Source organism: Ornithorhynchus anatinus, chromosome X2, assembly GCF_004115215.2.
Source record: "Ornithorhynchus anatinus isolate Pmale09 chromosome X2, mOrnAna1.pri.v4, whole genome shotgun sequence".
NCBI classification, from domain to species: Eukaryota; Metazoa; Chordata; class Mammalia; order Monotremata; family Ornithorhynchidae; genus Ornithorhynchus; species Ornithorhynchus anatinus.
In genome coordinates, this window is record NC_041750.1 from 1,377,129 (window position 1) to 1,446,691 (window position 69,563).

General features: G+C 58.6%; 2 protein-coding genes across 4 annotated transcripts; one reads left to right on the top strand and one right to left on the bottom strand.

Moving 5' to 3' along the window:
* Nucleotides 1-4,113: 4,113 nt before the first annotated feature.
* Nucleotides 4,114-13,070, top strand: PCDH12 (protocadherin 12). The gene is given in 4 exon segments (XM_039910539.1): nt 4,114-7,360; nt 8,976-9,214; nt 10,554-10,705; nt 12,188-13,070. Coding segments are annotated over 4 exon segments (3,504 nt in total). The 5' UTR covers nt 4,114-4,612; the 3' UTR covers nt 12,553-13,070.
* A 1,534-nt stretch (nt 13,071-14,604) lies between these two features.
* On the bottom strand, nt 14,605-22,354 carry DELE1 (DAP3 binding cell death enhancer 1). 3 transcript variants are annotated; one of them, XM_029052990.2, is made up of 11 exons: nt 22,281-22,354; nt 19,382-19,484; nt 19,200-19,293; nt 18,614-18,620; nt 18,267-18,410; nt 18,053-18,141; nt 17,820-17,916; nt 17,055-17,197; nt 16,817-16,969; nt 16,248-16,340; nt 14,605-16,121 (listed from the first exon to the last, which is right to left on the bottom strand). In XM_029052990.2, exons 1-11 carry the CDS (start codon nt 22,309-22,311, stop codon nt 15,957-15,959), a joined length of 1,119 nt encoding a protein of 372 aa, XP_028908823.1. In that variant the 5' UTR covers nt 22,312-22,354; the 3' UTR covers nt 14,605-15,956. The 3 variants fall into 3 exon arrangements, with proteins under 3 accessions (XP_028908823.1, XP_028908822.1, XP_028908821.1); XM_029052989.2 differs by having other exon boundaries at nt 17,820-17,913; nt 18,614-18,761; XM_029052988.2 differs by having other exon boundaries at nt 18,614-18,761.
* Between the last annotated feature and the right edge of the window lie 47,209 nt (nt 22,355-69,563).

A 69,563-nucleotide genomic window follows, 5' to 3' on the forward strand; every position in this document is an offset into this window, starting at 1 on the left:
GGCGAGGAGGCGGGCGGCGGAGGAGCGGAGCGTGCGGGGTGGGCGGTAGAAAGAGAGAAGGGAGGAGAGGTAGGAAGGGGCAAGGTGATGGAGAGCCTCGAAGCCTAGAGTGAGGAGTTTTTGTTTGGAGCGGAGGTCGATAGGCGACCACCGGAGTTGTTTAAGAAAGGGAGTGACATGCCCAGATCGTTTCTGCGGGAAGATGAGCCGGGCGGCGGAGTGAAGAATAGACCGGAGCGGGGCGAGAGAGGAGGAAGGGAGGTCAGAGAGAAGGCCGACACGGTAGTCTAGCCGGGATATAACGAGAGCCCGTAATAGTAAGGTAGCCGTCTGGGTGGAGAGGAAAGGGCGGATCTTGGCGATATCGTAGAGGTGAAACCGGCAGGTCTCGGTAACGGATAGGATGCGTGGGGTGAACGAGAGGGACGAGTCAAGGATGACACCGAGATCGCGGGCCTGCGGGACGGGAAGGACGGTCGTGCCATCCACGGTGACGGAGAAGTCCGGGAGCGGACCGGGCTTGGGAGGGAAGATGAGGAGCTCAGTCTCGCTCATGTTGAGTTTTAGGTGGCGGGCCGACATCCGGGTGGAGACGTCCCGGAGGCGGGAGGAGATGCGAGCCCGAAGGGAGGGGGAGAGGACAGGGGCGGAGATGTAGATCTGCGTGTCATCTGCGTAGAGATGGTAGTCAAAGCCGTGAGAGCGGATGAGTTCACCGAGGGAGTGAGTGTAAATGGAGAACAGAAGAGGGCCGAGAACTGACCCTTGAGGAACTCCGACAGTTAAAGGACGGGAGGGGGAGGAGGCTCCGGCGTAGGAGACCGAGAATGATCGGCCAGAGAGGTGAGAGGAGAACCGGGAGAGGACAGAGTCCGTGAAGCCGAGGTGAGATAAGGTATGGAGGAGGAGGGGATGGTCGACGGTGTCAAAGGCAGCAGAGAGGTCGAGGAGGATCAGAATGGAGTAGGAGCCATTGGATTTGGCAAGAAGGAGGTCACGGGTGACCTTAGAGAGAGCGGTCTCGGTAGAGCGGAGGGGACGGAAGCCAGATCGGAGGGGGTCTAGGAGAGAATGGGAGTTAAGGAATTCTAGGCATCGATTGTAGACGACTCGTTCTAAGATTTTGGAAAGGAAGGGTAGTAGGGAGATAGGACGATAACTGGAGGGGGAAGTGGGGTCGAGAGCGGGTTTTTTTAGGATGGGGGAGACGTGGGCATGTTTGAAGGCAGAGGGGAAGGAGCCCTTGGAGATCGAGTGGTTAAAAATAGAAGTTAAGGAAGGGAGGAGGGCAGGGGCGACGGTTTTAAGAAGGTGAGAGGGAATGGGGTCCGAGGCGCAGCTGGAGGGGGTGGCACTTGCGAGGAGGGAGGAGATCTCCTCTGAGGATACTGCAGGGAAGGATGGGAAAGTAGGGGAGGGGGTCGTTGGGGGGGAGGGGAGAGGCGGAGGGGTGACTTTGGGGAGCTCAGACCCGATCGTGTTGATTTTCGTGAGGAAATAGGTGGCCAGATCATTAGGGGTGAGAGATGGGGGAGGGGGAGGAACAGGGGGCCTAAGGAGAGAGTTAAAGGTCCGGAACAATCGGCGGGGGTGACGGGCGTGGGTGTCGATGAGGGAGGAGAAGAAGCTTTGCCCGGCGGAGGAGAGGGCAGAGTTAAGGCAGGAAAGGATAAATTTGAAGTGTGTGAGGTCGGCTCGGTGCTTGGACTTTCGCCAGCGGCGCTCGGCAGCTCGAGCATAGGAGCGTAGGAGGCGGACGGAGGAGGTGATCCGGGGCCGTGGGTCAGTGGAGCGAGAGCGGCGGAGGGAAAGGGGGGCGAGAGAGTCGAGATGAGTAGAGAGGGTGGAGTCGAGAGCGGAGACCCGCTCGTCGAGAGTGGGAAGAGAGGACAGGGCGGCGAGGTGAGGCGAGATGCTATTGGAAAGACGGATGGGATCGAGAGAGCGGAGGTCTCTGCGGGGCAGTAGCGAAGATCTGCAGGGGGAGGGAGTGTGAGAGATGAGGCAGGTGAGAAGGTTACGGTCAGAGAGAGGGATTTCAGAGTCGGTGAGTGAGGAGATAGCGCAGCGGTAGGAGATGACGAGATCGAGGGTGTGACCGAGTCGGTGAGTGGGCGCGGTACGGTGGAGGAGGAGGTCGGCGGAGTCGAGGAGGGATAGCGGGCGGGCGGCGGAGGAGTCGTCGGGTACATCCGTATGGATGTTGAAGTCTCCGAGGATCAGAGCGGGCAGAGAGAAGGAGAGGAGGAAGGTGAGAAAGGGGTCAAGGTGGTTGGCCCCCTCGGGTTGGGGTGGGCCTGCGGGGTGGGCATCGCGGGCCGCCAAGTCGGACCGTGTCCCAGCGGGTGGAGAAGCCGCGTTGCCTGACGCCTATCCGACAGGGACTCTCCCCGCCTTCGAATCCTTATTGGAGGCCCATCTCTTCCTCGAGGCCTTCCCTGATGAACGGTGGTATTTGTTAAGCGCTATGCGCGAAGCACTGTTCTAAGCGCTGGGGGCGGGGGGCAACAAGGTGATCAGGTTGGCCCACGTGGGGCTCACAGTTTTCATCCCCATTTGACAGGCGAGGGAACTGAGGCACAGAGAAGTGACTTGTCCGAAGTCGTACAGCTGGCAAGCGGTGGAACCCACGACCTCTGACTCCCCAGCCCGGGCTCTTTCCACTGAGCCATCCTGCTTTTTCCTCATTTCCTCTTCTCCCACTCCCTTCGCCCTGATATGCTCCCTTTATTCGATGGCCCCCGTCGCCCCCGCCCCCCCCCCCCCCGACACTTACGTACATACCCGAAATCGATTTACGGAACATTCGCCTCTCCCCCTCGAGACCGTAAGCTCACGGTGGGCAGGGAACGTGTTCACCAACTCCCTTAGGTCGCTATACCGCACTCTCCCGAGCCCTTAGTACAGTGCTCGGAACACAGTAAGTGTTCGGTAAATACAACCCATTGATTGACTGACTGATCGACTGGCTAGAGCAGGGGCCTGGGAGTCGGACGGACCTGCGTCCTGATCTTGGCCCCACCACTTGCCGGCCGTGGGGCCCTGGGCAAGTCACTTTGCTGCTCTGTGCCTCGGTTGCCTCATCCGTAAAATGGGGGTTGAGACTACGTGGGACAAGGACTGTCCGACCTGATTAGCTTGTATCCACCTCAGTCCTTGGCCCCGGACAGGTGGGAGGAACTCACAGTCTCAATCCCTGTTTTAGGGAGGAGGTGACCGAGGCACAGAGAAGTGAAGCCATTTGCCCAGTAATAATGATAAGAAGAACGTTGGTATTTGTTAAGCGCCTGCCAGGTGCCGAGCACCGGGGTGGGCCCAGGGGAATCGGGTTGTCCCACGTGGGGCTCGCGGTCTTCATCCCCATTTTACAGATGAGGTAACCGAGGCCCCCGAGACGTCAAGTGACTCGGCCACAGTCACACGGCTGACAGGTGGCCGAGCCGGCATTCGCACCCACGCCCCCCGACTCCCAAGCCCGGGCTCTTTGCACCGAGCCGCGCCGCGTCTCCCGGTGTCACAGAGCAGACAAGCGGCGGAGCCGGGGTGAGAACCAGGTCTTCTGGACTGCGAGCCTGCCGCCGGGCCGGGGACCGTCCCCAACGGTCGCTGAATCGTACTTTCCAGGCGCTTGGTACGGTGTTCTCAAGAGATACGACTGAATGAATGAATGAACCGAGATCCTTCTGACCCCCGGGCCCGGAGAGAGCCAGGGGCTCCCGCTGCCCCTCTAACCTAAGCCTCCCGTCTGTGGGAAGGGGGAGGCGTGGGACACGGCAGGCCCGGCCTCCGGAGCCCACTCTCTGACGGGGGGGGGGGGTCCCAGGGAGGTGGCGGGGGCGACGGGGAGCGGGGAAGGTTGGAGGCGGCCCGGTGTTATCCTCTCGGCGGGAGACGGCCGCCCGGAAAGCTGGGAGGAGGAAAGGATGGGGAGGAAAGAGGGGGAGGTGGAGAGAGAAAAGGAGGAAGGGGTAGGGGGTGGGGCCCAGGGAATCCCCCGTCCTCGAAGCCGGGGCGGACGGAGGACGACGAAGCGGGGTGGGGGGAGGATGGAGGGGGCCGGCGAAGGGGAGGCCGCGGACGGGCGGGGGCGGTGGGGAGGAGCACCGGCGTTGCCCCCCGAAGCCCACCCGGAGGCCCGGAGAGCAGGTTCGGGAGGTCGGGGGCGGGAAGGCGGCCGGCAGAGAGACAGAGCGACTGGGAGACAGATGAAGAGACCCAGGCAGAGAGAGGGGTCAAGGCCCGGGGACCAAGAGATGCGGAGGTAGGGGAGGGCCCGGACGGGCCGGGGGAGCCGGGCCGGGGAGGATACGGAGCGTCTTCCACGGGAAACGCGTCTTTCTGGCCCCGGCTCCGAGGCCCACCCCCGTCCCTCCCTTTTCCTGGAGGTGGGGTTCTTCCCCTCGCAAAAAGCCCCCGCAGCCGGCCCCCCGCAGCCGGAGCCGGCGGAGCCTCGGAGCGGGAGCCGCGGCCGGGGGGCCCCTCCGGAGCCCGAGCCATGGGTCCGCCGGGGGACCCGCTCCCGGGTCGCTGACCTCGGGCGCCGGGCCCAGAGAGCGGGCTTGGATCCGGACGCCGGGCCTCGCCGCTCGGGCCCGGCCCTCCGCGGGGCGCCATGGCCTGGGCCCTCCGCTTCCTGTCCCGGCTGGCCGGCCTGTGCCTGGCCCTGGCCCCGGCCACGGGGGACCGGGAACTGACGGCGCTGCCCGTGCGGTTCGTCGTGGCGGAGGAAGTGGCCTCGGGCACGGAGATCGGGCGGCTGCCCGGGGGGCCGGGGGCCGCGGGCGAGGCCGGCGCGGGGGGCTTCCGCGTCCTGCAGGCCTCGCAGGCCGCCCCGGTGCGGGTGGAGCCCGCCACCGGCCGCCTCCGCACGGAGGGCCGCCTGGACCGCGAAGCGCTGTGCCCGGGCCGTGACCCCTGTCTGCTGACCTTGGACGTCCTGGCCCCGGCCGGGCGCGCCATCTTCCACGTGGAGGTGCTGGTCCGCGACGTCAACGACCACGCGCCCCGCTTCCCCAAGGCCGAGCAGGCCCTGGAGATCTCGGAGAGCGCCGCCCCGGGCACCCGCGTCCCGCTGGACCGGGCCCTGGACCCCGACGCCGGCCCCAACGGCCTGCAGGCCTACGGCCTGTCGCCCAGCCGGCACTTCGCCCTGGAGGTGGCGCGCGGGCCCGCCGGGGCCCGCCGTGCCGAGCTGGTGGTGGTCCGGCCTCTGGACCGGGAGGCGCAGGCGGCCTTCGAGCTGGTGCTGAGCGCCTCGGACGCCGGGGCCCCGCCCCGCTCCGGGAGCGCCCTGGTCCGCATCCGCGTCCTCGACTCCGACGACAACAGCCCCGCCTTCGCCGAGACCGCGCTGGCCGTGGCCGTCCGGGAGGACGCCCCGCCCGGCTCCCTCCTGCTGAACCTGACGGCCACGGACCCGGACCGGGGCCCCAACGGGGGGGTGGAGTTCGCCCTGGGCCCGCACGTGTCCGCCGAGGTCCGGGCCACCTTCCACGTGGACGCGGCCACGGGCCAGGTGCGGCTGCGCGGGCCGCTGGACTTCGAGCGACGGACGGCTTACGAGCTGGACGTCCAGGCCCGGGACAGGGGGCCCGGCCCCATCCCCGCCCACTGCAAGGTCCTGGTCGACGTCCTGGACGTCAACGACAACGCCCCGGCCATCCGGGTGGCCTGGGCCTCGCGGCCCCCCGGGGTGGCCGAGGGGCTGCCCCCGGGCCGCCTCGTGGCCCTGGTGACGGCCGGCGACGCCGACTCCGGGGCCAACGGGGAGGTCCGCTGCTCCCTGAGCCGGGGGCCGGGCCCGTTCCGGCTCCGGCCGACGCCCGGCCGCGGCTACCTGCTCGTGACGGCCGCCACGCTGGACCGGGAGGCCCAGGCCGAGTACCGCCTGACCGTGCTGGCCCGGGACGGCGGCGAGGCCCCGCGCTCGGCGCTGGAGCAGCTGACGGTCCCCGTGCTGGACGTGAACGACAACCCGCCGGCCTTCGAGAGGGCGGCCTACGGCGTGGCCTTGCGGGAGAACAACGAGCCCCCGACCCTCCTGCTCACCGTCCGGGCCCGCGACGCCGACCTGGGCCCCAACGGCCGGATCGGCTTCCGCCTCCGGGACCCTCCGGCCGCCGGGCTGGTGGCCGTGGACCCGGTGACGGGCGCCGTCTCGGCCCTGCGGCCGCTGGACCGCGAGCGCGCCGCCGGCTTCGAGTTCCTCGTGGTGGCCGAGGACGGGGGCCGCCCGCCGCTCTCGGCCAGCGCCACCGTCCGCGTGAGCGTGCTGGACGCCAACGACAACGCCCCCGTGGTGCTCCGGCCAGAGCCCCGGGATGGGCTGGCCCACCTCTCCGTCCTCGTCAACTCCTCCACGGGCCGGGTGCTGAGCCCGGCCGGGGAGGAGGGGCCCCCGGGCCCCGGGCCCGTGCCGCTGCTGACCGTCGTGGCCCGCGACGCCGACGCCGGCCCCAACGGGGACGTCCGGTTCTCCCTGCTGGGGTCCGGCGCGGGGGACCCGTTCGTCCTGGACCCCCGCTCGGGCCGGCTCTACCTGAACGTCAGCGACGCGGGGGCCCTGCTGGGCAGCGAGCGGGAGCTGACCGTGGCCGTGGCCGACCGGGGGTCCCCCCCGCTGGAGACCCGGCTGCGGCTCCGGGTCTCGTTTGCCGGCACCGCCGACGCCCAGAGGCGGCCGGCCCGGGGGGCGGCCGGCCCCCTGAGCCCCCCGGCCCTGACGGCCATCTGCTTGGCCGCCCTGCTGGGCTCCTCGGGGCTGGGCCTGGCGCTGGCCGCGTCCGTCTGCAGGCGCGACCGCAGGCGGGTGGCCGGCGCCTACGACTGCCGCGTGGCCGAGACCGGCTGCCGCCCCGGGCCCCGGTGCCAGCGGAGGCCGATCCGGAAAGCCGACATCCGCCTGGTGCCCGGGGCCCGGGCCGGTCCCGCCGCGGGGCCGGAGGGCGGGCCGCGGGCCCGGCCCGCTCCCCCGGAGGCCCCGTTCCCTCTCACCCCGACCCTGTACCGGACCCTGAGGAACCAGAGGGACCCGGCGGGCTCCCCCGACGGCGGAGGGGTGACCCCAGACCCCCTAGGCCTGCTCCTCTTCCCTCCGCGGCGGAAGAGCGGATCGAGGGAGAACCTGAGCCCGCCGGCCCCGCCGGCCCCGCCGGCCCCGCCGGCCAGGCCCGGCGACCCCCGGCCCTCGGGGCCCGCCGGCCCGGCCTCCTGCCCCACCCTGAGGCGGCAGAGGAACGCGGACCCCCAGACGGCCCCGGGGCCACGGCACATCCTCCGGAGCTTGGTCCGCCTGTCGGTCGCCGCGCTGGCCGAGCGGAGCCCCGCGGAGGAACTCACGGCGGACTCCCTCCAGGTGCAGGTGAGGGGTCGGGGGACGGCGGGGGGCGGCGGGCGGCGGGGACGGGACGGGAGGGGGGCGGCTCGTGGCGGGCGCTAGGGTCACTCGCCTCGTCGTTTGACCCCCGCCGCCCGTCTGCCGTGTGACCTCGGGGGAGTCGCTCGGCTTCTCTGGGCTCCGGTCACCTCGTCTGTAAAATGGGGATCGAGACCGTGAGCCCCGTGTGGGACGGGGACCGTGTCCGACCCGACCGCCTGCAACCCCGGCGCTCAGTACGGCGCCCGGCACAGAGTAAGCGCTCGACGGTTACCGTTACTGTCACTGGCATACCAACGGGGACCCCTGGGCCCGGGGTCGCGAGGCGGCTAGGGACAGCGTTTTGGGGAGGGGGTCGGCTGCGGGGGCGGGGGGGGGGGGGTCGAGGGTCAGCCTAGGATGGGGGCGCGAGGGTCAGGCCGGGGTGGGGTCCCGCGGCGGGCAGGAGGACAGCTACGGGCGGGGGGTCGGTACCAGCGGGTGGCGGAAGCCGGGGGCGTCGAGGGTGGGCCGGGGCGGTCAGGGAGCCGCCGGCCGGGGGGTGGGAGGGCAGGGGGCCGGAGGGGGCCGAGGGGCGGCCGGGGTGGCGGCTGGGGATCAGCGGGTGGTGGAAACCGACGGCCCACTGGGAGTGGGGGCGAGGGATCGATGTCTTCGGGCAAGTCACTTGACTTCTCTGGGCCTCAGTTACCCCGTCCGTCAAATGGGGATCGAGACCGAAAGGACCCGCCTGGCGGTCGGGAGGTTCGGGGTAGCCGGAGAGAGTCCTGGGGTCCGGCGGCTCGCCGGGCCTCCGGGCCCCCGGACAGAGGGGGCAGGGCAGGATGCCCGGTCCCGGCGAGGGGCTGCGCTCTAGGGGCCGGGCCGGGGGGACTGTGCACAACAGGAAACGGGAAATGGACAACCCGGTTCCCTGCCCCCTCCTTCCCGCCCCCGACCCTCCGTCGCAGCGGCCTCCCAGCCGGGTGTCCGTTTCCTCTCCTCAATGACCGTCTTCCGCCGGATCCGGGGCCCCCTCCTCCCCCCCCAACGCGCCCAGCGTCCGGCCCCCTCCCCGGGCCGGGGCCCGCAGCCCCGGGGGCGGCCGGAATGCCCCGAGACCCCCCAAGTCGCTCTGGCTCAGGCCTCCTACCCCCGGGAGGGCCTTCTCCGACGCGAAACGGCCGGAGCCGGGGAGGTGGGTCCCTGGATGGGGACGACCAACCGTTCCCCGCCCCTCCGCCTCCCACCCCCCCGGGTTTGGACCACCCCGGGGAGACCCTGTCCCGCAGAGAGGGCCCCCGGCTTTGGACCACCCCGGGGCGACCCTGTCCCGCAGAGAGGGCACCCCCGGCGCCATCCCCTGACCTCCCACTCCGGGCCGGAGCCCCTGGGGCGGGAAGGGGGACGATGGGGCGAGGGCGGTGAATCTCGCCCCCCACTCCCTTCCCCGCCCCCTCTTCCTCTCCCCCCCCCCCCCCCCGCAGCCGTGCACGTCCGAGGTCGGAGGGAGCGCTATAAAAAGCGGCCTGCGGGCCGGAGCGACATCCGGCCGGGAAGGGCCGCGGGGGGGGGGATTTATGCGTTGTCGACAGATCTCCGTGCCTCTCTCTCCGCCCAGCAAATCTCGCAGCTGCTGGCCCTGCTCCACCGAGGGCAGTTCCAGCCTCGCCCCAACCACCGCGGGAACAAGTACCAGGCCCGAGCGGCGGGGGACAGGTAACCCCCGACCCCCAACCCCGAGGACCCCTCCTCTTCCCGTCGGACGTCAACTCATCCCTTCGCAGCGAAGCCCGCGCCAACGCGGAGACACGATGAGATTGGCATTCGTCAAGCGCTCGCTGTGCGCCAGGCGCCGGGGTAGATACAAGGTCGTCGGGTTGTCCCGGTGGGGCTCGGCCCCGTCATGACAGCTGAGGCAGCCGAGGCGCGGGGAGGTTAAGTGACTTGCCCGAGGTCACCCGGCTGGCCGGCGGCAGACGGGGGGGATTAGAACCCACGTCCCCCGACTCCCAAGCCCGCGCTCTTTCCACTGAGCCACGAGAAGCAGCGTAGTCTGGTGGATAGAAGCCCGGCCTGGGAGTCAGGTGGACCTGGCTTCTAATCCCCACCCTGCCCCTTAACCGCCGTGTGACCTTGGACGGATCGTTTCGCTTCTCCGGGCCTCGGTTCCCTCATCTAACGGGCTTTAACGCCGCGAGCCCCGTGTGAGACGTGGACCGTGTCCGGCCCGATTACACCTACCTGGCGCATAGTAAGCGCCTACCGGATGCCGTCAGAATCACACGCACACGTATAGACACCCGACGCCGCAGAGAAGTTCGGGATCTCCCCTGGCCCAGATCACCACCCGCTGTCCAGCCCAGGCGGACGAGGACAAGGAGCTGTGTCCGCCCCCCCACCCGGGCCGGAGGGACCTGGGCTCTTCCCCTCGCGGGGGGTGGACAGCGGGGGAGGGTCGAGGGGAAAGTTCAGTTCCCCCTTTCCCTTCCCCCCCCGCCCCGCCCCGCCATGGAGGCCCGGAGCTTCTGGGTCTCAGCCAATCCGCAGCCTCTCCCGGAGCCAGCTTCCAGATGGCCTCAGCTCCCCTCGATCCTGCTTCCCGTCCCTCTGTGTCCCCCCCCCCACCCACCCACCCGTTTCCCGGACCCGCCCCTTCCCCTCCACCCCCACGCCTCCTCCCTGGCCCGAGCCTTCATCACTCCCGGCTGGATGACCGTGTCGGCCTCCCCGCCTCTAGCCTCTCCCCGGCCACGGCCCGGGCGTCCCTCAACCGCCTGGGTCATCTTCCGAAGACGTCGCTCAGCACGTGCCTTCCCCTTGCCCCCCAAATCCTCCAGTGGCTCCCTCTGCGTCACGGTCCTCCCGTTGGCCCTCCATACAGCTCCCTTCCACACGTCCACTCCCTTCTCCCGCTTCACCCCGGCTCCCGCTCTTCACTCCTTCCAAGTTCTCCCCCCTCCCCCCTCCAGCCCCGAACCTCCTCCTCTCTCACACCCACCGGGCTGTGACTCTCCCCATCCTCAAAGCCTCCTGAAATCCCACCTCCTCCAGGAAGCCTTCCCCAGCCAATGCCCGCGGCCTCGGTGGTCGCCCTGTCCCGTTTCGGGATCCACTGGTGACGGGAAAGGGGTCGGGGGGGGGGGGGGCCTCCGACGCAGGGGCGGCGTGAACTCTGGGGGCTCCGTGTCTCTCCCAGGACCCCGGGAGCGGAGACCGATGGGCCGGGCCCCAAGGACGGGGAAGCCCCGGCCCAGACCGGCGAGGGCGAGGGGCCGGAGAGCGCCCCGGGCCTCTCTGTGAAGCGGATGTTGGAGGAAGAACTGGAGAACCTGCTGGACCCCCAGACCGGTGAGTCACTGGACCCGCCCATCCCGGGGTGAGGGCCAGAGTCGGCCGGGGACCACCCCCGACTGGGGGACGGTCGGGTCCGCGAGACTCACAATCCCGGGGGCGCCGCGGGTCCTCGGCCCCGGCGGGGGCCCATAACCAGACCTCGGGGGGCGGAACCCGTCCGAGACCCGCTCTCCGTTCCCGTACGCTAACGATGCCCTCCTCATCCGCCCCGTGGTCCGTCCTGCCCGGGACTCCGTTTTTTTCCCCTTCTCCCCCTCAGTGTCCCGGGGCGGGGGGAGACTGGATACCGGGCATCCTCCTGGACACCCGACCTCCTGGTTAGGGATGGGCCGTCCAACACCCCCGACTCTCCCCTCTCCGTCCCCGATTCTCCCCCGGTGACCCGGCACGTACCATCCAACACCCTGACTGTCCCCGGTGACCCAGCGTGGATCATCCAACGCCCCCTGACTCACCCCCACCGAACCAGCACAGCCCATCCACCGCCCCTGCCTCTCCCCCAGTGACCGAGCACATACTAACACCCTCGACGCTCCCCTCTCCGTCCCCGACTCTCCCCAAGTCACCCGGCCCGGACCGTCCCACCACCCCGACTCTCTCTCCGTCCCCGACCCGTCCCTGATGCTCGCCCACGCATCTGTCCGAACGCCCCCGGACCTGCTGGTGTTTTCGGCTGCTCGGTTCCCCGTGGGGACGGACCTCACGTGCCTCTCCGTAGCGTCGCGGTGGAGGAAGGCACTGTACCGAGTCGCCTACCGGGTGCGGAGTGCTGGCCCGAGCCCCGAGGAGGCTAAAGCCGCGATCTCCTTCGTGTCCCCCCCGTCCCCCTCGGACCGTGGGCCCCTAGTGGGACGGAGACCGCGTCCGACTAGATGACCTCACCCCCCGGTACAGCGCTTGGCACGTAGTAAGCGGTCCACAGACCGCAGCGTGGCCCAGCGGAAAGAGCACGGGCTCGGGAGTCGGAGGACTGGGGTTCCGAACACGTCTCCGCCGTCCGCCTCCTGGGTGACCTCGGACAGATCGCTTATCTTCCCCGGGCCTCGATTCCCTCACCCGCAAAATGGGGATTCGGTACCCGCTCTCCCTCCTAGCCCGTAAGCTCCACGAGGAGCCTATCTCGAATCTACTCCAGTGCTTGGTACACAGTAAGCGTTAAACACATAGCACAGTCCCGACCCTCGGTGAGTTTATAATCCACCAAGAGCTACGGCGTGAAATCCCAACGTGAGGGACTTGTGTCGGCGAAACTTCCAGAACCTTCTCTCCTCCTAGTCCTCTCCGGGGCCCCAACCCCTCCCCGTTCTTCCTCTCCCTCCCCCGTGACCCGTGACCTTCCCTTCCTCCTCCCTCGCCCGTTTCCCTCCTCTCCTCCGCCTGTCCCCTGCCCTTTCCCGGCCCCTCCCGGCCCGCCCCCCCCCGCCCCCCCGCCTCACAGCTGCGTGTGCCCGCCCCCACCCCCTGCCCTCCCGACAGGCCTGGCGCTGGACGGGCGGACCTCCGTGGACCCGGCCTGGGTGGCCCGGCTGTCGCTGCCCCTAGCCGCCGACTACCACGACAACCTGTTCTCCGAGCCGGACGCCGGCCCCGAGGACCGGCCCCGCACCTTCCGGACGTTCGGCAAGGCGGCCGGGCCGGGCGCGGGTCCCGAGGCCTCGCGGACGACCGGCGCCAGCGCCTTCCTCTCGGAGATGAGCGTCCTGTTCGAGGCGCTGCTGGCCCGGGACCAAGGCGGGGTCACCGAGGCCGATGCCAACGAAGCCGCCTCCCGGGTGCTGCAGCGGCTCTCCGACTGCGGAAAGACCCTGGGGCTGGACTTCCCCGGGGGGGCCGGGGTTTGAGGCCCGTCCCGGGGCCGCCGGCCTCGGCCGCCGCCCGCCGCAGGGCGACCGGATCCCCAGAGGGCACCTTCCCCCGCGACGTCTGGCTCCCCGGACTGCCGACGGCGGCACCCCTGAGGCTCGGGGAAAGAACCGGGGCCCCGGGAGGGCTCCCGGCCTCGCAGAGGGACCGGTGCCTTCCGGGGGTCCCGTGCTCGCAGGGAAGCAGCCCGCGGCTGGCGTCGGGCGAAGCGGTATCCCCCGCCAACGCTCAGCGGGGCAGAGAGGCCGGCCGGAACCCACTCGGGAGACTCGGGTTGGAGTCCCAGCTCTGCCGCTGGCCTGCCGTGCGACCACGGGAATGTCGCTTACCCTCTCCGGGCCCCTGCCTCACCTCTAAACCGGGGATGAGAGGCCTGCTCTCCGTCCCTCTTAGACCGTGAGCCCCGAGCAGGACGGGGACTGGGTCTGAGTGGATCATCTCGGGCCCACTCAATATTGGCACCTAGTAAGCGCTTAATAAATGGTTAGTTAATGAAGAAGGCGCCTTAGGGCCACCCCAAGCCACCTGGGTGGGGGAGTGAAACCGGTGGGGGGGGGGGGGGACGACGGCTTTCCTCAGTGAAAAAAACAGAGATCTGTAAGGGAAGCTATGCAATCGGGGACAGAGAGTGGGGTGGGATGGAGGGAGATGTGAAGGTGGGGGGTGGAGGGGGACGTGGGGGGTGGCGACGGGTTGTTGCAGAGCACTTGGGGGCTGGAGGGGCGTCTTCCCGGCGGAGTTCGGAAACTCCCGGCTCGGGGCGGAGCGGTAGAAGGAGCGCGGCTGGAGTCCAGGAGCCGGACAGCTGTTGGGAAGGAAATGGCTTCTTCCCCCTCAGCCGAAATCCAGGGCCCTGACCCCAGAGCTGGAACCGGGGGGGCAACAGGCCAATCGCCCCCGGTCGGACACGGTGCCACGGGCCCCATCGTCCCTCAGCTGGAACTAGGGGCCGCCGACCCCCATCTCCAGGCTCCCCGTGTGAAATCTGGACAGCAGAGCCCTGGGGGTGACCCACAGAAACCAAGCCAGTTCTGAGTCACGGGACAGGGTTCCGGGGGCAGCCGGGGAGTGCTGGGACCCAGGTGAGGGATGGCATCATCTCTACTGACCCTTCTTCGTCCGTCTTCCCCGCGCCTCAGGCGTTCAAACTCACCGCTGCGGGGTCGGGATCGGAGAGGGGTAAGGCCGGGTTGGGCTCCGGGAGGACCGTGGAGGCGGACGACGGCAGCGGCCCGAGGAACGAGCAGCGGGCCCGGGCTTCCCAGCCCCGGATTCCGGGTGGGGCCGGCTGGGACGGCCGCGTAGCGCCGTTGTAGACGGCCGCTCGGCGGCAGATCCGGGCCTCTCCCCCTCGCTCGGCCACCTCTGGGGCCTCAGGGCCCCGGTCAGCTCTCGTGCCTTTCACTTGCGGGGAACCCCCGAACCGGTCTGGCTGCCCACAGAGAATGACCAGGGGACCCCCTCCGCTGACAAGCGCCCTCCACACCGTGAGCGCTCAATAGATACGATCAACGAATCAAAGAGAACACCCCATCCTCCGGTGCGACGGCTGGACCGCAAGACCCCGAACCCGCCCTTCGCCGGGAAAACGTGAGGTGCGGAAGCTGCCCTCCGGCACCCACGCGGAACGACTGAGTCTCCTCGCCTGAAAAGAGCGAGTCGGGACCCGTTCTTCCTCGTACTTAGAACGGCGAGCTCCGTGTGAACAGGGACGTGTCTGACCCTGCTTGTCTCGTCCTTACCGTAGCGCTTGGCGTATGGTAAGAGCTTAAAAGATATTCTGATCGTTAGATGAGGTAACCGAGGCCCCCGAGACGTTAAGGGACCCGCCCAAGGTCACGTAACCGGCAAGCGGCGAAGCCGGCATCAGAACCCACGTCGCTCCGACTCCCGGGCCCGTGCTCCCTCCACTGGGTCCCGCTGCTTCTCACGTTAACCATCGTTATTGCTATTAAAAATAATAATAAACCCTCAGGGAGCTGTCAGTCTATCAGGGGAGACGAGCAGACAACCGCCAAACACACAAAGAGTTAAAAAAATGAAAGTCTGTGTAACAGAAACTGACAAAACAACGGTAGGGAAGTACATTCACGATGAGAAAACCGATCAACAAAGCATACATACACGCCAGGCTACGGTTCCCGAGAGGAAGGCATGACTGAGGTGGGGCTGGGAGGGGCGTCAATCAGGGAAGGCCCCCCAGGAGGAGGCGGCCTTCCCCGGGGCACACACCGAGGGCCAGCCGGGGCCCTTTCAGGGCTAAGGGGCCGCGCTTGGGGTCCCTGGGAGTCCCACGGTGGGACGCCTCGGGGCCGAGGAAGCCGGGTCCCACTCCGGGTGACACTGAGCCCGAGGTGCCGCCGATGACGGCAGGGCCCGGGGCTGGGAAACAGGCCAGTGCCTGTACACACAGGACCACTGGAGGGCCGTCGCTGGGGGGCTATTGCCAAGGCACCGTCCCCGGGGACCATCACCGGAGACCGCCGCTGGGGCGGGACCATCACAGGGGATCACCGCCGAGGACCCCCGCAGGAGACCGTCGCCGCGGGGTGGACCATCGCCGGAGACGACCGCCCAGGGGACCGCAGCCGGAGACCGTCGGCGGGGGGACCGTCATCGGAGAGGGTCGCCAGGGACCGTCAGCGCAGGCGTGCTGCTGGGGCGCCGTCGCCGGAATCCGTTGCCAGGGACCGGCTCCGGCGACCACCGCCGGCCACCTTCGGGGACCGTCGCCGGGTATTTCCCGGAGCCCTGCTGGCCGGACCCTCCCGCCCCCGGCGCGACCCACCCCACGGCCAGGGGAGGTCCACGGGGCCCCGGGGGCGGGAGGAGCCGTAAGCCCCCACAGGGGAGGGATTGCCTCGTCCGGATCCCCGAGTCCGGGCCGCCCCGGCCTACCCAAACCCCAGGCGCGCCAAGAGCCCCTCGTGGATCTGATGGCCAGATGCCGGGGTGTTCCGGCCGCGGCCCCGGTGGAGTCTCCGCCCTGCGGGGAGCCCCAGGCTGCCGGTGCTCCCAGGAGTGGGGGAGCTGGGCAGGAAGGAAGGGGCCGGGGGCTGGCCTGGGTCCGGCAGGCGGAGGGAGGGCTGGAAAAAGCATCTCGTCCACGGAGGCCCGTGCCTGGAAGGGAGAGACACGCTGCAGCCCCCAGGAACCCACCGCCTCCCCGGAGGACCCCCGGGGCCCGGAGCGGAGAGTTCGGCAGGCCGGAGACAGGGGAGGGGGCTCAGGGGCGGCAGGCGGGCTCTCTTCTTGCCAGGGAGGGACGGAGGAGGAGGAGGCAGGGAGGAGAGACCCCGGCCGGACCCCCCCCCCCCCAGGACCGGGAGGAGGGACTCTGACGACGGGAGGGAGGAAGCAGGCGGCTGTTGCTATTGCTGCCTTACCGGGCCGGGGGGGAAGGAAGGAGGAGGCTCAGTCTCTCCCGGGCCCGTGGGTTGCCCTGAGCGGCCGCCCGCCGGTAACAGCGCGCCGCCGTACCCACGTCCCGCTGGACCCCGAGGCCCAGCTCGTGACACACACCCAGGTGGTACTGGCTCTGGGGGTCCTGGAAGACAGGGACACGGTGAGGGCTCTGGAATAGCGTACGGCGCTTGCACGCCACGGGCGCTCGGCACGGCACTGTGCACACGGTGGACCGTCAGGCCCCTCCTTCTACCTTGGCCCCCCTTACCCCGTTGGCAGCTGCCAGGCGGAAGAAGTGGACGGCTCTCCTCTCGTCGCGGTGCGGCCCCCGGATCAGCCACACCCCTAAGAAAGCTTGGGCCTGGGCCCGCGCGGGAGAGACGCCGCGGCTCCATCGGCATCCCCGGCCCCCGCCGCAACGGAGCCCGGGGAGGGACCCGCACGGCCGGACCCCGCCGCCCCTCACCTTCCTCGGGCACCCCCGGGACCCAAGGACCGCCCCGGCCCCCTTACCTCCCTCAGGTCCTCCCTGCCCCCGCGGGACCCAGGGACCGCCCCCAGCCGTGCCCCGCTCACCGCCACTGATTCATCAGGCCGCTCCAGAGGCCGGTGATCCTCCCGGCCGGCCCCCGCCCCACCTCCCCTCCGTCGGGGCACCCCGGAGCCCGGGGATCCACCCAGCCAGCCTCCGCGCCCCCTCCCCATCACGCCACACCGCTCCCTCGGAACCCGGGGAACCCCCGGCCGGCCCCCCCGCCCTCCCCCAGGATCCGGGGGCCCCCCGGCCGGCCCCCGCGGCCCGGGTGCGTCCCGGGCCGGCCCCCGCGCCCCCGTCACCTCCGTCAGGCCTCCTTCGGCCAGGCGTTCCAGCGCGGACGAGGCTCCCCGGTGGCCGGCCTCCGCGGCCGGTTCCCGCAGCAGGCAGCGGGCGTAGCGGTACTGGGCCAGGAGGTGCCCCCGGCTGGCAGCGCGCTCATAGTAGAGGAGGGCCTAGGCCGCGGGGACGGGCCACGTGTCAGCTGTGGGCCCCCGCGCCCGGTCCCCGCCCCCCAGATCCCCACCCCGGCCCCCGCACCTGAGACAGATCCCGGCGGGTGCCCCGCCCCAGCTCCAGGCACAGCCCGGCGTTGTACTGCGCCTTGGCGTATCCGCGGGCCGCGGCCTGGAGGAAGCAGGAGAAGGCGGACCCGCAGCGGCCCTGCCTCATGCTCTCCGTCCCTGCGGGGACGACCGCGGGGTCGGACCCTCGGCCGCCGCCCGCCACCGGCCCCAACGACCCCTCCTGCCCCGGGTCCAGACGATAATCATAATGATCACGGTATCCGTTAAGCCCTTACTGCGTCCTAAGGGTCGGGGTAGATACGAGCTGATCGGGCTGGACGCGGTCCACGTCCCACTCGGGGCTCACGGTCTTGACCCTCATTTTACAGATGGGGAAACGGAGGCCCGGAGAAGTGACTTGCCGAGGTCAAACAACGGACAAGCGGCAGAGCGGGGATCAGAACCCAGGTCCTTCCGCCTCCCGGGGCCCGTGCTCTATCCACTGGGCCACGCTGTCACGCTGCCGGTGGTCTTGGGAGAGCACAAGCGGACAGGAAGGGGGCATGGGAAATCGGGGGGGGGGCGGGGGGGACAGGGATGGCAGACGGGGGGGGTGGGGGAGACACGGGGGGAGGCGGGTCCGGGCTCCATTGACTTTAACGTCCGTCTCCCCCGAGAGACCGCCAAGTCCCTGCCGGTAGGAACCGCGTCCGCCAACCCGGCCGTACTCTCCCAACCGTTTAGGACAGTGCTGCGCACGCGGTAAGAGCTCGGGAAACTCCGGTGTTGGACTGATTACCCAGGACGTTGAGCACCAAGGCAACGCTGAGCTGGTAGAGCTTCTGTAGAGACAGGGCGGCTTCTTCCACGGAGCCCTCGGGCCCCGCCTTCTCCTGCTGGGCGGGGAGGGGGGATGGGACCGGGGGGCCCGGCCTTTGGGGGAGCTGCACCTCCCTCCCTCGCACCTCCCGAGATGAGTCTCCCCCCTCACGTGCCCCCCGCAGCTCTCCCCCGGGGAGGGCCCCTCCGTACCCGCCCCGCGTCCGGTGCCCGGTCCTGGTCCGCCCCTGCCCCGAGACCCGCGGCGGCGTCGACGTCCAGGAAGAAACCATCGCTGGGCTCTTGAGGGGAGGTGAGGGGGAGACCTGAACCGGGCCTCCCCCCGGCCCCCCTGCCTCCCCAAAATGGGGCAGGGTCCCGAGCGACTCCCCCGCCCCGCGCCCTCCCACCCACGGCTGACGCTCACCTTCTCCCCGTGGCCGCCGGGGCTCGGCGGTCCGAGAGCGGCCGCCGTCCGGAGGGTCCGGGGGTGGGTCCGCCCCGGGGTCCCGGGCACCGGTTGGGGGCGGGTGCAGCGCCCGGGCCTCGGGCGGCACGTTTCTCCTCAGCGCTGGGGGGCGGGGCCGGGAGGGACGCTGAGCCCCCCCGGGGCCACCCACCGACTCCCCGCACCTCCCCCCGGCCCGCGCCGCGGCCGGCTAGTCCCCCGCCCCCCGGGGAGAAGCCCGGTTCCCTCACGGCCCCCCGCCCACCCTCGCCCCCGACGCCAGAACGGTGCCGCCGACCCGCTCCGCCTCCCGCCCGGAAACTTACCGAAATCCTGCGGCAGCCGGCGGGCCGGGGAGCGGGCACAAGACGGGGGGGCCCCCCGGGCCTCCGGCTCAGTGCCCCCGGACCGGAGCGAGCGGGCCCGGAAGTGGACCTGCCTGGCCAGCTGCAGCGCCAGCACCGCCAGGGCTCCCTGCGGGGGTCGCGGGCCTCGCACCTGGCCCCTGGGTGGGGGAGGGCCTGAAGCGCGGCCCCCGCCCCCTCGGGCCCGGGGATCCGCTCCGGATCCCCTCCCCGCCAGCCCCCAACCTCGGACGTCGGCTCCCCGCCCCGTGTCCTCCGCTCGGTCGCCGGGCCCCTCCGGACCCGGAGCGAGATCCGACCCCGAGGGACAGCGGGCGGTCCGCGGGGGGCTCCGGCAGATGCCGAGAATGGGCGGGACGGGGCCGGGACAGCCCGTGGTGCCCAGTCCGGCCGCGGCTCGGCTGGGGGTGGGACCGGACCGGGATACTTTGGGGGCGGACTCTGGGGCCAGATACCCCCTCCTCCCCGAGTCCTGAGACTCCTCCGGGGGACTCTCCCCGCTTCTGGTGGGGCAGGGCGGGGTCCTCCCCCCCCCCCCAGCTCTTACCCAGGAGAGGGCATCCCACGCCGTGGGTGGCAGGTGACGACTGGACAACCACCGGCACGTCCAGCCCCGAGCTGGGGGGCGGCGCGGCTCCCGACTGAGGGGAGAGATAGGCGGGGGTCAGAGGCGGGGTCCCAGGAGGACCCGGGGGAGGGGGACACCCCGGCCGTGGTTTCTGTACACACCGAGCCGGGCCGGGCCTCGGGCTGGAAACGGAAGCGGGCTCATCTTGGCTGGGCAGGCGGGTGGTCACCTCTCTAAAGCCGGGCTCGGGAAGACGCGGGAAGGCTGGCGGAGGAAGAGCAACAGGGTGATCGATCCGGAAACCACCCCCAGGCCCCTTCCCCACCCCCGACCCGCCTGGAGAGCCCCCCCCCGGAGCCCGTCCCCGCACCCTAAGGGAGACTCTCGACTAGAACGGAAGCTCGTCGTGGGCAGGAGACGTTTCTCCCGAATTTATTCTGTACTCTCCCAAATGTTCAGCGGTGCTCTGCCCATAGTGGGTGCTCAATTAATACCATTAATTGACTGAAAGATCGGCAGGGATCGGGTCTACCAACTCCACCGGACTGGTCCGGGCGTTCAGTCCAGCGCTCTGCCCACGGTAAGGGTTCAATAAATGCGACTGACTCGGGGGACGGGGCTCTACTGCCCTCCTTCGGCGGCTGGGACCCCCAGGGGCAGCCCCCCGGTCCGCCTGCGCAGTGTGACTGACGGGAGGCCCGCCCACGGGCCCCTCTCCTCTTTGACTCAGCCCCAACCCCTCCCTCTCCCTGTGCCATCTGCCCACCGGGATTCAGTCTCTGGACTCGCGGGAATCCGTCAGTGAGCGTATTTACTGAGCGCTTACCGCGTGCGGAGCACTGCTCTAAGCGCTCGGGGGAGTACGCTATAACCGACACATTCTCAGCCCACAGGGGGCTTGGAGTCTAGAAGGGGAGACGGACGTTAATATGTAGAAGCAGCTTGGCCTAATAATAATAACAATGTTGGCATCTGTTAAGCGCTTACTATGTGCCGAGCACTAAGCGCTGGGGGAGATGCAGGGTAATCAGGTTGTCCCACGTGAGGCTCACGATCTTAATCCCCATTTTACAGATGAGTTAACTGAGGCCCAGAGAAGTGAAGTGACCCGCCCACAGTCACGCAGCTGACCAACGGCAGAGCCGGGAGTCGAACTCATGACCTCTGACTCCGAAGCCCAGGCTCTTCCCCCTGAGCCACGCTGCTTCCCTAGTGGTCAGAGCACGGGCTTCGGAGTCGGGTGGTCAGGGGTTCTATTTCCGGCTTAGCCGCTTGTCTTAACCATGGGCAAGTCATTTCGCTTCTCTGTGCCTCGGTTACCTCGTCTGCAACGCTGACGACGGTATTTGCTCAGCGCTTACTTCGGGGCAAGCACCGTTCTAAGCGCTGGGGTGGATACCAGGTCATCAGGCTGTCCCACGTGGGGCTCACGGTCTTCATCCCCACTTTCCAGATGCGGGAACTGAGGCACGGCGAAGTGAAGCGACGTGCCCAAAGTCACACAGCTGACCAGTGGCGGAGCCGGGATTAGAACCCACGACCTCTGACTCCCAGATCCATGCTCTTTCCACTAAGCCACGCCGCTTCTCCCATATGGGGATAGAGACTGTGAGCCCCATGGGGGAAAAGGGGCTGGGTCCAACCCGATTACCTTGGCTCTACCCCGGTGCTTGGCACATAGTAAGCTCTCAGTAATTCATTCATTCAGTAGCATTTATTGAGCACTATGTGCAGAGCACTGTACTAAGCACTTGGAATGGACAATTTGGCAACAGAGAGACCATCCCTGCCCAGTGCTGGGCTTACAGTCTTGTCAGCTGTGTGACTGTGGGCAAGTCACTTCACTTCTCTGGGCCTCGGTTCCCTCATCTGTAAAATGGGGATTAAGATGGTGAGCCTCACGTGGGACAATCTGATGACCCTGTATCTTCCCCAGTGCTTAGAACAGTGCTCTGCACATAGTAAGCGCTTAACAAATACCAAATTATTATTATGAAATTATCATTAATCAATAATACTTTTGGTATTTGTTAAGCGCTTACTATGTGCCAAGCACTGTTCTAAGCGCTGGGGGGATACAAGGTCATCAGGTTGTCCCTCGTGGGGCTCCCAGTCTTCACCCCCATTTTCCGGATGAGGGAACTGATCCCAGCTCTGCCATTTGTCAGCTGTATGACTGTGGGCAAGTCACTTCTCTGTGCCTCAGTTCCCTCATCTGTAAAATGGGGATGAAGCCTGTAAGCCTTGCGTGGGACCACATGATGACCCTGTATCTCCCCCAGCGCTTAGAACAGTGCACTTCACATAGTAAGCGCTTAACAGATACCAACCATTACTATCACTGTCAGCTGTGGGACTGTGGGCAAGTCACTTCACTTCTCTGTGCCTCAGTTCCCTCATCTGTAAAATGGGGATGAAGCCTGTGAGCCTCACGTGGGACAACCTGATGACCCTGGATCTCCCCCTGCGCTTCGAACAGTGCACTGCATGTAGTAAGCGCTCAACAAATACCAACATTATTATTATTATTATTATTAAGAGGGGGATTACAGCGTGGCTCAGTGGAAAGAGCACGGGCTTGGGAGTCAGAGGTCATGGGTTCGAATCCCGGCTCTGCCCCTTGTCAGCTGGGTGACTGTGGGCAAGTCACTTCATTTCTCCGTGCCTCAGTTCCCTCACCTGTAAAATGGGGATTAAGACTGGGAGCCCCACGTGGGCCCGCCTGATTCCCCTGTATCTCCCCCAGCGCTTAGAACAGTGCTCTGCACCTAGTAAGCGCTTCACAAATACCAACATTATTATTATTACCTGTGAGCCTCAGGTGGGACAACCTGATGACCCTGTACGTCCCCCAGCGCTTAGGACAGTGCACTGCACATAGTGAGCGCTTACCCAATACCAACCTTAAAGTGGCGGGATTAGAACCCATGACCTCTGACTCCCAAACTTAACAAACGCCGTCATTATTCATACAATACAAATAAGCAGATGACAGACATGGGCTTAAGTGGTGGAGGATTAGAAGGGAGCCTCGAGGGGGAGAGGGGGAGGGTCTCTCACCTCGGCCCAGGAGCCCGGGGAGGCGCCACATGGTGGGCCGCGTTCAGGGCACCGCGCAGCCGCAGTAGCGCGGGCCTCGGAGGGATCATAGAGAAGCGGCGGCCAAACGGCCCCGCCGAGGAGAGAAGGGCCAATCAGCGAGCGCCCGGCCGGCCAACCACCGAGACGAAGCGGGGGGCTAGAAGGGCAGCAGCCGCTTCCGGGACTCCCGGCCTCTCTGCCGCCCCCTGGTGGGAGGCGCCTCCGCGCCGCTCTGCCCGAGGAGAGCCGCCCCGTGGCGGGGGGCGAATAATAATAACGTTGGTAGTTGTTAAGCGCTTACTGTGTGCAGAGCACTGTTCTAAGCGCTGGGGTAGACACAAGGGAATCAGGTTGCCCCACGTGGGGCTCACACTCTTAATCCCCATTTGACAGATGAGGTCACTGAGACACAGAGAAGTTAAGCGACTTGCCCAAAGTCACACAGCTGGCAAGTGGCAGAGCTGGGATTCGAACCCATAATCTCTGACTCCAAAGCCCATGCTCTTTCCACCGAGCCACGCTGCTTCTCTAATAATAATGTAGGTATTTGTTCAGCCCTTACTATGTGCAGAGCACTGTTTGAAGCGCTGGCGGAGATCCAGGGTCATCAGGTTGTCCCACGTGAGGCTCACAGTCTCCATCCCCATTTTACAGATGAAGTCACTGAGGCACAGAGAAGTGAAGTGACTTGCCCACAGTCCCACAGCTGACAATAATAATGGTGGTATTTCTTAAGCGCTTACTTATGTGCAGAGCACTGTTCGAAGCGCTGGGGCAGATCCAGGGTCATCAGGTTGTCCCACGTGAGGCTCACAGTCTCCATCCCCATTTTACAGATGAAGTCACTGAGGCACAGAGAAGTGAAGTGACTTGCCCCAAGTCCCACAGCTGACAATAATAATGTTGGTATTTGTTAAGCGCTTACTATGTGCAGAGCACTGTTCTAAGCGCTGGGGGAGAGACAGGGTCATCAAATTGTCCCACATGAGGCTCACAGTCTTAATCTTCTTAAACTTCTCAGTGTCTCAGTGACCTCATCTGTAAAATGGGGATTAACTGTGAGCCTCACGTGGGACAACCTGATGACCCTGTATCTCCCCCAGCGCTTAGAACATTGCTCTGCTCATAGTAAGCGCTTAACAAATACCAACATTATTATTAATCCCCATTTTACAGATGTCACTGAGGCACCGAGAATTTAAGTGACTTGCCCGCAGTCACACAGTTGACAAGTGGCAGAGTGGGATTCGAACCCATGACCTCTGTCTCTGCTCGGAGGGCCCCTCCCCTCTGAAGGAAGGAAAAAGTGGGCAGTGGGAGCCATCAATCAATCGTATTTACTGATTCTAATCCCAGCTCAGCCACTTATCAGCTGTGTGACTTTGGGCAAGTCATTTCACTTCCCTGGGCCTCAGTGACCTCATCTGTAAAATGGGGATTAAGACTGTGAGCCCCACGTGGGACAACCTGATCACCTTGTATCTCCCCCAGCGCTTAGAACAGTGCTTCGCACATAGTAGGGGCTGAACAGATATCACCGTTATTATTATTCACTTCTCAGTGCCTCAGTCACCTCATCTGTAAAATGGGAATTAAGACTGTGAGCCCCAACGAGGGACAACCTCATCACCTTGTATCCCCCCCCAGCGCTTAGAACAGTGCTGTGCACATAGTAAGCGCTTAACAAATGCTATCATCATTATTCTTATAGTAAGCGCTTAAGAAATGCCATCATTATTATTATAGTAAGCGCTTAATAAATACCATCATTATTATTATAGCAAGCGCCTAACAAATACCATCATCATCATTATTATTATTTCAGTGCTTTGCACACAGTAAGCGCCCAATAAATAGGACCGAATGAAGGAACGAACGAATCTCCTCCCGCAGCCCTAATAGACTCAGGGCTGCAGCAGGCGGACCGGGGCCTGCGTGCGCATGCGTGCAGGCGTGCGCGCTAGCGTGCACGAGCGCCCATAGCTGGGAGGGAGGTGGTGCGCATGCGTGCAGGTGTGGGCTCCAGCGTGCACGAGCGCCCATAGCTGGGAGGGAGATGCGCGCCTGCGTGCACGAGCGCCCAGCAGGGGGGGGGGGGGGGGAGGTGGTGCGCATGCGTGCAGGCGTCAGCGCCACCGTGCACGAGCGCCCAGTAGCCGGGAGGGAGGTGGTGCGCATGCGTGCAGGCGTGAGCGCCAGCGTGCACGAGCGCCCAGTACCTGGCTTGGGGATGTGTGCGCACGCGCACCGCTGGGCATCCCAGAGCGAGCGCGGGGAGGGGCGGGACGGTGCCGCCAGCGTCCGGCAGGGGTCGCTGTCTCCCGGGCCGGGCTCGGGTGGCCGCGGCCTCGGAGCGGGGGCGGCGCCCAGATGCGGAGCATCAATCTGGAAGCTCCCGGGGGGGGCGGGTCGGGGCAGCCTTCTGCCGCCTTGCCTCCCTTTGCCGAACGTGGCTGGCCGCATTGATTGGATCCAGCGTGTCGGCTCCGTGACTTTGGGCGAGTCACTTCACTTCCCCGGGCCTCAGTTTACCCCATCTGTAAAATGGGGATGAAGGCGCGGAGCCCTGATGCCCTGGGATCCTCCCCCAGCGCTTAGAACAGCGTTTGGCACATAAGAAGCGCTTAATAATAATGTTGGTATCTGTTAAGCGCTTACTATGTGCAGAGCACCGTTCTAAGCGCCGGGGGAGATCCGGGGGAATCAGCTGGTCCCACGTGGGGCTCCCAGTCTTCATCCCCATCTTCAGGTTGTCCCGCGTGAGGCTCCCAGTCTTCATCCCCATTTTCCAGATGAGGGAACTGAGGCAGTCACCCAGCTGACGAGGGGCAGAGCCGGGATTCGAACCCATGACCTCTGACTCCCGAGGCCGGGATCTTTCCACTGAGCCGCGCCGCTCCCGTCCTCGCAGTGGGGGAGGTGGTCTGCAACAGGCCTCATTTGGGGGGGCTGCGGCCGGGCCAGCGTCTCCCCAGCCTGGGGGAGGGAGAAGCTCAGTTCCCGGTAGGGCCTGGCGCCTGGCCAGTCCGTGCGTGAATTCTGATTTCATATCTGCGTCCGAGTGCATCAAAACGCATCTTCGAACGTGTGGGTACGTGTCGGGCTCTGAGCGCCCACGGTGCCCAGTCATCACCGTCCATCCTCATTCACTCAGTCCTATTTATTGAGCGCCTACTTTTGTCTTTTAATGCTATCTGTCCGGCCCTTACTAGCCGACCGCCGTTCTAAGCGCTGGGGCGGCTACAGGGTCGTCAGGTCGTCCCACGTGGGGCTCACGCTCTTCGTCCCCCTTTTCCAGATGAGGTCACTGAGGCACCGAGAAGTGGAGTGACTTGCCCACAGTCACCCAGCTGTCGAGGGGCAGAGGCGGCATTCGAACCCGTGACCTCGGACTCCCGAGCCCGGGCTCTAGCCACTGAGCCACGCTGCTTCTCTACCCCGCGAGGCCCCTTCACTGTTCTCCTTAGACCTCTCGAACCCGTCTCCCCTTCCTTAAAAAACCACTCCCCCTCTAGACTATAAACTCACTGTAGGCCAGGAACGTGTCTACCGACTCTGTTATATTGGGAAGCGGCGTGGCTCCGTGGAAAAGAGCCCGGGCTTGGGAGTCAGAGGGCATGGGTTCGAATTCCGGCTCCGCCGTTTGTCGGCTGCGTGACTGTGGGCAAGTCACTTTACTTCTCCGGGCCTCAGTTCCCTCATCTGGCAAATGGGGATGAAGATTGGGAGCCCCACGTGGGACAACCTGATGACCCTGTATCTCCCCCGGCGCTTAGGACAGTGCTCTGCGCAGAGTAAGCGCTTAACCGATACCAACGTTATTATTACCGGACGCCTACTGTGTGCAGAGAACTGTCCTGGGTGCAGGTCATTGTGCTGGGTGCCTGCTGTGTACCGAGAACCGTGCAGGTTGCTTACTGTATGCAGAATGCTGTACTGAGCATCCTGCACTGTGCAGAGCATCCTGCCGGGCTCCTACTGTGTGTAGAGCACTGTACTGAGTACCCCATCCCCCTAGAGAGCGGACCTGGGCCCTGTCGACGGCTGGAAGGAATCTCTTCTCCCCGCGTTAATCCCTGCGACAAGGAACGTGGACCGGCCTGCTAAATAAAGAAGAAAAACATGCGGCAAGGAAGCGAGGGGGTAGAAATGAGCACCTCCGTTCCAGGAGTGAGGTCGGATGTGCCCGGTCACGCAGTACCGGCCCCCAATTCGGCGGCGAAGCTACCCCGCCAGCCCCAAAGGGATGGACGGTCGGGGCGGGGGGGGAGAGTTGTTGCCCCCGCCCGCCCTCGGGGAGCTGAGAGTCGAACGGGGGGACACGGTGAGAGCGTGTGCGAGGGGTTCGTTTTCTCTCGCCGACACCCACGCTCGTGGACACACCGACACAGTGTGCACGTGTGCGAAGGATCCTCTCTCATCGACGCTCCACTCGTGGACTCATTCCGATGGGCGTGCACGTGTGCCAGGATTTCTCTCATCGACACAGTTGCGGATGCATTCGGACCACCGTGTTTGTGCTCCGGGACTCTCACCGACGTCTGCGGACACGCTCGTTGACGTAGGGTACACGTACGTGTGGGTTTCCCTCTCACCACTGCACAGTCACGGCCACGCAGACCCAGTGTGCACACGTGAGGGATTCCTCTCCTGAGACGCTCACACTTGCGGACACCCTCACCGCGCACATGTGTGAGGTATTTTCTCTCACCGATGCGCACTCGTGGACACACAGACGCAGCGTGCACGTGCGCGAGGGATTCTCTCTCACTGAGGCCCACGCTCGTGGACACACAGACAACGTGTACGATTGCAAGGGATGACTTTCAGACTCCTCGAACGAGCTCACCGTCCTCCCCGCCCCGAGTCCCCCATCCAACAGGAGAGGTGGCACAAACAGGATATGACCCGGGAGGTCTTCTGGTCTCGATTTCTTTTAGGGAATTTGGAGGACTGAGTCTCTGGAGAAGACGCTAATGCTAAGAAAAGTCCAGGGAAAATGGGAAAGAGGCAGACCAGCGGCTAGGCGGATAGAGACCATCGCAACGATAAAGGAAAATTGTTAGGTTGCCAATTGTGGCGGGGGACAGGATGTTCTGGAGAAGGTATATCCATGGAGTCGCTATGAGTCGGAAATGACTCGACGGCACTTGATAATAATAATTGTTAAACACTTATATGTCCCGGACACGATTCTAAGTGCTGGGATAGATACGAAGGAGTCGAACTGGGCACAGTCCCCGTCCCACATGGGGCTCAGTCTTAAATCTACATTTTTCAGATGAGGTCAAGCCAAGTGACTTCTATGTTAAGTGCTTTCTATGTGCCAAGCACTGTTCTAAGCGCTAGAGTGGATACAGAGTAATCAGGTCGTCCCACGTGAGGCCCACAGTCTTCATCCCCATTTTACAGCTGAGGTCACTGAGGCCCAGAGAAGTTAAATGACTTGCCCAAGGGCATCCAGCAGACGAGCGGAGGGGCCGGATTAGAACGCAGGTTCTGCCGACTCCGAGGCCGGGGCTCCGTCCGCTAGGCCACTCTGCTTCTCCGACCGATACGGCGGATTGATTCTGGGAAATCCCTCTCCCGTCTCATCGCTCTGCGCAGCCCCTGAGCCCCGGAGAAACTCAATCAGTCCCCGGGCCTCAGACTCCACCGTCATAACTTACACGAAGATGAATCCGAGCGGGATGGAAAGGTGTAAGGAGGGCGAGCTCAAATTTGTTCCATCAAGGATGCGCTATTGTTCGAGATGAAGGCTGGAGATTGTGGAATCAGCTAAAATCACATGTCAAAAGCCGCTCCGGTGTTAAAGGATGCGGGGGGGGGGGGAGTTTATAACCGGCAAATTGAAAGGCTGCTCCTTACTCTAATGGCCCCAGAAGAAGAGAATCATCCTCCTGCCTTTCTTTTCCTCCGTCAAAGTGTCAGGATACGCTAATTATCTGGCAAAGACGGTCTCCGGGTGGGGTCGAGAAATCACCCTTGTATTCCAGGAAGCAGAAGGAGGAGGGGAGGAGGAGAAGGAGGAGGAAGAGGAGGTGGAAGGGCGGGGGGGGACCAGGGTCAGATGTGTGAGGAGGGCGGCTGTTATCTGATTCCCATGGAAGGCGGAATTTACCGAAAACCGAGTCTATCTAATCTTGGTTTAACGTCCGAGATAAGAAATCGCAAAGTTGGGCTGGAAGATTTATCCCTTCTCGGGGAAGTGGTTTCTGCTTTTCGGTTCTGAAAAGAGGAGGGGGAGAAGGGCAGGGCCGGGGAGGAGGCCGGGGCCAGGATCGGGGGAGGAGCCGGAGGGAATTGAAGGCACACCTCCTCCAAGAGGCCTTCCCAGATTTAGCCCTGCCTTTCCTCTTCTCCCACTCCCTTCTGCATCGCCCTGACTTGTTCCCTCGGTTCTTCCCCTCCCTTCCAGCCCCACACCACTTGTACATCTATCTGCAATTGATTTATTTGTATTGATTTCCCCCCCCACCCAGACTATAAGCTCCCTGTGGTCTGTTTACTGCTGGCGTACTCTCCCAAGAGCTTAGTACAGTGCTCTGCACATCGTAAGTGCTCAATAAATATGATCGAATGAATGAATCTCTAGATTATTAACCCAGGCGCTCGGGACAGTGCTCTGCCCTCAGTCGGCCCTCAATCAAGACACTTGACTGAACGCTCTGGGAGGACAGGGATCATGTCTACGTTCTACTCCCCCAAGCGTTCAGTACAGTGCTCTCTGCACACAGCTCTCAAAACGATTGACTGATCGATAGACTGAAAACTCCTTGAGGACAGGGATAGTGTCCACTAACTACTGTACTCTCCCAAGCATGTGCGGGGGGGGGGGGGGCATCTGGTTTCCACGACGATGGTAACTAAGGGTGACAGCGGACCAATCGCAGGGGTATTTTAGCCGCCTTGGCCCCTTTCTCTTCCTGGAGGCCAGTCTACTTCCACTTCATTAGCATCATTACCAGGGATCCCTGCTTGTCACAGGTTCTTAAAATCTCCATTAAGGGCCGCCTTTCTTCGGAGTTTAGGAGGCCTCCCGAGGAGACAGGTGCTGTCTCTCGCGCTTGAGTGTGTCAGGTTCGGCCCTCGGGCTTCCCTGTGACATCCGAGCCGGAGATCAGGGTGCCGTGCCCCCGAACCGGGTCCGGACTATCACTCTTGGGGGGCTCCAGCACTTCCCTCGGCCTCTGACACACTGCCGTCCGGCCTGCTCTGGGTGGTTCCGAAGATGGTAGAAGTCGACTGGACGTCAGGGGCTTAGGGGTCCGTCGACAGAATGATAATGATATCATTCTCATTGTTACTATGGTATTTTTAATGATATGTGTAAAACACTTATGTGCCAGGCACTGTATTAAGCGCTGGGGGTAGATACACGCTCATCAGACTGGACAGAGTCCATGTCCCATGTGGACCTCTCAATCAATCTCCATTTTAAAGATGAGATAACTGGGGGCCAGGGAAGTGAAGTGACTTGCCCCGCGTCACACAGCAGACAAGTGGAGGACCTGGGATTAGAACTCAAGTCCTCTAACTCCCAGGCTCACGTGTACTGAGCACTATGCTAAGCGCAGAGGTAGATAGAGGATAATCGGGGTGGACACGGTCCCTGTCCCAGACGGGGCTCCCAGCCTAAGGAGGATGAGAACAGGTATCGAACCCCCATTTAACAGGTAAGGAAAGCGAGGCCCAGAGAAATGAAGTGACTTGCCCAAGATGACGCAGCGAGCAAATGGCAGAGCCGGAATTTGAACCCAGATCCGCCTCCCAGTCCTGAGGAGAAACAGAAATGATGGGAAAACCCAGATCTGGGGACTCCCTGGAAAGCAGGGTATTTGAGACCCGGGACCGCAACCCCTCTACTCACGGCAGGGGGGGAAGAGGACTTCACTCAGCCTTGAGCCAAGCTGTCGATCAATCCGGCTGTGCCGTGTCCCTGAATCATTCCATCGATCAATCAGTTGCATTTATTGAGCGCTCACTGTGGGCAGAGCACTGTACTAAGCACTCGGGAGGGTTCAATACGACGGAGTTGGTAGACGCGATCCCTGTCCTCAAAGGGCTTACAGTCCGGCAAGGACAGCGAAGCAGTGTGGTGTAGTGGAAGGAGCGAGGACCTGCGAGTCATAAGGATTTGAGTTCTAATCCTGACTCCGCCACTTATCCGCTGCGTAACCTTGGGCAAGTCACTTCACTTCTCTGGGCCTCAGTTACCTCATCTTTAAAATGGGGATTAAGGACCGTGAGCCCCATCTGGGACATGGACCGTATCCAACCTGATTAGTCTGTATCTACCCCAGAGCTTAGTACAGTGCCGGAGCAAAGTAAGTACTTAACAGACACCATTTTTTAAAAAGAATAGCTTGTATAATAATAATATTGTTGGTGTTGGTTAAGCGCTTGTTATGTGCAGAGCACTGTTCTAAGCGCTGGGGGAGATACAGGGTCATCAGGCTGTCCCACGTGAGGCTCACCGTCTTCATCCCCATTTTCCAGATGAGGTCACTGAGGCCCAGACAAGTGAAGTGAGTTGCCCACAGTCACCCGGCTGCCAAGTGGCAGAGCCGGGATTCGAACCCATGACCTCTGACTCCCAAGCCCGGGCTCTTGAACCACTGCTTCTCAATCTATCCCGGGGTTCAGTATAGTGCCTGGCACATAGTAAGAGCTTAACAAATATTATACGAACAAGAAAAGGACAGAACAAAGAGCAAAGCGACCGACTGCAGCCATTCGGAGGGTCAGCACTGAGCTGAGTGGCTGGAAGAGGCCAGCAAAAGCTGGGTATACATTCCACGTCCTCTCTTCGGTTCTGACTCTGGATGTTCCCATCCACGGCCGCCGTTCTCGGCCCGGCCCGGTGGGGATTGAGAAACAAACAGCTTCCAGAGTCCCAACAGCTTCATGCCTCGGCTTTTATGAAAATGGCAGGCAACCGTTCCCTCACCAGGCTCCTCCGATCCAAAACATTTATTATTGATGCAGCAATTATTGCTGGAGCTGCTAAGTGCTTTAGGCACACACACGTACACACTCTTTCCCTCTCTCTCTCTCTCTCACACACACACATCTACACACAGAAAGATGGAAGGGGCTTGGGGGAGATGGTAAGATGTTAGGGGCTGGGCCCGGCTACTTCCCCGCCCCGTGGCCCGCTCAGAACTGGGGTCGCAAGGCTCTTGCTAGCGAAGCCAACGTTCTTCTTCTAGAATTTAGATTCGGTACCTGCGTCGTGATGGGTGTTCCAGACGAGGGTGTTGGGTGGCCCTTGCCCGGGCACTGTGGGGTGAGTTGGGGGCAGAGAGGGGAGAGTCAGGGGTGTGGGGTGGTGGTCCATGCTGGGTCGCTGGGGGAGAGTCAGGAAGGGAGAGGGGAGAATCAGAGAATCACCTCTAATCAGGAGGGTGGGTATCCAGGATGGCAAACGGCACACGATCCCTCCCAGTATCCCGGTGCTCGCCGTGGGGGATGGAATCCCGGATTGGACTGGACTCGTCCTGTGTGGGAGCCCTCTCCCGCGGAGAGTTCCCTTTCCCTTCCTCCTCCTCCTCCTAATGGTTTTTGTTAAGCGCTTACTAGGTGCCAAGCACCGTTCTAAGCTCTGGGGGTGGGGGGGGGGGAATACAAGGTAATCAGGTTGTCCCACATGGGGCTCACAGTCTTAATCCCCATTTTACGGATGAGGTAACTGAGGCCCAGAGAAGTGAAGTGACTTGCCCAAAGTCACACAGCCGAAAATGGCAGAGCCGGGATTAGAACTCATGACCTCGGACTCCCAAGCCCGGGATCTTTCCACTGAGCCACGCTGCTTCTCCTGCAAACCCACCAGGGACAACCCATCGAAGTGTAAGCTCCAGGAAGGCAGGGGATGTGCACTCTCCTCTATTCCTCGCCCAAACGTTCAGTTACAGAACTTGGCTGACAGTCCGTGCTCGACGCAAAGCACTGAGTGATTGACTTTCTAGCTAAACAACTTGGGGGGGGGGGGGCTCCCCTGGAGCTCACAGGGTGATGGAAAAGGGATCCCCCTCCACGGAAAGATTATTCCAGGGAGATCATCGCCTCGGAAGGATCATTAGCTTACTCTGACTCGAGTGAGAGGAGGCAGAAGGGTTTTACTGATTATTTATGTCACGTTCATTAGCAATTAGCCTTCGCAAAACTCTGAGCTGATGGAAGGCTGGGTGACGTACTGAAAATCAATCAATCAATCCATAGAACGGGGGATTAAATACCCGTCCCCTCTCCATCTAAGACCGTGAGACAGAGACTGTGCCTCAGCCGATTACCCTGTATCTACCTCAGTGCTTAGCACAGTACCTGATGCAGAGTAAGAGCTGAATAGCACACCTACTATTATTATTACCACAACCGTCTACCGCGTTCACAACCTCGAATTATTCACTAGGGAGAGTACAGTAGAGTTAGGGACTGGGTCCAACCTGATCATGTTGAATCCGCCCCAGCGTTTCGCACACACCGAGCGCTTAACCAATACCACTACCATCCCCTTCGTTGTACAAATTCTCACCTTCTCTTTTGAGACTATCTATAGCAAACCCTTCCGCTCCCCAGAAACAACGGACACCAGCGTCCGTTTCCGGCTCCACCCTCACCAAGAACAAGGTATATTTCAAAGACCGGAAGAGTGTGAGATCACCACCCCACTCTCTCCGGGGGAGGGTGGTCCATCGGCTATCGCCGCTGGGTTGCAAGGAGGTCGATCTCCTCACACACCGAATTTGAACGTGCGCTCCCATCGGTGCCCCTTTGATCGGGGAATTCACTTGAAGTTTAAAGGGTCTCCTTTAATTTCCTTCACCCCCGTGCGATCGGTTGGGAGGAGGGTAGAAGGCGCTCGTTTTGAGGAATATGAATGATTTCCTGCTTAGACTGCTCACCCAGGCCTGACGGTAGACAGGTGTTTCAGATTTCACAATCATCACCGGAGACATTATGACAATTCTGTCACCGTCTAGGTGACAGGAGAGTGAATTGATGACACAGAGTCCTGAATTTCTGACAGGTTTGTAAGACAATAAAGATCTGCACCTGAATTGTCACCCGTTATTCACCCCACCCTTAATGCCCGTAGCCGTAATTGATTTATTTGTACTAAATGTCTGTCTCCCCCTCTAGACTGTGAGCTCCTTGTGGTCAGGAAACGTGTCTACCAACTCCGATATATCCCAACCTCCCATTCTCAATCAATCAGTCATAATGACTGAGTGCTTACCGTATGCAGAGCACTGTGTGCTGAGTGGTTGGAAAAGGATAATACAATTAATAATAATGTTGGTACTTGTTAAGCACCTACTATGTGCCAAGCACTGTTCGAAGCCCTGGGGTAGATACAGGGTAAGGTGTTCAGAGCACTGCTCTTGCTCCTTCACGAGACATTTTACGTCATCTGGAAAATGGGGATTAAGATTGTGAGCCCCTTGCAGGACATGGACTGTGTCCAACTTGATTATCTTGTATCTATCCCAGCACTTAGCACGTAGTAAGCGCTTAACAGATATTATTATTACTGTGCGGAGCTCTGTATTGGGTGCTTTCTGTGTGCAGAGCTCTGAACTGGGCACCTCCTGGGTGCCGAAGGCTGTACTGGCTGCCTACTGTGAGCAAAACACTGTGCTGGGATGTAATCTCCACAGCTTCACTGGGGGAAATTTTCCCCCCTGCCCACCATGAACCACAGGAAAACCGCCTCCCCCGATTCCCCAGTTTTCATCCGTGAGGGGAGATGGGGGTCCGGGGAAGGGGTTCCCCTCCTCTAGATTGTAAAAGTACATCGCCTCGATTCTATTTAGTCGCCATCGGTTTTTACGAGACGTTCTTCCCCTCGACTCTATTTATCGCCATCGTTCTCGTCTGTCCGTCTCCCCCGATTAGACCGTAAGCCCGTCGAACGGCAGGGACCGTCTCTATCTGTTGCCGACTTGTTCATTCCAAGCGCTTAGTACAGTGCTCTGCACATAGTAAGCGCTCCATAAATACTATTGAATGAATGGATGAATGAAACCCATTATGGGCAGGGAATGTCACTGTTCACTGTTGTACTTTCTCAAATGCTTAGCACACTGCTCCGTTTAGACCGTGAACCCGTCGTTGGGCGGGAATTGTCTCCATCTGTTGCCGAATTGTACGTTCCAAGCGCTTAGTACAGTGCTCTGCACATAGTAAGCGCTCAATAAATACTACTGAATGAACGAATGCCCTGCACACAATAAGCACACAATACATACGACTGAACGATCGAAAGAATGGGGAAGACGATCCATCCCAAGGCATGGTTTCTCTCAGGTCGCGGGCTGCCCGCGGAATCAGCGCTAACGAAAGCACCTCCCTCGGTCGGCGGGAAGTGCGGGCCCCGGCAAGGAGTGGGATTAACCCAGGCGAGGCTCCCCTCTGGGCCGGCCTTAATTGCTCGGGAAGCCGAACCCTAGCGTTGGGAGGACCGGGCCGGAGGCAGTGGGAAATGCAGGCCGACAGTAATTGATGCCCGCTGCTTTTACGGTGACAGTCAGCACTGTCGTCTCCTCCGACTCGGCCCGACAGCATACAGGGAAGGAGGCGAACCCTGGCCAAGGCCGCTAGTTTAGGCTGATGAGCCTGGGTAGAGCCAGTCACCTTCCACCGCCGCGAATGTTACCAACAACGTCGGGGGCACAGACCTGACATCTTGTTTGCTTCCCAACTACATCTACTTGAGAGTGTCCTGGGGGAAAGGAGGTCCTGATACATCTGTGTATCCCGGACTTGTCTTTTTGCAAGAGGTCCTCCGATAATTGTTTCTAATTTTTTTTAGAGATTCTACCTCTGTTTTTACAGTTCAGGTTTTCCCTCACGACACAGCGTACCCATCCGCTAATGCGCATGCATCCATTAGCGGCTCGAGAAGCAGGCCGGCCTAATGGAAAAAGCCTGGGCCTGGGAATCAGGGAACCTGGGTTCTAATCAATCCTTCTGTCTCCACGCCGCTGCCTCTCTCCCTCTGCCTCTCCCCCCAGCCCCCTCGGTGTCCCCGCGTGGAAGGGGGAGCGGCCGTAGGTCAAGGGGTTTGCAGATATCTTCCGACATCTTCGGTTGGCACCGGGGCCTGTGGAAACCCCGCGTCTCACGCGCAGCTGTCGGCTTTGCGTGGTGTGTGCTGGACCGCGGGGTGGGGGAAAGGGCAGAGGGCTGAGCAGAGGAGGGCAAGCTGCAAAGAGCTAAAGACTCCAAAAGATCTGAGTGGGGACCTTTCCAGCTCTCGGATCTTGCCGGAGATCAGGAAGCGCAAATCCAGGGGTCCGGCCTCCGCAAGTGGCCTCGGTCTCGCTTTTCTCTCCGGAGGGTAGAACTTTGGAACTGCGATCCGTACCCTGTGGGCGCTCGGATAAGCGTGAGCTGGAGGAGAGCTTGTTTAACTTATAAAACGGCCTCCCTCAAGCTGGACTCTGGGGCCGAGGATCCCGCTTGATGTGTGATTTGCCGTCCAGCAGTGAAGACCAAATCCGGTGTGGCGTCACTTAGATATTTTCCAGCTCAGAGCCCCGTCAGTATCCACTGATCTTTGGCCCGTAGGCCCCCCGAGGGCGAGGACCAGGACTTCCGAGGCTTGGCCTGGGAGCCAGAGGACCTGGGTTCTAATCCACCTCCACCACTTGTCTGTTGTGTGACCTTGGGCAAGTCACCCTGCTTCTCTGTACCTCAGTTACCTCATCTGTAAAAGGGGGATTAAAACTATAAGCCCCATATGGGACAGGGACTGTGTGCAATTTGATCATCTTGTATCAACCCCAGTGCTTAATACAGTGCGTGGCACATAGTAAGCACTTAATAAATACCATTATTATTATTCTCTATTACTCCTACGCTGTGCACAGCACTATCCTGGACTGCTGTGCGCATAGAGTACCCAACTAGGCACTTGGGGAAAATACAGAAGATGGAAAATATGACATCCCTGCCCTGGAGGAGCTTACAGTCGAACGAGAAAAACAATAGATATAAGTAATCCACGGTTGTAATTTGCTAAATAGTGTTTCTATTGTTGTGATACTGTATTGTGAACAGGGAACGCTATTATCAACTCTACTGGACTCTCCCAAGCACTTAGTACAGTGCTCTGTAGCCAGTAAGTGGCCAATAAATATGATTATTTATTGTGTGGAGTAATGGGTACAGCATGGGACCGGGAGTCAGAAGGTCATGGATTCTAATCCCGGCTCCACCCCTTGTCTGCTGTATGACCTTGGGCAAGTCACTTACCTTCAGTATGCCTCAGTTACCTCATCTGCAAAATGGGGATTGAGACTGTGAGCCCCATGTGGCACAGGGACTGTGTCCAACTTGATTTGCTTGTATTTACCCCAAAGCCTAGTACAGTGTTCGGCAAATATTAGGGGCTTAAATACCATCATTATCATTATTATTCATTATCAATAGCATTTATTGAGTGCCTCGTCTGGACAGAACACTACACTGTAACCTCCATGAGTCCGGTGCCATCTTCCATGCTCCTTCCTATCTCCCCACTGCTCCTTACACAGTGCTCTTCACTTCAGGGGTCTTCGGCAAATGTTGACTTCCATACCCTCCCACCTGCTTATTTCAGTGCTCTGCACAAAGTAAGCACTCGCTAAATTCGACTGATCGACTAAAAGCTGTTTTTTACTGATGCCAGAACAGGCCACATGGAATGGTTTTAAACTTATAGTCCTGTTTGGAGGCAGGGGTCTGACACCATCGACCTTTGGATTCTCCTCTCATCTCTGGGACTCTTGACTTTTATCAGCAGGTGTTCTGCCTTGCCGGAATCTTCTCCAAATCAAGCATCAACTAACACTTCCCCCACGCAGGAGGCTTTTTGTATTTATAACCTAAGAACGTGAATGTATGATCACGAGAGAAAGTGAATTAAAGATGAATGGGTCTGTGTATATATGGATACATTTACAGATTCGGAGCAGTACCTATTATGACGCATGAACATTGTCGGGTATATAATAATCGTGGTGCTTGTTAAGCACATACTTTGTGCCAAGCACTGTTCTAAGCACTGGGGAAGCTACGAGTTTATCAGGTTGGATACAGTCCCTGTTCCACATAGGGCTCACAGTCCACGTAGGAGGGAGATACAGTTAAGTGTTTATAACAATGCCTGTTTTAATGCATGAAACATGTATATAAATACATATTTTTAACAATGCGGTTTATAATGCCTGCATGGAGTGTTGTTACGGATATATAAATACGCGTAGCAATGCCTGTTAAAGTACACGAAACGGTGTCGTATATACATGCATACATATTTATAACAATGCCTGTTATCACGCATGAAATGTTATTGCCAAAGCCCCATTCTAACTAGGTGATCTCCAGGAAAACAGAAGCCCCTCGAGGGAGAAGCAGCGTGGCCTAATGGATAGAGCTCGGGCCTGGGAGTCAGAAGGACCTAGGTTCTAATTCCAGCTCTGTCACTTGTCTGCTGTATGACTTTGGGCAGGTCACTTCACTTCTCTGTGCTTCAGTTTTCTCATCCTTAAAATGGGGATTAAGACTTTGAGTCCCACGGGGGCCAGGGAATATGTTCCACCTGACTAGCTTGTTTCTACCCAGCACTTAGTATAATGTCTGCACACAGCTAGCACTTAACAAATACTATAAAACAAAGAGGGGGAGGGGGGCTAGGACTTCTTTCTCTGCGGCACTGACCCTGTGATGAAGGTTTACTGGTTGGGCTGGAGTGTGAGCGTTTGGAATCTTGGGCCGGAGGTTTGAAGCAGGGAAAGAAGAATCTGGAGGGGAAGGTGAGAAGAGCTGACCAGGTCACGGAGGAAAATGTCCTCCCCGGAGAGGCGAGAGATGGAGTTTGGGGTAATATCCAGGATTTCCCTCCCCAGCGTCCGACCCAAGCCATCTGCCACCGCCTCTGGAAGCGCTGGGGAGCGTGTGCGGGAGGGACTGCCTTTTTTGGCTTCGAAGTCTCTGCCTCTCTCAACACCGGGCTCAGATGTTAGTGGGATGTAGAGGAGAAATCTCTGCAAGTGGAAACACCCACGGTCTGGCAGCCCGGCCTAGTGGAAAAAGCACGGGGCTGGGGAGGGGCGGGGAGGCAGAACACCCGGGTTCTAGTCCCAACCCTTTCCCCCGGCCTGCTGTGTGACCTTGAGTAGAGAGTTTAACTTCTCCGGGCCTCCTGTTTCTCTTCTGGGCAGTGAGGATAATAATACCTCTCCCTAACTCACAGGGAGGTTGTGAGGATAATATAAGATCAGTGTTGTGAGAGCGCTTTGGAAAAATAAAAAAGCACTGTCTCAAAGCCAGTTGTTATTAGTAACTTCATCACTGTTATTATTATAATTACGGGCCCCCCGGGGATATAAGGGGAAGTCAGAAGTCTGGGCAGTCAGGGGAGACCAGGAACGCCTAGATCCGCCCTGCTCTCTGCCCCACCACTCTTATGCATATATCCATAATTTATTCATTTACATTAATTTTCCATCTCACCCTCTACACTGTGAGCTCGCTGTGGACGGGGAACGTGTCGGTAAATCCTGTTGTATTGTATCTCCCAAGGGCTTAGTACAATTCTCTTCACATAGTAAGCGCTCTACAGATACCAATAATTAATCGATTGACTATCGATCTTATCATCTGGGTGTGTCAATATCAGGACCGTGGGGAGCTCCGGCCGATACCCTGCTATGGCAAGACTGCTTTGGATCAATCAATCGCATTTATTGGGCGCTTACTGTGTGCAGAGCACTCTGTACCAAGCGCTTGGGAGAGTACAGTGTAACAAGATAACGGAACTGGTAGACACATTCCCGGCCCCACGACGAGCTCACAGTTTAGAACAGGAGACAGACATTAACATAAATAACGAATATGTACAAAAGTGCTGTGGGACTGAGGGAGGAGTGAATAAAGGGCGCGAATCAGGGAGGGTCAGAAGGGAGTGGGAGAAGAGGAATTGAGGGATTAGTAGGGAAGGCCTCTTGGAGGAGATGGGCCTTCAATAAGGCTTTGAAGCTAGGGAGAGTAATTGTCGGATATGAAGAAGGAGGGGGTTACAAGCCAGAGGCAGGGTGTGGGCAGAGGTCGGCGACAAGCTAGACGAGATAGAAGTAGAGTGAGTAGGTTGGCATTAGAGGAGCCAAGTGTGAGGGCTGGGTTGTAGTAGGAGAGCAAAGAGGTGAGATAGAAGGTGGGCAAGGCAATAATCAAAATGCAAAATTTTAGAAACATACACCAGTGCTGAGGTTGAGTAGAAATAAATGCTGGAAATGGCTGTGGGAGGGGATGAGAGCAAAGTTTGGAGTTTGGGGAACCACCCCGGGAAGACTGATAGACTGATTAGAAGAGGATGGATTTTAGAAGGGTTTCGACTGTGGAGAGAGCTAGCTTTGCTCAGACCACTCGAATTTTATTCCTTGGGGGCAGGGAATGTGTCTACCAACTCTGTTGTACTCCCCCAATAGCTCACTACAGTACTCTGCACACAGTAAGGGCTCAAAAAAATACCATTAAATGACTGATTGTGCCCCGACATCCGTCGTTAGAGTAACCAAGGGTTTGCTTGGTTTTGGTTTTTTTCACGGATTGTAAATATTATGGTAATCTGAGATGACATCCAAATTTCCTTTGGGAAAATTCAAATCCTGCAGTTTAGACTATTCTGCCAGCCACCAGGTGATTCTGTGGATCCCCACACTAGGTAGAATTGCCTTTACCCTGCTCTTAAGTTAACTGAGAAAAGGGCTCTCCAGCAGAGGTGAGCTTTGGGTTTTTTTTTTTTTTTTCTATTTATAAAAATACATCCATCAATTTGCTGGAGCAGACACGCTTTTCCGTGGGAAAAACTATAGAACAAACCAGCATGGAAAGCTCTCCTGAGGGAGAAGACATATCACAGGCTCTGACTTAGAAGAGACCCTGACAGGGGTGTGATTGACCCAGTGGGAGGACACCTTGATATCTTTGGTTTCGGATTAAAACTTTGGCTGTTGCGAACCAAGGTGTGTGACCTGAATTCCGGGGGAGAGGATGCCAAGAAAAGAAACAAGAGCACTGAGTGAGTGGCTGCAGGAAACTGAGCGTAGCGCTGGGAGCCTACTCTCTGCCGAGCACTGTACCGTCTGCACACCGTATCTGTGCACGGAGCACTGAGCTGAGCGCAAACTGGGAACCCAGAACACCGTCCTGGACACCTCCTAGGTGCAGAGCCGAGCAGGTTCAATAATACGATGGATTGATTCCATCCTCAGCCCTGTCCCTCACTACTTGAGCCAAGCCGAGGGAGGAGAGGGAGCGGAGCTTCTGGGCCTCAGTTTCCCCACCTAGAACGGGGATCGCTCGGGAATGGAGGAAGGAGCAGGGTTACCGGCTCACATCTCCTCCTGCCTTCGGGATCTCTACTTGGATGTCCTCCCGCCACCTAAAAGTCAACATTTCCAAGACAGAGCTCCTCATCTTCCCTCCCAAACCCTATCCTCTCCCTGACTTTCCCGTCTCTGTGGACGACGCAACCATCCTTCCCGTCTCACAAGCCCACCGCCTTGGTGTCATCCTTGACTCCCCTCTCTTATTCACCCCACACTTCCAATCCTTCACCAAAGCCTCCCGGTCTCACCTTCACAACATCGCCAAGATCCGCCCTTTCCTCTCCATCCAAACCGTTACCACTCGACTACAGTCACTCATCCTACCCCGAATGGATTTCTGCATCAGCATCCTTTCTGGCCTCCTAAAGTCCCGTCTCGCCCCACTTCAATCCTTACTTCACTCTGCTGCCCGGATTATCTTTCTACAAAAACGTCCTGGGCATGTCACCCACCTCCTCCAAACCCTCCAGGGGTTGCCTATCCACCTCGTGACAAACCAGAACTCCTCAAAAATTGGCTTCAAAGCTCTCCATGACCTTGCCCTCTTCTTACCTCATCTCCCTTCTCTCCTTCTACAGCTCAGCCCACACACTCGGCTCCTCTGGTGCTAACCTTCTCACTGTGCCTCGTTTTCCCCCGTCCCGCTGTCGACTCCTGGCCCACGTCCTACCTCTGGCCTGGAATGCCCTCTCTCCTCATATCCGCCAATCACACTTCTCCTCTACAAAGCCCTACTGAAGGCCCACCTCCTCCAAGAGGCCTTCCCAGACTAAGCCCCTCCTTTTCCTCAGCTCCCCCTCTCCTCCGCGTCTCCCCTGCTCGCTCCCTTCGCTCCACACTCCTCTCCCCACCCCACAGCACCTGTGTATATATGTACATATCTAGAATTCTATTTATTTATACTGATGCCTGTTTACTTGTTTGAATGCCTGTCTCCCCCCTTCTGGACCGTAAGCCCTGTGTGGGCAAGGCTCGTCTCTTTATCGCTGAACTGTACTTTCCAAGCGCTTAGTACAGTGCTCTGCACAGAGTAAGCGCGCAATAAATACGGTTGAATGAATGGATAGAACGGGGTCGGTTATCTAGGGGAGACTCGCAACACCGTTGTCCCCTGCAACGCCACAGAACCGAAAGGCCCGAGATCCGGGGGGGGGCAGAACGTGCCGTCTAATTGATTTAATTCGGTATTTATTAAGCCTCGCCACGTGCCGATGGCCGGGTGGGAAAGGAAGGGACATCGCGCCGTTTTCCAAGCCAAGAATCCAACCCAGCTCCATCCCGCGGCTCCGGAGTCACGGGGAGAAGCACGTGAGGGAGCAAGGTGATGCCTGGTTCCTTTTTTGGGCAAAGATGGGCCGCTCAGGGGAAGACACCGCCGTGATATCATCTCCCCTGGGCTTCGGCTCCGGGATGACGCGTCTCGCCGTGCCCATCTCCCTCCCGCCCCCGACATCTCGCCCCTCTCCGGGATGCTCGTTACCCTGACAACGGAGGGACCGGACTTTCCAGAGGCCCCGTGGAAAGAGCACGGGGCTTTCCCGGCTCGGTCCCCGCCCTGCTTGTGTGACCTCGGGCTGGTCACTTGATCGATCGATCAATCAATCAATCAGTTGTATTGACTGAGCCTTTACTGTGTAAAGAGCAGGGGTGAGAAGCAGGGTGGTTTAGGGGAAAGAGCAGGTGCTTGGGAGTCAGAGGACCTGGTCTCTAATCCCGCATCTGCCACTTGTCTGCTCTGTGACCTTGGGCAAGTCACTGCACTTCTCTGCACCTCAGTTACCTCATCTGTAAAATGGGGATTAAAAGTGTGAGCCCCACATGGGACACCACGATGAGACCCTGTATCTACCCCAGCGCTTAGACCGAGGCTTGGCACATAGCGCTTAACAGATACTATAATTTGTTTTTATTTTGTACTTTTTAGCACTTGGGAGAGTACAATACAAGAATAATCAGACACGTTCCCTGCCCACGATGAAATTACAGTCGAGGGACCTCTCTGGGCCTCAGTCTCCTCATCTGTTAAGTGGGAAGAGTGATACCTGCCTCCTAGCAGTGAATTCTATGTGGGACAGGAACTGAGTCCGTTCCGATTGTCCTGGGTTCACCCCCCGCCCCCAGCCCCAGTGTTCTGTGCTGAGTAAATACCAAGAGAAGTAGCTTGGCCTAGTGGAAAAAGTACAGGCCTGAGAGTCAGAGGATCTGGGTTCGAATCCTAGCTCTGCCACTTGTCTGAAGTGTGACTTGGGTAAGTCACTTAACTTCTCTGTGCCTCAGTTACCTCGTCTGTAAAATGGGGATCAAAACCGTGACTCCCACTCAGTGTGGGACATGGACTGCGTCCAACCTGATTAACTTGCATCTACCCAATCTCTAGACAATAAACTCATTATGGGCAGGAAATGCGTTTGCTAATTCTGTTGAACTGTACTCTCCCAAGTGCTTAGTTCAGCACTCTGCATGCAGTAGGCGCTCAATAAATGCCACTGATTGATATCAGTGCTTAGCACAGCGACTGGCACATAGCAGTGAACAGAAAAAAATATATTTTTGTTACCTCTTTGATGCAGGTGTTAATTTATCTAGGGCTGACGCATCCCTCTAGACTGCAAATTTATTGAGGGCAGCGAATGTGTCTGTTTATTGTTATATTGTACTCTTCTGAGTGCTTAGTACAGTGCTCTGCACGTGGCAAGCGCTCAATAAATACAATTGAATGAATGGTGATCCTGGGTGGTGGAACCCGGATTTGGGGCAACGAGGACAGGGACCATGGGTGGCTGTGGGACCACACGGAGGGCATTCGGTCGATCGGTTCACTGCTGGGGAGAACTGTTGCCGGGTGGAAAAACGTAGAGAAGCGGTAGGAATCCATTTCCATCCTCTCTTTGCTTTCCCTTCGGCAGAAGAATTCAGGACTCCGCAGCCTTCACTTACCCACTGATGCCTGAAATTGATGAATCACTCTGGGTTTGGGGAAAATGATTTCTTACCCTGTTTCAAAGGTCTCCGTGCAGGGGAGCTTCTCCGGGGCCCAGTTATGGATCATTATTTAATAGAGCCAGGACCTGAGGTTAATGTAAAAGAAAATAAAGAAGTCACTAGGTGCCCTCCCACCTCCCCGCCCCTTCACCAGAAGGGTTGGGGGGATGGGGGTGAGAGGGCAAGCTTTCCCCTACCCCCAGGTGGAGGGCAGGGGGGAACCCAGATTCCTGGGTCTCCCCGGCCCCCGGCCATTGAAGAGGCAGATTGATGGCTGGAACTAGGAGTCGGCCCATTCCCATTCGTTACCTATCGACCGAGTGCCAAGCAGCGACGGTCACTGTCGGTGAGGAAAAACAGATCCCTAATGAATGCTGGGAAATGCCAGGGAGCCTGTGGGGAGGTTGTGTGTGTGTGTGTGTGTGTGTGTGTGTGTGTGTGTTGGGTGGGGGTGCTTTTCCTCTTCCAGGTCCTTTTCTCTTCCTCATTTAAGACTTGGATTTGCACCCTTTATTCTCTCCTCACTCCGCCCCACAGCACTTAGGTTCATGTCCATGATGTATTTATTTATATTAATGTCTCTTCCTGGGTCTCTCTCTGTGTGTCTCTCTCTCTCCCCTCAGTCAATCAATCGTATTTCCTGAGCGTTTATTGTGCGCAGAGCGTTTACTACGCTCTTGAGAGTACAATATAACAGAGTTGGTCACCCCGTCCTCTTCCCAACAAGAGCTTATTCTGGATCTTTGTCTCTTCCTGTTCTTTCTGTCTCTGCCCCTCTGTGTAAAGTCTCTCTGTCCATCCTCCCTGCAGAGGTCTGCTCCTCTGAACTCCCAAACCAGCCCACCTTAGTGACTTGGTCCCTGCCCTAAAACTCTCTATCCCCTAAATTCTCCTCACTCCAACCTCCCTGACTGGGCTCCTGGGGAAGGAGGAGATCCACACCCTCTCTCCATCCCCCCAGCCTGTCTTTCCCGGGACCTCCTCTTCCACCACCTCCCTCTTGCCCACCCTCCTGAACCCTTCTTCCTGAGCACCCCTACCCATCGTCACTCTTCTCCCTCACTCCCCACAAATCCTCACTCAGTCCCTCCACGCCACACCCCGTCCCCTTATTTTCCTCCCTGTTTCCCTTCTCCCTGATCCCAGGGCAGAGGGATCCACGGTGTTTTCCGGGGAGTTTCCCATCATGGGGGGAGGAGGGGGTTCGGTCCTGGGGCTTGAGCCCCCCAGCCAGGGCGACTGGAGTACGGGCGGATGAAGAATCACACCAAAGGCCAGAGGTAATTTTGTCTCTTTTAAATTGCTAGCGGGATTGGCCGCTTGATGAATGGGTGGATTTGAAGCTGTTTTGTCACTGACGGAGTAGCTGCAAGATCATATTGGAGGCAGAAGGCCGTTTGTCTCTGTCGAGCGAGGGACCGGGGAGATCCTCAGTGCTTTCTTACTCCCTCTTCATCGGTGGTATTTATTGAGTGCTCACTTTATGCCGAGCGCTGAACTAAGCGCTCTTCCAATTAATGACATGGGAGCAGCATGGCCTAGTGGATAGATCCTGGGCCTGGGAATGAGGAGGACCTAGGTTCTAATCCCGGCTCCTCCACTTATCTGCTGTGGGACCTCGGGCAAGTTACAACTTCTCTGTGCCTCAGTTACCCCATCTGTAAGATGGGGATGAAGACTGTGAGCCCCGTGTGGGACAGGGACTGTTTCCGAGCTAATTAACTTGTGCCTACTCCAGCACTCAGAGTAAGTGCTTAAGAAACCCCATAGACTCCAAACCTGTGGGTAGGGAAAGTGTCAGCCAACTCTCATAGTGTACTCTCCCAAGCTCTTAGTACAGTGTTCTGCACATCGTAAAGTCTCAGTAAATACCAATGATCATAAATATTATTATTATCAGTGGTAATGGCAGTAATAACCGCATCGTAAATGCTACAGGGAGCGAGATGGCCGGTGAGTATCCAAGCGCTGAAGTGATGCAGAAGAGCGGAAGCGTCACTTGGGAGGGAAATAGGATGGGGAGATGAAAGATGAATCAGGAAGGCCTCCCGGAGGAGATGGGATTTCAGAAGTGCTTTGAAGCTGGGGAGAAGGACGGAGGCGAACTCACGGACGGTGAAGGAACAGGACCAGAGAGAGATCCCGGTTGAAGTCTCATCACTGTCGCCGACCTCGGTTTCCCCTTCTATAAAACGGAGCTAAATTCCCAGTTATGCTCCCCTTGTGGGACAGAGATTGGATTGGATTAACCTATACCTACCCCGGTGCTCAGGACAGCGTTTATCACGCAGTAAGAGCTGAATATACGCCTTAATTCCGTGAGCGAATTCATTAAGTTTGGTGATGAGTGGGTGCGGATGCCGTCGGTGCACTGTACTTCACGGGGGCTCCCCCGGAGACCCCTTCCCCGACGTACGGCGTATTAGAGAAGCAGCGTGGCCTAGTGGAAAGAGCACGGGCTTGGGAGTCAGAGGACGTGAGTTCTAATCCTGGTTCCGCCGCTAGGCTGCTGTGTGGCCTCGGGCTAGCCACCTAACTTCTCTGTGCCTCAGTTACCTCATCTGTAAACTGGAGATTAAGAATGAGAGCCCCTTGTGGAACAACCTGATTACTCTGTATCCACCCCAGCGCTTAGAAGGGGAATTTCCTTCTCCCTCCCGTGACTGAAACTCCCACGGAGCATCGCAGGGATGGAACCTGGGCCGAGCGATCCCCTCTCCACTAGACCACACTGCCTATCACCACCCCACCCCCATCCCATTGGGAGAAAAAGAAGCAGCATGGCGTAGTGGAGAGAGCATGGGCCTGGGAGGCAGAAGACATCCCAGCGCTTAGAACAGTCCTCGGCACATAGTAAGCGCTTAACAAATACCACAATTATCATTATATCGTAGCTCTTAACCAATACCGTATCCGGGAAGCCGTGCCCCATCGGGGCCGGGAAAAAAAAAGGGGGGGGGTTGTTTTGGAAGTACCGTTCCGGCATCTCTCCCCACTTACCGCTCCGCCAGCTCGCACCGCGGCTCAGCCCTCCTCACACAGTGCTCTCCCCGTCAACGCGAAGTGGCTCATTTCACCGGCGCCGGTGTTTACCCCCCGAAGAACAGACTAATGACGCCTGCCGCCTCGCATCCCCAAAAGCCCTGGGAGGGATCTGCTAAGGCTCCGGGCGCCCCGCACTAGAGACATCATCAAAAGGACATTTGGAGTATTAAAAATGCATTTCGGGCTCCCGGCTGGCTTCAGGGGACCCCCGACGCGTTCGGCTGATCTGAGAGGCTCAGGGGGCAGGCCCGGGGACAGGGAGAGGAGCACCTGGGCTCTCGCCCCCAAGCCGAGGGAGCCTCACCAACAGGGAGAAGCTCACATCTCCTCCCCAGGCTCCAGGCCCCAGTCTCCACCCCCACCCAGCCAGGTCACCCCCTGCGAGCTTCCCTGTCTCCTCCTCTTTTCCACCCTCCACAACCTCCCCACCTCGAGCTCTTTCCCTTGGCCTGGACCAGTTCCCCTTTCAGGGAAATAGAAATGGGGAAGGCCACGGGAGGAGGAAAGGAGGAGACTGAGAAAGAGATAGAGAGAGGGAGAGTGGTAAAGAGAGGGTGAGGGAGAGAAGGAGAGGGAGTGAAGGAAGGAGGAAGACATGGAAAGACAGAAAGGGAGACTAGGAAAGGGAGAGGCAGGGAAAGGAGAAAGACATAGAAAGAAGCGGAGAGAGGGGGAGGGGGAGAAGGAGAGGGAGTGAAGGAAGGAAGGAGAGAGACACAGAAAGGCAGAGAGAGGGAGAGAGGTAAAGAGAGGGTGAGGGAGAGAAGGAGAGGGAGTGAAGGAAGGAAGGAGGAAGACATGGAAAGACAGAAAGGGAGACTAGGAAAGGGAGAGGCAGGGAAAGGAGAAAGACATAGAAAGAAGCGGAGAGAGGGGGAGGGGGAGAAGGAGAGGGAGTGAAGGAAGGAAGGAGAGAGACACAGAAAGGCAGAGAGAGGGAGAGAGGTAAAGAGAGGGTGAGGGAGAGAAGGTCAGGGAGTGAAGGAAGGAAGGAGGAAGACATAGAAAGACAGAAAGGGAGACCAGGAAAGGGAGAGGGAGAAAGGGAGAGGGAGAGGCGGGGAAAGGAAAGAGACATAAAAAGGGATAGAGAGGGCGAGAGAAAGACAGAGGGAGACGAGGAGGGGGAATGAGAGGGTCAGAGAAAGGAGAGAGGCATAGAAAGGGGCAACGAGAAAGGCAGAGGAAGAGGGGGCAGAGAGAAAGAGAGAGCGAGAAAGAGAATGAGAAAGAGGGAGAGAGAGAGATCCTTCAGGGACCAGAGAAGTGACTAAAGTGTAAGGGGCCGCCTGCTCGTGCCGTGGCCCTGCTGGGCACGGGAGTTGGGCTGACCCTTCAGTTTTCGATCGGCGGTGTCCATCCCCTCACCCCCGCCCCCGAGCAATCTGAGAAGCCTGGCCCCTGCATCCCTGTTGGACCCGCTCCCGCCCGGCGGCCTCCCGCGCCTCGCAGAGACTGCAGTTGCCATGGCAGCAGCCGGGCTCGCCCTGGACCGGAGCCATCTTCTCCACCGTTTGGCTCGGAGAGGCCTCGCCGAGAGGGACTGCTGCCTCCGGAGGGGAAGCCAGGCACCCCGGAGAAGCCGAGCCCACCCGAACTGGGAGCCGGGGACGGGCGGGAGAGGGGAGGGGGGGGTGCGGGGGGCGGTGGGGCGGGGGGCGAGGCCGACGAAGGAGAGGGAGAGGGAGGGGAAGGAGGGGATGGAGAGAAGACGAGAGGAAGAATCTGGAGGGGAAGGAAGGGAGGGAGAGAGGTCGGGGAAGGGAGAAGATGAGGAGGCCGAGGAAGACTGGGGGGAGGAGGGGAGGGAGAGGAAGGGCGAAAGAGGAGAGAAGAACCTGGAGGGGAAACGGAGGGAGGGGGGAAGAGGAGGAGGAGACCGAGGAAGGCTGGGGCGGGGGGGTCGTCCATGGCTCCATCCAACCTTCTGGAGACCCACTGGTCCCCAGCTCCCCGGGCAACGGATTCCCCGTGCTCAACTCCCGCTGGGAGAAGAAAGAATTTTAGGGCACTCGCCTCTCCCAGCCTCAGTTTCCCCATTTTCAGGGCCTCCCCCCCCCCACCCCCCCCGCAATGCAGGCTTCCCCCTCTCCAGCTTCGACAGGAAGGGGAGAGGGGGAAGCAGGGAGGGACAAGGGAAGAGAGGGGAAAGGAAGTCGCGTCATTTCTTTGAGCCTCAATTCCCTCATCTGCAAAATGGGGATTCAATGTCTGTTCTGTCTCCTGCTTAAACTGTGAGGCCCATATGGGGCCTGATAATCTTGTATCTACCCCAGCGCTTAGTACAGTGCTTGGCGTGTAGGAAGTGCTTAACGGATATAGTAATAAGAAGACTCTAGACTGTAAGCACGTTATGGGCAGGGAACTGGTCTGCTAATTCTGTTGTACCGTATTTTCCCAAGCGCTCGGTACTGTGCTCTGCACATAGTAAGCATTCAATAAAGGCCATTGATTGATTGAATGATACTAATAATAAAATAATAACCCCTCCTATCACCACTCACTCTTGCCTGCCCCTCCCTTGACCCATCTCCCACCCCTTCAGTTTCGCCAAGCCGTGTTCCCCTCCCCTCTCCCTCACAGCCTCCTGAAGAGCCGCCTCCTTCAGGAGGCCTTCCCCGATTAAGGCCCGCTACATTCCCCATGCTACCATCCCGCCCTAGGGCCCCAATACTTACCTGCATATTGACTGGAATGAATGTGTTTACCCACCTCCGTTTATTATATTGCTATCTCTCCACGTGTTCTCAAATTATTCGCATATCCATCTTCATTGTCTTCCATCTGTTCCAGAAGACTAAATTCCTTAAGGGCAGGAATTATGTCTTTCATTTCTTCTGTCTGTTCCCCAAGCACCGAGAAGTGCGTTTTTCCCAGAGTAAGCGTCCGGTATACGAGGGACCCAATGCGGCACGTTGGACACACTTGGCGCCTGGCACGGTGCTCTGAACTCGGAGGTGACCAATATAGTGTTCTGCACAAAGTAGGGGCTCAGCACGGTGGCCTGCATGCGGCGGACGCTCCGTTCAGGGTTCCGCACACAGTTGATATTCAGTTCAGTACTCCGCACTCATTAGTCTGTGCTCTGCACACGGACGATGCTCAGTTCGGTGCTCTGCGCGCAGTCGATGCTCAGTTCAGGACTCTGCAGACAGCAGGCGCTCAGTCTAGTCACTCCGGAGAGCTGAGACTCAGTCGTTAGTGGTGATATGGAGTCGGAAACCAACTTCGCAAAGAGGCAGAAGTCTCCTCAGGTGGCAGACTGGGCTTGTGCGGACAGACGTGGCGATGAGGGGCGGTTGCCCCGGCCTCTGGTCAGGGCAGCGGCTCTCCTGACAACAGGGCATCTGGGGGCCGCCCAGTCCAGCCAAGATCAGAGACCACCTCGAAGGTGGGAACTGCCGACCCCCTGTCTCCAGCTTTCATCAGAAAAATCAAAATAGAAGAAGCACACTGACATTTGCTAAGTACTTTCTCCGAGAGGCAGCACGGCCTAATGGACGGAGCAGAGGCCTGGGAGTCAAAAGGACCCGGCTCCTCATCCCGGCTCTGCCACCTGAATGCCATGTGGCCTCGGGCAAGTCACTTAACTTCTCTATGCCTCGGTTATCTCATCTAGAGAAGCAGCGTGGCTCGGGAGTCAAAGGTCAAGGGTTCGAATTCCGGCTCTGCCACTTAGCTGTGTGACGGTGGGCAAGTCACTTCACTTCTCTGGGCCTCAGTTCGCTCAGCTGTAAAATGGGGATTAAGACTGTGAGCCTCACGTGGGACAACCCGATTACCCAGTATCTACCCCAGCGCTTAGAACAGTGCTCTGCACATAGTAAGCGCTTAACAAATACCAACATTATTATTATTATTATTATCTGTAAAATAAGAAATGAGACCGGGAGCCCTATGTGGGACAAAGACTGTGTCCAAACCCAGTTATCTTGTATCTACCCCAGCGCTTACTACAGAGCCTGCCACAGAGTAAGTGCTTAACAAATACCACTATCATTACTGTCCACTGTGGTACATAAAAGATAATCCAGTCTGACACGGTTCCACACGGGGCTCACTGTCCGAGGAGGAAGAACTGGTACTGAATCCCCGTTTTATAGATGAGGAAACTGAGGTTCAGAAAAGTTAAGTGACTTGCCCAAGGTAACCCAGTAAACAAGTGGTGGAGCAGGGATTAGAACCCAGGTTCCTGACATCCAGGCCTGGGCTCTCTCCACTAGGCCGCACTGCTTCTAAGTGATCCTGACTCGGGCACTCCCACTTTACGCCCAGCAGATGCCCAAAGTCACCCAGCTGACAAGTGGCCGAGCCGGGATTCGAACCCATGACCTCCGACTCCAAAGCCCATGCTCTTTCCACTGAACCACGTTGCTTCTCACTTATTACAGTACCTAGTGATCCGACTGAGAAAGCACACATAAGGCAGGGAGGTGTCTCTTGCCCGGCCCCCATCCTTACCCGACCCTCCCCCCCTCCTGCCATCGCCCCTTCCCTTTCCCTCCAGGGACTGAAACTCCCACGGAGCATCGCCGGGATGGAACCTGGGCCGAGTGATCCCCCTCTCCGAGGGCATTCCACTAGGCCACACTGCCCATTTCTTCCACCCATTATACAGATGGAAGGAAAGAGAAGTAGCGCGGCAGAGTGGATAGATCATGGGCCCAGGAGTCGAAAGGTCATGGGTTCTAATCCTGGCTCTGCCACTTGTCTGCTCTGTGACCCTGGGCAGACCGTTTAAATTCTCAGTACCTCAGTTACTTCATCTGTAAAAGGGGGATTAAGACACGAGCCCCATGTGGGACGGGGATTGTCCAACCTGATTAGCTTCCATCTACCCCGGCGCTTAGAATATAGTGCCCGGCACACGGTAAGCATTTAGCAAGGAGCCGCGTGGCCTGGTGGAAAGAGCCTGAGCACGGAAGTCAGCTCCGCCACTTGCCTGCTGTGTGACCTTGGGCCAGTCACTTGACTTCCCCGTGCCTCAGTTTCCTCGCCTGTAAAATAATATTAATAATGATGACGGCATTGGTCTAGACCCCTTGTTGGGTAGGGATTGCCTCTGTTGCCGAATTGTACTTTCCAAGCGCTTAGTACGGTGCACTGCACACAGTAAGCGCTCAATAAATACGATTGAATGAATGAAATATCGTTATTATTAGGAGGATAATGGGAACACCGGGGCTCAGAGAGGCCAAAAGGAGGGTGCCGCCCCCGGCGCTGTGCGGGGAGAGGGGACGAGAAGGGGGATGGAGAGGGCGGGCTGATTCGGTGGCATATAAGGGGAGGGAGGGGGCAGGGGCCCACTCCGCGTTATTCCGGGGTGGGGGGGTCCTGGTCTCCCGCTTCCTGAGCTTGGGGTGGCGGGAGGCAGGGGGTGATGATAGTGGCTGAGCCGGAGGGGTCGGTCCTGGGCTGGAGGAGACACAGCTGCCGTTCCCACCCACTTTTTTTTTGAGGGGGGGCGGGGATGCTGGGGCTGCGGGGGGCGGAGGAGGCACGTGGCTGCCCAGATGGGGGGTGACGTAGCCAGTTTGGGGGGAAGGGAACCTATAGGTGAGAGAGAAGGAGGGGGTGTGGACTGAATCTGCTTCCTCCATCCTTCTCTCCCCTCCCTTCTCCCTTTCCTCTCTCTCTTCTTCCCCCTCCCTCTCGCCTTCCCGCTTTCCTTCCTCCTCTTCTTCCCTCTCCAGCCCTCCTTTCCTCCCTCTCTTCATCCCCCTCCCTCCCTCCCTCTCTAACCCTCCTTTCCTCCCTCTCTTCTTCCCTTTCGCTCCCTCTCTCCTTCCCTCACGCCTCTTCTTCCCCCTTCATACCTCCTTTCCTCCCTCTCTCTCCTTTCCTCCCATCCTCCCTTCTTCACTTCTTCCTTTCTTCCCTGTCTTCTTCCTCATTCCCTCCTTTCTTCCCTCCCTCCCCTCTTTCTCCTTCCCTCCCTCTTCTCGCTCATTCCTCCTTCCTTCTCTAACTCTCCTCCCTTACTCTCTCCTCTCCCTCTCTGCCTCCCTCCCTCCCTTCCTCCTTCTTTCCCTCTCCTTTTCCTCCCTCACTCTCCTTCCTTACTTCCTCCTCTCCCTCCGTCTCCCTCTCTGTCTCCTTCCCTCCCCCCCCTCTTGCTCTCCCCCTTTCTCCTTCCTTCCCTTTCTCTCCATCTTTCTCCCCCCCTTCCCACTGGACGCGCCCTTAGGAAGCCCCGATCCCTGCCCTGAAGGCGCCACCATTCTAACGGGAAAGGCCGAAGTCAAAAAGATATTTACCATTAAAAGATAAATGGTCGAAATGCCCTCCAGGGGATCCCAAGGGTGGCAGGGGCTCCAGGCCGGCCTTTCCAACTGCGGCCCCCCAGGTTTTGTGAGGATTAAGGGCGCCAGGCTGGACGCTAACCCCCGCCCCATCCCACCCCAACCCTACCGCGACCAGGCGGCGCTTGGCCCCAAACTCGGGGGACCGGAGAGATTTCGGCTCAGAGCCAATCTCCCTCACAGGCTCTCGGTTCTGCTCCCGCCTCCAGGAAAGACCATTAATTGATAAAATCTGGTGCCTCCGAGGCCTCAGTTCTAACTAACTCAGTTCTAACTGAGGCCCTTTTCCAGTTCTAACCCACGCCGCCAGGCTCCAGACCAGTTCCGGGCAGGGGGGTCGAGACACGAGGCTCCAATTTTCTCCCCCCCCTCCCCGCATGAAAACTTGCTTAAAGCCCCCTGCAGCCCTGGGGGAGAGTCAGCCGGATCCTGGGGTGCTTGGGGGCTGGGCCTTATGCCCGGCTCTCCAGGGGGCCGGCTCGGATTTCTCTCTCATTAGGCACAGAGCTCCTCCATAATGAAAAATGAATGAATTCATAAATAATAACAGTAATAGCTGAGGAGGAAAGGACGGGAGAGTCCCTCCCGCTTCAGTTTCTAAAGCCGTCCCCCCAGATCTGGTGGCAAATCAATTAATCAATCGTATTTATTGGGGGCTTACCGTGTGCGGAGCACTGCACTAAATGCTTGGAGAGTACAGTGTAAAAATAGAACGGATACATTCCCTGCCTACAAGGAGCTTCCAGTCTGGAGGTCGAGTTTACAGTCTAGAGGGTAAAGGTCGGGTAAGGGGAGGGAAGGATTTTGTAGTTTTGTAGTTTCTGCACTTTATCCGGGGTCTCCTGGTGGGAAGGGGGGACTCTATGGAAATGAAAACGGAGGAGGGGAGAGGGAGCCCCTCTCTCGCCTTCAAGAATGTAAGCTCGTTGTGGGCAGGGAACTTGTCTACCAACTCTTTTAGATTGTATCCTCCCAAGTGCTTAGTACTGTGCTCTGCACACAGTAAGCCCTCAATAAATTCATTCATTCATTCATTCAATAGTATTTATTGAGCGCTTACTATGTGCAGAGCACTGTACTAAGCGCTTGGGATGAACAAGTCGGCAACAGATAGAGACGGTCCCTGCCGTTCGACGGGCTTACGGTCTGATCGGGGGAGACGGACGGACGAGAACGATGGCGATAAATAGAGTCGAGGGGAAGAACATCTCGTAAAAACCGATGGCGACTAAATAGAATCGAGGCGATGTACGATTCATTAACAAAATAAATAGGGTAACGAAAATATATACAGTTGCGCGGAGGAGTACGGTGCCGTGGGGATGGGAAGGGAGAGGTGGAGGAGCAGAGGGAAAAGGGGAAAAAGAGGGTTTAGCTGCGGAGAGGTAAAGGGGGGATGGCAGAGGGAGTAGAGGGAGAAGAGGAGCTCAGTCTGGGAAGGCCTCTCGGAGGAGGTGAGTTTGAAGTAGGGTTTCGAAGAGGGAAAGAGAATCAGTTTGGCGGAGGTGAGGAGGGAGGGCGTTCCGGGACCGCGGGAGGACGTGACCCGGGGGTCGACGGCGGGATGGGCGAGACCGAGGGACGGTGAGGAGGTGGGCGGCGGAGGAACGGAGGGTGCGGGGTGGGCGGTAGAAAGAGAGAAGGGAGGAGAGGTAGGAAGGGGCAAGGTGATGGAGAGCCTCGAAGCCTAGAGTGAGGAGTTTTTGTTTGGAGCGGAGGTCGATAGGCAACCACTGGAGTTGTTTAAGGAGGGGAGTGACGTGCCCAGATCGTTTCTGCGGGAAGATGAGCCGGGCGGCGGAGTGAAGAATAGATTGGAGCGGGGCGAGAGAGGAGGAAGGGAGGTCAGAGAGAAGGCTGACACAGTAGTCTAGCCGGGATCTGATTGATCGATTGATTGAGATTCGTTCATTCAATAGTATTTATTGAGCACTTACTATGTGCAGAGCACTGTACTAAGCGTTTGGGATGTACAATTCGGCAACAGATAGAGAGACTCCCTGCCCATTGACGGGCTTACAGTCTAATCGGGGGAAACAAATGCCCCCTATTAACCCCAGAGACGCTAGTCTTGGGAAACGGCAGATTGTGTGATCCCTATTTTCAAAGAGGAACCCCCCCGCTATATTGAAAGATTCTCGTGTGCAGAGATCGTGTCTACCAATTCTATTGTACTTTTCCAAGTGCTTAGTACAGTGCTGTGCATAAAGTAAGCGCTCAATGAACATCATCGATAGACTGAGTCTTCAGTCCGCTCCCAAACACTTAGTACAGTGCCCTGCACATAGTAAGCTCCTTGAGGACAGAGATCGTATCTACTAACTATTGTAATAATAAGGACTCAAGGGATTTAACTTAGCCCAGCTGTGGCAGAAGGAAGTTTTAAAGAATCCAATCAGCTCTCTCGCCTCTAAAAACTGCTTTCCCTCCTACTTAGATTGTGAGCCCCATGTGGGACAAGGACTGTGTTCAATCTGATTAACTCATACCTACCCCAGAGCTAGAACAGTGTTGGACACGTAGTCAGCTTAACAGATATAATAAAGGAAGCAGAATGGCCTAGTGGAGAGAGAGCGGGCCTGGGAGCCAGAGCTCCCGGGTTCTAATCCTAGCTCTACCATCTGTCTGCTGTGTGACTTTGGAGAAGCCATTTCGCTTCTCTGAACCTCCATTACCTCATCTGTAAAATGGGGATTAAGAATGTGAGCCCTGTGTGGGACAGAGATGGTGTCCAATCCAATTACCTTATATCTATCCCAGCGCTTAGTACAGTGCCTGACACATAATAAGTGCTTAAAAATACCAAAATAATAACAATAACACTAATATTCTCCCTCGTGCTTAGTCCGGTATATTAATTCATTCATTCAATCATATTTATTGAGGGCTTACTGTGTGCAGAGCACCGTATTAAGCGCTTGGGTGAGAACAGTACAATAAACAGACGCGTCCCCTTTCCGCAATGAGCTTCCAGTCTAAAGACATTAATATAAATAAATAAATTACTCCTACTTAGACTGTGAGCCCCATGCGGGATAGGGACCGTTTCCAACCTAGTAACTTGTATCCACCCCAACGCCTAGAAAACGTTTAGACACATAGTAAGCACTTAACAAATATCATTAAAAAGAAGTGGCACATACCTTGCCCACGAAGAGCTTCCACTCTTACAGAGCAGACGTAGACATATTCAGAGGCAGTTGAAACGAAATAAAGAAACCTGAACATTCAATGGGAAGTGCACGTGTCCACAGCTGCCAAGCTTGGATATAAATATCTGCTGGGGGGGGAGGGGGGGGGTCAGCCTTGACATCACGGTGCCTGACAGGTGGGCGAGACAGCCCACGGCCAGGAAGAAGCCAATCCGGGAGCTGCCCGGGCAACCAATCAGTGCTGTTGGGAGCCGCACAACCCACTCAGACCAGTTGCTTCTAAAATATCTTCCCAGTTTCTAAAATATCCTCTGGCGGATATCTGCATTCTTCCACTCCAAGTGGGACCTGATGATCTTGCACCTAGCCCAGCGCTTAGACTTTAAGTCCGTTGCGGGCAGGGAACGTGTCCGTTATATTGCTATATTGTCCTCTCCCAAGCGCTTAGCACAGTGCTCTGCACACAGTACGCGCTCGACAAATACGATCCATCGATCGATTCCACTGCTTGGCCCATTAAAGGGCTTAACAAATACTCCAGTTATTTAGCTCGTCCTCTAGACTGTAAGTTCGTTGTGGGCAGGGAATATCACTGTTCAACATTGTATTGTGCTTTCCCAAGCGCTTAGTAGAGTGCTCTGCACACAGTAAGAGCTCAAAAAATACGATTGAAAGAATGAATTATAATTATCGGTGGCCCAGTTTGTCCGCTCTGGCCCTGTCAGAGGTGTCTTCCTTCAGGCCTGGTACTTCCACCTTACCTTCGGCCACCAGTGCCCTGTTAGTGACCTTCCCACTCAGCTGCAGGGGATTAATTAGTAAATCAATCATGTCGGTCGCCCGGCCTTCGTGGGTCATTCCGGAAAAGGCGGTCGGTTCGTGGCCTCCGAGTCCTCTCTGTTTTAAGTGGAGTGGATTCATTTAATAATAATAATAGTAATCATATTTGTTAAGCACTATGTGCCAAGCACTGTTCTGAGCGCTGGGGTAGCTACAAGGCAATCAGGTTGAACACAGTCCCTGTCCCACATGGGGCTCACAGTCTCGATTCCCATTTTACAGATGAGGTAACGGAGGCACAGAGAAGTGAAGTGACTTGCCAAGGTCACACAGCAGACAAGTGGCAGAGCCGGGATTAGAACCCGGTAGAGAAGCAGCGTCGCTCAGTGGAAAGAGCATGGGCTTTGGAGTCAGAGGTCATGAGTTCGAATGCCAGCTCTGCCACTTGTCAGCTGGGTGACTGTGGGCAAGTCACTTCACTTCTCTGTGCCTCAGTTCCCTCATCTGTAAAATGGGGATGAAGACTGTGAGCCCCACGTGGGACAACCTGATTCCCCTGTGTCTACCCCAGCGCTTAGAACAGTGCTCAGCACATAGTAAGCGCTTAACAAATACCACCATTATTATTATTATTATTAACCCACGACCTCTGACTCCCAAGCCCGTGCTCTTGCCACTAGGCCATGTTTCGCAAATGGGGAAACCTCTAGCTTTTAAACTCGTTGTGGGCAGGGCACGCGGCTACCAACTCTTTTATATTGTACTCTCCCAAGCGCTCAGTACAGTGCTCCGCACGCAGTAAGCGCTGAATAAATATGATTGATTGGGGACGATCCGCCCCCTCTTTTCCCAGGACCTGGAGCCTGGGAGATGGGGGACCATTCGTCGCCCGCCCTCCTTCCTAGTTGTTCGGGGTGGTCTCACAGGCCCCGACAACTTCTTGGGCAGGAGCGGCGCCTTTCCATCCATGGCTTCAAAGGCAAAGGGAGATTCGGAAATGGTAAGGTCGCCCAGGAGGAGCCGCGCAAAGGTTAACTGGCCCATCTGGTTCCCAAACCGTGAGACGGTTCTGATTTATTGGCTAAGCGCTTGGGAGCGTACTGAGAGGTGAATGGGGAGGTGGATGGCCCGGGGAGGGGGGGAGACGAGGAGGAGAAGGAGGAAGAAGGAGAGAAAAGGGGGCAGATGGGGGAGAAGGGAAGAGGAGGGGGCAAGAAGGGGAAGAGGAGGAGGGGAGAGGGAGCACTTTTGGCCAGGACCACCGCCTCCCTGAACCCAGGAGAAAGAGAAGAAGGATGAAAGGGGGGTTGGAGAGGATGAGGAGGAGAGGGAAGAAAAACGGAAGGAGGAAGAAGGGGAGAGGCAGCGTAGCTTAGTGGATAGACCACGGGCCTGCAAATCAGAAGGACCTGCGTTCTAATTCTAACTCCCAAACATGTCTGTCGTGTGACCTTGGGCAAGTCATTTCACTTCCTCTGGGCCTCAGTTACCACATCTATAAAGTGGGGATTAAGACTGCAGGCCCGATGTGGGACATGGACTGTATCTAACTTGATTAACTTGTTAACCCCAGGGTTTAGGGCAGTGCCTGGCACATAGCAAGCGCTTAACGAATACCATAAAGAAAGGAAGAGGAGGAGGGAGGAACAACCGTAGCCCAACCAGGCCCACTGCCTCCCTGATCCTAGGAGGAGGAGGAGGAGAAAGAAGGGGGCGGGGAGGGAGGAGAAAGAAGGGGAGAAGGAGAAGAAAGAAGGGGCGGGGAGGGAAGAAGGAGAGATGGGGGAGGAAAGAGAGAAGGAGAAGAAGGAAGAAGGGGGCCAGGAGAGGGAAGAAGGGGAGAAGGAGAAGAAAGAAGGGACGGGGAGGGAAGAAGGAGAGATGGGGGAGGAAAGAGAGAAGGAGAAGAAGGAAGAAGGGGGCCAGGAGAGGGAAGAAGGGGAGAAGGAGAAGAAAGAAGGGGCGGGGAGGGAAGAAGGAGAGATGGGGGAGGAAAGAGAGAAGGAGAAGAAGAAAGAAGGGACGGGGAGGGAAGAAGGGGAGAAGGAGAAGAAAGAAGGGACGGGGAGGGAAGAAGGAGAGATGGGGGAGGAAAGAGAGAAGGAGAAGAAGGAAGAAGGGGGCCAGGAGGGGGAAGAAGGGGAGAAGGAGAAGAAAGAAGGGACGGGGAGGGAAGAAGGAGAGATGGGGGAGGAAAGAGAGAAGGAGAAGAAGGAAGAAGGGGGCCAGGAGAGGGAAGAAGGGGAGAAGGAGAAGAAAGAAGGGGGCCAGGAGAGATGGGGGAGGAAAGAGAGAAGGAGAAGAAGGAAGAAGGGGGCCAGGAGAGGGAAGAAGGGGAGAAGGAGAAGAAAGAAGGGACGGGGAGGGAAGAAGGAGAGATGGGGGAGGAAAGAGAGAGGAGAGATGGGGGAGGAAAGAGAGAAGGAGAAGAAGGAAGAAGGGGGCCAGGAGAGGGAAGAAGGGGAGAAGGAGAAGAAAGAAGGGACGGGGAGGGAAGAAGGAGAGATGGGGGAGGAAAGAGAGAAGGAGAAGAAGGAAGAAGGGGGCCAGGAGAGGGAAGAAGGGGAGAAGGAGGAGGATGAGGAGCCAGGAGTGGGTTGCTGCTGTCCAGGTGCTGATGGGGAAAAAAATCCCTCGGAGGGAGGAGGTCTGGACTGTTCGAAGGCGTCTCCCTCACCGTTAGAGGCGACCTAGGGGTCCTGGGCCAGGCCTACTTTGTCCAGGCTACTTTGTCTGGACCCTCTCAGACCCCACCCGAACGCCCACCCAGTCGGGGGCGCCCGGTACGGCTGTGGCCGCCTGCACTGTCGTCGAAATCCTGTCCTCGCCTCTCACGCTCGGATCCCGCGGGGACAAAGTCGACAGGGCTCCAGAATATATTAGGGGTTGGGGGCTCCCCCGCCTCACCCCGGGGCGTCCGGCAGATGAAACAAACCCCGGCGGCCACCGAACCCGATCCCGCCTCCGGCGCCCGGGGGGGTCTTCCCAGGATGAGACGGGAGCTGGGGAGGCCTCAGCAGAGAGAACTTCTGCAGGAAGCGGTTTTCCGCAGTGCTTGGGGGGCGAATCCCCAAAGCCCTTCTCTGCAGAAACCGGCAGTCCTCTCCTCTCCCCCTTCTCCCCACCTCCTCTCCCCTCTCCCCGTTTTCAGGCTCCCTTTACCTCTCTTCCTTTCCCCGATCCCCGATCCCGCCCACTAGGTCTCTGCAGGACGGTGCCGGCTCCCCGCTGCCTCCATCTTCCCTTCCTCGCCTTTCCGCAGCCACCCCAGCGAAGGTGGTCACCCTGCAACTCTCAGATCCTGGCCCAGGTCCTGGCCCATCTGCTGGCCCTGCTCCTGGTCCAGCTCTCGGCCCAGCTGCCGGCCCTGCTCCTGGTCTAGCTGCTGGCGCTGCTCCCGGTCCGGCTGCTGGCCCTGCTCCCGGTCCAGCTGCTGGCCCTGCTCACGGTCCTGTTCCTGGTCCAGCTGCCGGCCCAGTTCCTGGCCCTGCCGCTGGCCCTGCTCCTGGTCCAGCTGCCGGTCCAACTCCTGGCCCTGCTGCTGGTCCTGCTCCTGGTCCAGCTCCTGACCCCGCTGCTGGTCCTGCTCCTGGTCCAACTCCTGGCCTTGCTGCTGGTCCAGCTCCTGGCCCATCTGCTGACCCTGCTCTTGGCCCAGCTGCTAGCCCAGCAATTGGCCCTGCTCCTGGCCCAGCTCCTGGCCCTTCTGCTGGCCCTGCTTCTGGCCCTGCTCCCGTTCCAGCTGCTGGCCCTGCTCCTGGTCCTACTACTGGTCCAGCTGCTGACCCTGCTCCTGGTCCAGCTGCTGGCCCTGCTCCTGGTCCAGCTCCCGGTCCAGCTGTTGGTCCAGGTACTGGCCCTAGCTCCTGGTCCAGCTGTTGGTCCAGCTGTTGGTCCAGGTACTGGCCCTGCTCCTGGTCCAGCTGCTGACCCTGCTCCTGGTCCTACTCCTGGTCCAGCTCCTGGTCCAGCTGCTGGTCCAGGTACTGGCCCTGCTCCTGGTCCAGCTCCTCGTCCATCTGCTGGCCCAGCTCCTGGCCCTGCTCCTGGTCCAGCTGCTGGCCCTGCTCCTGGTCCAGCTGCTGGCCCTGCTCCTGGTCCAGCTGCTGACCCTGCTCCTGGTCCAGCTCCTGATCCAGCTGCTGACCCTGCTCCTGGTCCTACTCCTGGTCCAGCTGCTGGCCCTGCTCCTGGTTCAGCTCCTGATCCAGCTGCTGACCCTGCTCCCGGTCCTACTCCTGGTCCAGCTGCTGGCCCTGCTCCTGGTCCAGCTCCCGGTCCAGCTGCTGGTCCAGGTACTGGCCCTGCTCCTGGTCCAGCTCCTGGTCCATCTGCTGGCCCAGCTCCTGGCCCTGGTCCTGGTCCATCTGCTGGCCCCGCTCCTGGTCCAGCTGCTGGCCCCGCTCCTGGTCCAGCTGCTGACCCTGCTCCTGGTCCAGCTCCTGATCCAGCTGCTGACCCTGCTCCCGGTCCTACTCCTGGTCCAGCTGCTGGCCCTGCTCCTGGTCCAGCTCCTGGTCCAGCTGCTGGCCCAGCTCCTGGCCCTGCTCCTGGTCCAGCTCCTGGTCCAGCTCCTGGTCCATCTGCTGGCCCAGCTCCTGGCCCAGCTCCCCCTTAAGCGACCCCGTCCAGGCACCGCATCCCCCTCCCTCCTGCTTGGACTCCCGCCACTGGAGGGCGTCGCGTGCACACGCAAGTGAGCCGGGCTGGGCTGCAGAGCGGCGGGGGCGCGTGCGCCTGCTCGGCCCGGGCTGTGTGTGTGTGTGTGTGTGTGTGTGTGTGTGTCTCTGCTCCGCCGGGCCAGCTGTGAGTGTGCATAAGCGCGTGCAGGCGCACGTGAACCCGCTCTGCAGGCGGCTGGCGCGCGCCCCCGCCGCCGAGCTCGGCCGCTGCGCGCGTGCCTGAGGGCGCGCGCCCCCCAGCCCCGGCGGCGAGCTCAACTACGGTGCGCGTGCTTGAGTGGCTGCCCCCTCCCCTTTGGCGCCCCCCCGCGGCCGGCCCTAGGAGCGCGAGAGGGCGGCCTCGGGGGGCTCCGGGAGGCCCGGCGCGGGGGGGAGGATGAACTTCGCCCTGCCCCCTGCCAGCCAGCCAATAATAATTAATAATAACGATGGTATTCGTTAATCGCTATGTGCCAAGCACTGTTCTGAGCGTTGGGGTGGATACGAGGTGAGCCGGTTGACCCGCGTGTCGCTTCCAGGCTCCAACCCCGCTTCACAGACCAGGTCCCGGAGGCCCCAGGGAAGTTAAGCGTCCTGCCCAAGGTCACAAGGCAGACAAGTGGCAGAGCCGGGCGTAGAACCCACGACGTCTCACAAGAGCCACGCCGCTTCTCTAAGTAGTTGGCACTGGTTTCACCCACGCAGATGTCTCTGCGCCTAGGCCGGGCCTCTGGGGCACGCCCAAAGCCAGCCTCGGGCCCAGCCTTGGGGAAGATCCCATCTGGGGGGCCAGAGCCCGATGGGGAGGGCACCCTCACCCCGACCGTCCGACTCTCTTTGGCCGGCTCCCCACCTAGCAGCGACCCAGGGAGAGCCGGGGGCAACCCACTCGAAGGCGGGCGACGGTGGGGAGGGGGCGAGCTGCTACTGACTCTGGCCCGGTCGGTGTCGGTACGGGGTGCCAGTCGAGGGACTAGGTGCCAGTAGGGACAGGGTGCCAGTCGAAGGGGGATGGGGTGCCGGCAGAGGGGTAGGCGAGGGCTGGGACTTCTGAGGCGGGCTGAGCCCGTGTCTCCCCCAGGAGCCGGGTGAGGGTGGGAGGGACGCGGGGGTGCAGATTAACTGAATCGAAGGCGGCGGATGAGGAAGGGGTCCCCCAGACATCACGACCGCCTCACCGTGCGGCGGGGGACCCGGGAGCCGGGTCTGGGGGTTAGGGGCTGGGCTCCCGAGACGAAGCCGGGAGCACTTGGCAGAAGGCTCCTATCTGGGGGGCACCAGGGGAGTCTTTTCTCCAAGTCCCCATTCCCTGCAGGACTGGTGCCCAGCAAGCACATACATACCCGCTAATCCTCTAATTACATGTTGACTTATTTCTCATTATTAATTAAACATGAGCTGTGAGAGGGGGCTGGAATTCCTTTCCCGCGGAGCTGCGGCCAGCTCCCGGGTACGCAGCCACTACCCGCGCGCGTGAAGTGGCTGGGGCCGGGGGGAGGCAGACGGGGCAGAAGGAGGAGGGGCGAGCGTGGTAAGGGGGAGGAAGGGCAGGGAGAGGAGGGGCATCTCGGGCCTCTAAGGATTCCCAGTCCTGGAGGCCTGGTCATTCCACCAGGCCGTGCTGCTCCCCAAAAGCTAAATTGATGCTTGCAAACTGAAATTTATCTTAGTGTCCATTTCCCCCACTACTCCTTGAAAGCTCCTTGAGGGCAGAGATCATGTCTCCTAACTACTGTACTCTCCCAAGTGTCCAGTACAGTGATCTCAGTGGACTCTAATCTCCTTGAGGGACGGGACCCTGTCTTCTGACTACGGTACTCTCTCAGGCCTCCAGTACAGTGCTCTACGCACAGTAGACTAAGTTCCTAGAGGACAGGGATCCTATCTCCTAACTCTATCGCACTCTCCAAAGGGTTTAGCGCCGTGATCTGCACACAGTAGGTGTTCGAGCAATACTGGAGAAGCAGCATGGCTCAGTGGAAAGAGCACAGGTTCGGAGGCAGAGATCGTGGGTTCTAATCCCGGCTCCGCCACTCGTCAGCTGTGTGACTTTGGGCAAATCACTTAACCTCTCTGTGCCTCTATTACCTCATCGGTAAAATGGGGGTGAAGACTGTGAGCCCCAAGTGGGACAAATCTGATAACCCTGTATCTACCCCTGGCCTTAGAACAGTGCTTGGCCCATAGTAAGCACTTAAAAAATACCATTATTATTATCATCTCTGAAGGCAGGGATCATGTCTACTACCTCTATCGTACTCTCCCAAGCTCCTCAGAGAGTTCTAATAATATTTATTAGGAGCTTACTCTGTACCGAATGGTACACTGCACACAGTAGATGCTCCATCAGACCCTGCGATGGATGGATTGATTGCTGATGGCCAAACTTTGAGAGAAGCGGCATTGCCTAGTCATTAGAGCCCCGGCCTGGGAGTCGGAGTCGTAGGTTCTAATTCCAGCTCCGCCACTTGCTTGTTTTGTGCCCTTGGGCAAGTCACTTAACTTCTCTGTCCCTCAGTTCTCTGAACTGTAAAAATGGGGCTTCAGTACCTGTCCTCCCTCCTATTAGACTGTAAATCCCATGTAGGACAGGGTCTGTGTCCAACCTGATTATCTTCTATCTCGGCTCTTAGAACGGTGCTTGACACATATTAAGAACTTCAAAACAGGACTAGGGAGGTTTGTGGTGAGTCCTGGGTGACATAAGAAGTGAATTCAGAATCACCTGGGAGCTTTGTGTATGTGAGTAGTGTTTCAAATCATTATTCCCATCGTTCCCTGCACTTTCTTGATGATTATCCCACCCCCGGACATGACCCTTGCAGCCCGTTGAGTTGGAAGAGTTCTCCAACAGATTGGAAACACTAAGTTAAGCGCTTAAGTTATGTACAGATTGCCCTCCCTCTCCTTCCTTCCTCCCATGTCTCCCCAACCCGACTGTGAGCTCCTTGAGGGCAGGGTTTGTGTCTTCTAAATTCTATATGATCTCCAGAGCACTTAGTACAGTGCTTTGCGTATAAGGTTTCTTGAAGGCAGGGATCATGCCTTCTAGTTCCAACAATAATAATGATAACTGTTATTATTATTGTGGTATTAAACACTTACTATGTGCCAGACACAGTACTAAGAGCTGGGGTAGATACGAGGTAATCAGGTTGGACACAGTCCCTGTCCCACCCGGGGCTCGCAATCTTAATCCCTATTTTCCAGATGAGGCACCTGAGGCCAAGAGAAGTGAAGTGGCTTGTCCAAGGTCACACAGTAGCCAAGAGGCGGAGCCGGGATCAGAACTCAGGTCCTCTGACTCCAAGGCGCGTGCTCTTTCCACTGGGTCATGCTGCTTCTCTAATTGTACAATACAGCACAATTAGTAAACCTGTTCCCAGGCCCTCCCAAGGACTTAGTACAGGAATCTGTAAACTCCCTGGAGGCAAAGATTTTGCCTATTAACTCCAGTCTCCTCTCCCAAGCATTTAGTATGATATCCTGCACATTGTAGGTGCAGGATAATAATAATAATAATAGTATAAATATATTAGAAATATTAATGTTATAATTATAAAAATAATTATAATAATATCAATGAATAATATCGACGGGCTGGGAACTCATTGTGGACAGGGAACACGTCGAACCAATTCTGTCATACTGTACTCTCCCAAGTGCTTAGTACAGTGCTCTGCACACAGTAAGTGCTCGATAAATACACAGTAAGCACTCAATAAATATAATTGATCGACTGGGGCAGAACGGTCCAGTGCAAAGAGCCAGGAGCTCTACCTGGCTTTTAAAGCCAGCTCGGCCACTGATCGGCTTTGAGGCTGTAGGCAAATCACTTGCCCTCTCTGGGCCTCAGTGACATCATCTTTGAAATGGGGATAAAATCCCTGCTCTCCCTCCATCTTAGATTAAAAGCTCCGGCGGGCAGAGATTGTTTCCAATCGGATTATTTTATATTTACTGCAGTTCTTGGGCTTAGTTCCTAGTAAGTGCTTAATGAATACATATAGTTGTCTTTTGGGGTCAAAGAAGACGCCCCCGATGGTGAGATTCACCTAAGAGTGGCTAGGCGTGTGGCTGTAAAGGTCATTTTAGGATCCACAATTCTGGCGATACTGGGCACAAAAAAGGCTATCACTTGTTGCATTGTGTACTTAATGGAAGCTTATTCATTAATTCATTCACTCAATCATATTTATTGGGAGTTTATTGTGTGCAGCGCACTCTACTAAACGCTTGGGAGGGTAAAAAATAACAGTAAACAGACATTCCCCTCCCACAAGGAGCTTGCAGTCTAGAGGAGCTGACAGACAGTGTAAATAAAGAAATTACAGATATGTCCATAAATGCTGCGGGGCTGAGAGGTGGGTAGATAAAAGGGTACAGATCAGGGTGACGAAGAAGGGAGTGGGAGAAGAGGACGGGGGGCTCAGGCAGGGAAGGCCTCTTGGAGGAGAGAGTCCAACAAAACTTTGAAATGGGGGAGAGTAACTGTCGGATTTGAGGAAGGCGTGTGGGCACTGTGGGCAGGGAACGTTTATTAATAACGTTGGTATTTGTTAAGCGCTTACTGTGTGCCGAGCACTGTTCTGAGCGCTGGGGGAGATACAGGGTAATCGGGTCGTCCCACGTGAGGCTCACAGTGAATCCCCATTTTACAGATGAGGTAACTGAGGCCCAGAGAAGTGAAGTGACTCGCCCACAGTCACCCAGCTGACAAGTGGCAGAGCCGGGAGTCGAACCCATGACCTCTGACTCCGAAGCCCAGGCTCTTTCCACTGAGCCGCGCTGCTTCCCTCTGTGCTACTGTATTCTCCCAAGCGCTTAGTAGAGTGCTCTGCACATAATAAGCGCTCAATAAATATGACTGATTGACTGATTAATGTTTGTAATGGCCGGCTCTTTTGCTTCCTTACCTCACTTTCCAGGCCGAGCTTTGGCTCCGAGAGAGCCCACTCCCTTCCCGATGACGGCGCACCCCTGCGGGTCCATCCTGACCGACTGACTCCCATTTTTCCTCTGGGATGCAGCGTGCCCTGAGGCTCAGTTTTCCCGGGTCCTAAATACTCACCGTAATTAATAAATACCCTCATAATTAACCTCTGCACTTCCAGGAGCCGGTTTCAGCCCTCGGCTCCTCAGGGCCAGTCGGGGGCGCTTTGAAGGTCTTGTGTTGCCCACACGCGAGGACATTCAAGCAATCATTTATTGAGTGCCTACTACGTGCAGAGCACTGTACTAAGCGCTTGGGAGAGGACCCCAGAATGAACAAACACGTGTCCTGCCCATAACGAGTTTAAATCCACAGCCCGTCCCCCAAATAGTCCCTTTCTCACCTTCCCCTGCCCCTTGGGCTCAGATCGTACCAGATGTGCTCGCAGCTGAGAGGGTTGCCGTGATCCTGTGGGTGGAGGGGGCAGAGAAGGGGTGCAGGGGAGTGTCTGGGGGAGGGCAGGTGTGGGCACCCTCCAGGAGGGGAATGGAAGAATGAAGAGGGCTGGGGGTCGGGGGCACTGGTTGGAGAGAGAGGGATATCTGTGCATTGACTCGCCAATTTTAATAATAATACCAGTGGTATCTGTGAAGCACTTATTATGTGCCAGGGTACATACTACTAGGCCCTGGAGTAGATAGGAGAAGCAGTGTTGCTCAGTGGAAAGAGCCCGGGCTTGGAAGTCGGAGGTCACAGGTTCTAATCCCGACTCCGCCACTTGCCAGCTGTCTGACTTTGGGCAAGTCACTTAACTTCTCTGTGCCTCGGTTACCTCATCTGTAAAATGGGGATTAAGACTGTGAGCCTCCCGTGGGACAAGCCGATTACCCTCTATCTACCCCAGCGCTTAGAGAAGTGCTCTGCGCGTAGTAAGAGCACAGCAAATGCCAACTAATGTTATTATTAATCCCAACTCCGCCACTCGTCAGCTGTGTGACTCTGGGCAAGTCACTTAACTTGTCTGTGCTTCAGTCACTTCATCTGTGAAATGGGGATTGAGACTGTGAGCCCCAAGTAGGACCACCTGATTACCTTGTATCCCCCCCCAGCGCTTAGAACAGTGCTTGGCACCTAGTAAGCACTTAACACGTGCCATCATCATTTTTATTATTACAAGCAAATCGGGTTGGTCCCAGTCCCTGTCCCACATGGGATTCCCAATCTCAATGCCCATTTTACAGATGAGGTAACTGAGGCACAGAGAAGTGAAGTGACTTGTCCAAAGTCACACAGCAGACTAGTGGCAGAGCCGAGATTAGAATCTCTGACTTTCTATGGCCCTCTTTCACCGTTCCTCTGGTGGCCCCCGTCCCCCTCCTTCAAGTCCAGGAATAATTATTAGTAATAATAATGTTGGTATTTGTTAAGCGCTTACTGTGTGCCGAGCACTGTTCTGAGCGCTGGGGGAGATACAGGGTAATCGGGTCGTCCCACGTGAGGCTCCCAGTGAATCCCCATTTTACAGATGAGGTCACTGAGGCACAGAGAAGTGAAGTGACTTGCCCAAAGTCACACAGCTGACAAGTGGCAGAGCCGGGAGTCGAACTCATGACCTCTGACTCCGAAGCCCAGGCTCTTTCCCCTGAGCCACGCTGCTTCACACCGTTCCTATTGATAATAAGATTGAAAACATTCTTTCACTCTCGGGTTCTCCGTTTTCCAGAGGCGGATACCGAGGCCCAGAGAGGTTCGGTGACTTTCCTGAGGTCACCCAGCTGGCCAGCGGCAGAGCTGGGATTAGAATCCAGGACCTCCTGACTCCCTTGCCCGCGGGAACTGCTCTAAACCCCATCGCCCGCTGAGAAATAAAGTTGGGCAGCTTGGGGGACCATAGCGGCAGGGAGGATGGGGTGGGGCCCTCTCTCTGGGAAGATCCGGGAGGGAGGCAGGTGTCCAGGAGACGAGATTGTTGGGGGGGATGGTTCTCCCGGGGGGGGAGGAGGGGGTAGCTGGGCCTGGGCATGTGCCACTGCAGTCTGGCGGGGAGACTGGCATTATCAACTTTATTTTTAGTCAAGAACTGGAAGGAAAAGCAATCTGCGGGACAGGATTTCAGCCCCCGGCTCCTTTGCTGCCGGTGCCAGGCAGAGTCTGGTGGGTGTCACCGGCTGGGTGGCACAAGCCGGGCACACGGGGTGGGGGCGGGGGAGGAGCCCCAGCGGCGGATACCCCGGTGGAGAACGGGGGCCAGGGAAATGGCCGTGGGAACTTTGGTGGAGGAGGGGAGCCTCCCCTGCATCCTCTCTGTACCTTCAACAGCTCCAGTTTTCCCCACTTGCACCCCCTCCATCCGGCTCCTTCCCCCGAATCCTGGAAGGGGAGGGAAACCCCTCCTTGGGGCAGCTGAAAGCAGGCAACTCATTTAGGGGGAGGGGCTGATTTTTGCCCCGTTGGGTGCTTGTGTGACCTTGGGCAAGTCACTTAACTTCTCTGGGCCTCAGTTACCTCATCTGTAAAAATGGGGATTAAGACGTGTGAGCCCCACGTGGGACGGTCTGACTACCCTGTATCTACCCCGGCGCTTAGAACAGTGCGCTGCATGTAGTAAGCGCTTAACAAATACCGCAACTGTTATTGACAGCGGAGGTCCCCCCGCCTTCCCACGTCGGTTCTAAGCACCCATTTCAGAGCTCTCATGGCGAGTGCTCAGCAAAGTGCTCTGCACACAACAGGTGTCTGCACTATCCCCTGCAGAGACCCAGTACAGTGGTCTGCAGCCAGAAGACCCCGGGAAAGTGCTCTGCCAACAGTGGGTGCCCGGAAGAGCATACCGCACAAGGCAGGGGCTCCGTATAGTGCCCTGCAAGCGGCGGGCATTCAGTACGGTGCTCTTCCCGCAGAAGGTGCCCAGCGTAGTGCTCTACCACCAGGAGATGCCAGTACAATACTCTGCGTACAACGGGTGCTCAGTAGAGCACTCAGTAGGGACCCAGTACAGTGCTCTGCAAACAGCAGGCCCCAGTGGAGTGC

Coding starts and splice junctions, on each gene's coding strand:
- DELE1 (XM_029052988.2), bottom strand. CDS start 22,311: ATGTGGCGCCTCCCCGGGCTCCTGGGCCGAG. Junction 19,485..22,280: donor CCCCGGGCTCCTGGGCCGAG/GTGAGAGACCCT, acceptor TTCCTCCGCCAG/CCTTCCCGCGTCTTCCCGAG. Junction 16,122..16,247: donor GCCTGGCAGCTGCCAACGGG/GTAAGGGGGGCC, acceptor CCTGTCTTCCAG/GACCCCCAGAGCCAGTACCA.